At 35.3% G+C, this 72089-nt stretch overlaps 2 long non-coding RNA genes across 2 annotated transcripts; one reads left to right on the top strand and one right to left on the bottom strand.

Moving 5' to 3' along the window:
- Positions 1-16016: 16016 nt before the first annotated feature.
- Positions 16017-56332, bottom strand: LOC308612930. The gene is made up of 2 exons (XR_014015180.1): positions 48450-56332; positions 16017-23327 (listed from the first exon to the last, which is right to left on the bottom strand). It is a non-coding gene; the product is annotated as an uncharacterized lncRNA (long non-coding RNA).
- Positions 23631-44235, top strand: LOC308612931. Its single transcript, XR_014015181.1, has 3 exons — positions 23631-28636; positions 28868-42001; positions 42092-44235. It is a non-coding gene; the product is annotated as an uncharacterized lncRNA (long non-coding RNA).
- Positions 56333-72089: the final 15757 nt, after the last annotated feature.

Raw genomic sequence — 72089 nt, 5'->3', positions numbered from 1 at the left:
ACGCTTTATATGTTTAATTGAAAATCACATTTCCTTTACCTTTTTCCAGCATATATTGTACTTAACACTCTGAACATTAGCCCTCGGAATAAAGAAATGAATAATATATGAGTTGCTCTTTATTAGGATTTTGAAGCCTGACTTAAAATTAATTTTCAAGACAATTATGGAACACCAAATGTCATATTCACTAGTACCTGTACGCTGCTTCCCAACTGCAATGTGCTGTTTTCCACAGCCATCTGTTCATATACTCTCTCTTCCAACTTGAATGAATATTGACAAAACCTCTTTCTAAAGGGAAAACTTAGGGTTTTGAAGTTCTTCATGTATTTGCAGAAAGTTCACATAAAATTTGCACTCTGTAGCTAGGAACTGTACAAAAATTACAATTATAGGAACTCATGTAAAGTCATTTGTGATATGCTTGAGTATGCCAGAAATGCCTGATATGGTATTTAAGCAAAAGGTCTTATTGCACAAATGCTCATAACGTATGTAATATGAAGTCTAAAGGGACTATGGACTAAAGGAATGCAATGAATAACTATGGGATGTAACATATTCTAAAAAAGTCATACTGGAAAAGAGGATTCTTATACAAATAGATGCTAAATGCCCAAACTAAAACCTTCAGCACATAACAACTATACTCATCAAGCAAGAAAGACTTCTTAATGTTTAAAATAAGCATTTCTTGGTTGGTGGATACACCAGTGATTGTGAAAGTGATGTCCTTTGTAAGTATTATTGGACAATTTCAAACTTGTAAAATTATGTCTATCCAAACAGAATAGATTTGTACAGTGAACAACATTATGTGAATCTACCCTATATAGAGTACTTTACTAACTTGGGGAACTGGGAAAAGGAGGAAAGAAAACACAAAGAAAATAATTGATAAAGTGCTTATCCTCAAATTAATTTTATATCTAATAGGAAGGATATACAGGTTAACACACTGTCAGGAGAAAGAGAATAGACTATCATAAAATCCAGTAACAGAATAAATAATACAAGCAGCCCTCATCTCCATCAATCTCAAAAGCAATGTGCTTTATATATAAACTTTCTTTTTGAAAAGAAATTAGATATTCTAAAGAGAATAACCCATGGATAGGCCATCATGCGTTTCTGTCCTTCCAAAACAGATCGAGGAGACGAATTTGGCAAAGTTTACTGTGTAAAAATAGCAAGCATGAGACGCTTTCCCTCTCTTTGCTGATCAATTGTAAATAGAGCTTTGTTCCCTTCCCAGGTCAACTGCTCACACTTGCAATAAATTCCAGAAGTGAAAATGATCCACCATGACATCTTAGTACCACTGATCACCATGGTTGATATAGCTCATCAGGCCGGCTCCATAGGCATTCTTTTTCTTCTTCATCACTTCATGTGTGTCCTACTAAAGTTGCAATTCTCAATCAATTTCCAGATAAAGATCGTTCATTCTTAAAGTGAGGCTATATGAGAGGATGAGTCCTTTTGCTGAAGGCTCCAAACAAATAAACTTTATTTCCAAGATCTTTACTTAATTCAACTAATTTGAGATTGTTGTTTTTATTATGTATACAATTTATTATTTTTTTGTCATGCCTGTAATATCATTGAGTAAGGCTGGATCCTATCTCTGACAGTTATGTCTATAACTTTTCCAATTGGCTTGAGATGCCAAACTAAATCAATACTACCTCAGTCTTGAACAATTAATGACATGCTCAAATGTATTTTGACTGACTGAGCAGCAATTTAACTGATTCTACTCTACGTACTCTACAATATTAAACCTTTACTTTAATATAAGTCAAGGAACAACTTGAATTGCTAAGTCCCTACAAAAAAAGTATTGTTGGGGTAACACAAGTTTGGTAAAAGGCAGAGTTTTTGCCCAGGTGTGGATGTGGAAAGCAAACATAAGTGAGAAACATTTAGGAATGATAGCAATCAGATATTATTATAAATAAGACCAAACACCTCATTCCTTAGGAGAGAATACAGCACACCGTTTTATTAGTTGGATATTCCCTGGGATAGATATCAAAGACATAAAACATGTGTCACACACACACACACACACACACACACACACACATATATTTTTTAAAGTTATTTGTCCATTACTGAAAAGAGATTACTCTAAAAGGTATCTAAGCGAGCAAAAAAAGGAGACACTAATGTCCTTTTCCTTTCCCAGACAATCATGTATGCCAAAATAAAGAGCTTGATGTAGCAGATGGGGTTTTAGCTGAATGTGTCAACACAGAATACAGCACTGGAGCAAAGGAGAATGGATTACATGTTTTCAAAACCAATGTATATTATATAATCTACCCTGCAGTGACCGTGGGGTGAGACACATCAGGTGGGGATAATCAAACAACATTTACCAGTAAACACTTCCATGTAGACTTTTTTCAGTTCAAACTACATGTCCAAGGATAGCTTTTATTTAACTCAAAAAACTTCTGTCTTTAATAGCTCATTTAAATGTTTTTTTGAACAATTCATTATAGACTGCAAAAGGCTCTGTGCAGCATTTTGAAATGGGCTTTGCACTAATGTGATAAGAGATATCTTTTGAAAAATAAAATAAAAGCCAGCAGAGCATATGGTGCTTCCACTCAGACATTTCTGTTTTTTTATACTAAAATTCACCAGAGAACACTGGAGGTTTTAAGAAACAAACAAAAACACTTCCACACCTACAGGGATGCTCTTGTTTCTCCCACATTTTAAGTGACTTTTAAAAAACGATATCATTACTTATTTTAGAAGCAGCCTGAAGAGTTGTGTAGGAAAGAAACTAATGTTTATCACAAACTTGCTATTGTGTATTATGCCAGGCATTTTGCACTATCCCCTTAGAATTTTGCAATAAGTTTTCAAGGTAGGTACCATAATCACTTTACAAATGAAGATTTTGGAAACTTTCTCAACATCTCACAGCTTTGACAAGTCATAGGATATATACTTAGATCCCTAATTCATTAATTCAAAAATCACATGCTAAGCAAAATGTTCTAGAGAAACCATAGTCGACTGAACCAACATGCTCCTGCTTTCACAGAATTAACAGACTGCCAGGACAACAAACAGTGAGGTCCCTGGAGTCTTTCATGAGGATCCTACTTGCTAAGTACATTAGGGCCTCTAAGAAAACCCCCAAGCTATCCTACTACATTGGTACAGTGGGAGTTCAAAGAAGCCATTCCCAGAGAAAGACCTAGAAAGATTTCCAAACCCAGGGCCAAGAGAGTTTAGTTTTTTCAATCCTTTTACTCTCTGGTCCCCTTTGAGGGTGATATTCAACTTGTGCCGTGTAGAGGAATTAGGAATGGAGTAAAAAGAGGGAGTCCAATTTTTAAAAACCTTATTCCATTATATCTTTAAGGTTAGATTCTTCTTCTAAATGTTTCCACTTGATTGGAGAGAAGAAAATTACAAACAAGGTGTTGAGAGAGAGTGATAGAAAAGCAACTCATTTGGAGAAGAGAAAGGGAGAAATACATTGCTTAAATTACTTGAAATATGGGCCTCCCTGGTGGCGCAGTGGTTGAGAGTCCGCCTGCCGATGCAGGGGATACGGGTTCGTGCCCCGGTCTGGGAGGATCCCATATGCCGCGGAGCGGCTGGGCCCGTGAGCCATGGCCGCTGGGCCTGCGCATCCGGAGCCTGTGCTCCGCAACGGGAGAGGCCACAACAGTGAGAGGCCCGCATACCACAAAAAGAAAAAAAAAAAAAAAAAAAAAAAAAAAAAAAAAAATTACTTGAAATATATGTTTTCTTCTGTGGCTGTGCATGACACAATAAACTTTTGAGAAGACCAAGAGGCTATGAAGAATAAGAAAGAGGTCAAAGGAAAGCTGTTTGCCTTTGTGATATGTATACCTTTTACCAAGTGTTTCTTGCATAATTTTCATATAATCAACCCAATGCCTGGAAATAAAATAGTACCATTCAGGTTTTACAGAAAGGATGGGTAATCCAAGACTCAAAGTGTTTAAACAACCAGCTCGAAGTAACACAGCATTTTGGACAGGCTTTTGCAGCCAAACAACCTGACCATAAATCCATGCTCTGGACATTACTGCTATGTTCTTTTGGCCTTAATAGGGGGGAGAGATTAGTAGAGTACATGTAGCTGTGTGTATGCCTTTTTATTATGCAAATCCCAGAGATAGTTGCAAATAATTAGGGACATTTGTTGGCATATCACATAGTCATAGTGCTGCCCATATTTCCTCAGGAGTCATACTGCGCCTCCACTCCCACACCCTCTCCCCCATAGCTCCCTACTGTATGCAGCTGGACTGCCATTGTGGCCATTGGAACTTCTTCCCTAGGTGGGGCTAGGGAATTAATGATCTTCTCCCTACCACCTAGCAGCTCTCAGCTAATGGCAGGTATGAGTCAGGGGTTATGGCTTAGCTTCCTTGTCCCCAGGTGGAGCAACTCTGAGGCATGCTCTCTGCAATCTCCCAGGTGGCTCAGAAACATGGAGCTTCAGTTGCCTACACAGGTACCTGATCATTAACATACCCTGCATGAACTCATGCCCTTTCCTTTCTCACTTGCCTACTCATGCTTCGTGGGACGACTTCCCAAATATGCCTCATACATTCAGTTCTTATCCCAGGTTCGGCTTCAAAGGAAACCCAAACTCGCACAGTTGGGGAGACTTTAGAGAGGAGGCAGAATTTGAATTGGCCCTTGAAAAAAAAAATGCAATTGGGCTTTTAAATTTAAATTGGGCCTTGAAACATGCACATAAAAGTTCATTGCAGGGCTTCCCTGGTGGCGCAGTGGTTGAAAGTCCGCCTACCGATGCAGGGGACTGTCAATGCAGGGGACACGGACCCATGTCCCCTGCATCGGCAGGTGGAGTCTCAACCACTGCACCACCAGGGAAGCCCTGCAATGAACTTTTATGTTCATGTTTCAAGGGTGCAAGTGAAGGGAGTTTTTCCTTAAAGCAGAAGCAAAATTGCATATCTGCATTTTATGAACACAAATATGAGGGCACGGAGATGCCTTAAAATTTGTTTGTAAATAAATAGCATAATCTGTGCATTTCTTTTCTCATTTAGGGATTAATTTTGAAAAGCATAAAGTTATATATGATTATAATGAACCATAGTATTTCTGATCGTAACTAGATAAAATCTCTAAAGATTCAATATTTCTAATTCAGTATTATGGTAGGCAGAATAATGGCCCTCAAAGATGTTCATTCTCTAATCCCCAGAATTTGTGATATATTGCACAGCAAAGAAGAATTAAGGTAGCATATGGACTTAATGTTGCTAATCAAATGACCTTAAAATAAAGTCCAGAGTTATCTCTCTGTGCCCAGTGTAATTACAAAGGTGCTTTAAAGTGGAAAAGGCTGGAGAGGAGGCCAGAGTCAGAGAGAGATTTGCAGATGCTATCGTGCTAGTTTTGAGGACAGATGAGGTTGCCACAAGCCAAGGAGTGCAGGCAGTTTCTATAATCTGGTAAGGTCATGTTCCCCTAGTACCTCCAGAACAGAACACCACTCTGGCAAGTCTTGATTTTAGTCCAGTGAGACTCACTTTGGAATTGACCTCTGGAGCTGTACAATACTAAATTTGTGTTAAGTCACTAAATTTGTGCTGATTTGTTACAGCAGCAACAGGAAACTTATACAAGTGTTAATCCATGTTTTTAATGTAAAATTAATCTATTTTATCAGTGTGACAGACATTCCAAGGTATTTTTGGAAGTATAGGGAAAATTTGGGTGTCCATGGAAAATTACATTCTCTGCAAAACACTCCACTGGATTATCGGACTATATGAGAGCTATTTAAAACTCTAAATTGTAGTTAAATGATAGAAATGCAAAATAATTCTTGGCTGTGCACAGGCAAACTCTGTCTCACAGGTTCAACTCACTTCCCTCATGCACTGTGGAAGAAGCTAATTTTGCCTCAATTTACACATTCATTTCAATATTCCTGATCTATAAATGTGTTTGTTCTTTGGATTCACCTCTGAGTTGGTTGTAATGTCTCATCAGCTTTCTTATTAATGAGTTAAATAAGATCTTTTATTCATGTTCATCTTTATATTTCTGGGCTGGTCATGATTTTACTTTTTTTGAAAATTATCTTTTAACAGCAGTGACAAATGTATCTCAGGCTAAAATAAGAAAGAGGAAGAGAAGCAGGATGAGAAAAGAGAGGAGGAGAAGAAGAAGGAGAAAGAAAAAGAGTAGGAGGAAGAAGGAGGAGAAAAAGAAGACAAAGATAAGTTGTTAGTTTCACTTCTCTCATGTTACCCAGGAGATTGCTGGCTTTGGGTACAGCTACGTGGCTGTGCTCACCTGATGCTCTTGGAAGTATGTCTCCTGTTTTAACTTTCTCCCACGTGGGCACTACTCTTAGGCAAGCTTTCTCTGCAATAAGGAAGGTGTTTTTCGGCATCACTATGCTACTTGATTCTCACGATGTGTGATTCCAAACACAGACACTCTCTGTCCCAATGTCATTTTTAATTCCATAATTTATTGAAACAAATATCTATTTGCTATTTATAACATGACTTAATACTATATCTGGAATTCGGAATGCATCAGTAAATACTATAAAGACCTTCATCCTCACAGAGCTTACATTCTGTTGGGGGAGACAGAGCCCTAATAACCAAAATAAATGTTATAATAAATATATTAAAAGATGATAAGTTCTATGTTCAGAGAAAAAGTAAAGTAGGGGATCAAGAATGCTAGGAGGTAGGCGCCAGGTTGTAGTATTAATTAGGGGTCAGATAGGCCCCATTAAAAGAGTGAGATATCAACAAAAGTTCAAAGGAGATGAGGATGTGAGCAATGAAAATAACTCAGTGGGAGAGCGTTCCAAAATGTAGACTAGTTAGTGCAAAGGGCCCACTGCAGGTGAACGGCTAGCATTTTCCAAGAACCAGAAAAAGGTGGGCATGGCTGGAGAAGAGTGAAAAAGAGGGAGAGTGAGAGGAGATGACTGAGAGGGGCAGACATGTGGGATCTCACAGGCCATCTTAAGGACTTTGGCCCTGCTTTATATCAAGTGAGAATATATTCAGTGTCACAAGAAGAAGGATGGCATCATCTGACTTACATATAAAAAAAAAATCTGTCTGGCTGTGTGTTGGGAATTGATTTAAGTGAGCAAACACAGAAGCCAGGTCAGAGGCTATTGCAGTAATCCAGGTAAGAATTAGTGATGGCTCTACCCACAGTGATAGCAGTTGAAATGTAGTAGTGGTTAAAAGTTGTCAGATTATGAATACATTTTGAAAATAGAGTGAAATGGATTTTTGTGTGTGTGTGTGGTATGAGAGAAACAAGGAATCAAATATGATTTCACAACTTTCTCTCTAGACAAGTAGAGGAAAGAATTACCATCAACTGAAATGGGAAAGGCTGTGAGAATTCTAAATATTAGAAGATGGTCAGGAATTTCATTCTGCACACGATGAATATGCATTGTCTTAGACAACTGGATGGAGAAATCAAGTAGGCAGTTGGATACATGAGTCTGGGGTTTAAAACAGAAGTCTGGGCTGGAGATATAATGTATGCATCATTCACATATAGATCTTATCTGAAGACTGGATAAGACTGGGCAAGAGAGGTTAAGAAAAAGAAGAATTAAAAATGATGACAAAAATTGAAGTAGGAGGAACTCCAAGAGAGTGTGGTATACTGAAAATCAAATGGAGAAAGTGTATCAAGAAGGAGGGACACTGCTGTATTTAAAATAAAATGCCTTTTCATGAAAAAAGAAAAAAAGAATAAGGAGGGAATGATCAGCTGGATCAAAGGCCCCTGAGAGTTCCAGTTAGGATTAACATTTGGCTATTGGACTTGGCAGATAAAAGGCGATAGTGGCAGGACTGAGGGCAATTTTGTTGGAATAGTGTATGCTAAAGACATATTCAGTCACATTTAATAGATAATATAGAGAACAGGAAAAGGGGACTGCATAGCAGTAACTTGAGACAGTCCTTGAGTGTTCCTGTAAAAGTAGCTGGTGGTAGATAAGAGATGAAGAAAAAGGCTTTGATTTTTTTTATGGCGGAAATAACTTTATGTGTATACTGTAATGGTGATTTCCAGCAGAGTATGAAAAATAGGATGATGCAGGAGCTAGAAGGGAGACTTGCTGGAGCTATTTCTTTGAGAAGGTGTGAGGGGGCTGAAGCTAGTGTACACAGGGAGGGATTGGTTTATGTAGATATAATGTTATTCATTTCCAGAACCAAGTAGGAAAGCAGAGTGTGTTGTGAGTGCAGAGGCTTTGTAGGAGGTTAGCTGTGGGTAGCAGTCATTATCATCTGAATGTTTGAATTCTCTCACGGAATTGGGAAGGAAACAAGCTTCTTCTTGAGAGTGTGGATGAGGGAGGAGGTGTTGAGGCTGGAGAAAAGAACCGGGAAACAGTCCTGAGTGGGAAAATTAAGAGACTCGGGATGCATTTTGTGATGCCTGGCCGAGACTAGTCATGAGGGTTGTGTGTTTTCCTCTAGCTCTGGTTGGCTGCACAGGGACAGGTAGAGAGCAGCTGAAGAGTTGAATTTCACTAGGGTTTTATCTTTGTTAAATGAGTTTAAAATTCCCAGGACACATGGGATAGGTTTTACTTGTCTAAAACATGTAAAGTTAAGGGAATTTTAAAACTCTTCAGTACCATATCAGGGAACAAAAAGTGTCTTATTCCTAAAGGCTTATTTATCCAGGGATTTTTAAGGCTCCCACATAACTGGCAAGAATTCAGCAGCATATTAGTTGTGAATTTGGGCTTTAAAAGTTCTTGTATTGGCCAACTTACTGAAAGTTATTTACAAGGGGGAAAAAAACCTATACTGAAGCAGTTCATTCTACTACAACAAATAATTCAACATTCTATTGTTGTATCAGCATAAAATGTAGTTATATAAACAGCTATCATTTTCATTTATTGTTAGAATGGACTATGTTTTATTTCCCAACTAAGGTGACTGCTTATTTTAGGCAGATACTGTGGTTTTATTCTTTGTATTCCTTACTGAATTTAGCATATGACAAAGCACATAGAAAATTCTAAAACAAAACAAAACAAAACTATTTATTGATTGAAATTATCAACTATATTGTTTTAGGAAGATAAAGTCTCCAGTGCAGTTCATGCAACATTATCCAAAGATTCAAATTTTTGCTGCAGAATTTAAATAATCTTTAAAGCATATTCTTCAATTGGAGTCATTTCTGAGTATTAGTTAAACAAAAGAGTTTAAGTTCGGTTACTAGCTGGTTTCCAAAATTTAAATATAATTCAAATAATTTTTCACACATACAAAATATTTAGTTTACAAATAAAATATATTATCAGGCCAGGGCCATGTCTACTATGGTCCTAAACACACACACACACACACACACACAAAACATTAAGGTAGGTTTTAGGACTGAAATATAAACCTTGAAAAATAGTATTTATAATGGAAATGCTGACAGACCCATAGCAATAGCAGTGCTAGCAGGCGCTGATATAATAGAACATCATGAGCCAATTTACCTCTTCATTCATGTCTGTTGCTAAGTGTCTAGTTACTGTAAATGCTTTAGATTTTGCATAATTTATGTAAATTATTAAACACCTGTTCTCTTCCCAGAAAACAAAGATATGGAAGAGTCTCCTTAGTTTAATTGATTCCTGGCTTGAGTTCTGTCATTGTTTCCCCAGCAACTACAAGGAAGTTGTAGTTCTCTAATCGTCAAATACTGTTGGAAAGACATAGATGTTAAGAATTGATCTTTCAGACACATATATCTGTATGGTTTTATGTGTGGTTGGGTGAGCATGTAAATGAATAAATGAAAATATCATTGTTTCTCTTGAATGCATTTAGAAAAGAATGTGTGCACTATCAACAATACTTAATTGCAAATCACTTTTACTTTTTTTTCCCCCTATACTGACTTCTACCTTTAGGCTCACCCTTAAATTTAAAAAATAGGTCATATCTTCTTTAATAAGGAAATCCATATTATTTTCTGAATGCCCAACACAAGTGATTTTCTTCAAGGATTTCTAAACATCTAGTTCAAGAGGATTGCACGTAAGTGTAGAGAAAATTCATTGTGGGCACTTGATGCTTATTAGAGAAGCATGTCTTTGTGAAAAATCACTAATCCTTATTGTTACTCTCCTTGTTTAAATACAAAACTTCCTGAAATAAAATATTATTAAAATTACCCTAGATAGTGCTTTAAATTATCTCTCCACTAAGCAAAAATCCAGTATAACCTAAATTTATTTAGTTATGCTGCACCAATTTGAGATGTAATGTATTATTTGTAAAATCTCCCCATGAAATTATTTTCTTTGATACAGCTGATTTTGAAGTTATTTTCCTTAGAAAGGCATTTTAAAAATTACTTGTAAAACATAAAAGTGGTGAATCAGTTGCTCTACCTCTGAAGGTCAGTACATCTTTGACTACCAGACAAATCTAGGTTAACCATCAAAGAAAGTCATGAGCCAGGAAGCAGTAAGTAGAGAAAGAGCCACAAAAAAAGTGTTTAAAAGTTCCCTCTACCTGACATTTTTCTATTATTTACAAACCTTACCCATAATTGTTTAAAATTTTCAGTGTTTGAAATAGAGATATGTATATATAATTAATAGGTAATTAATTCTGAATTAGGATTGAATGCATTTCAGCTACAAATATAGTAAACCCTTTCTTGGACATAAGAATTTGAACTCAGAATGACTTTTAGTCAACCTAAAAAGAGAAAAAAAAAAAAAGAGGCATAGTGACAATGCACATAATAACACATTTAAAGCAGACAAGTTTAAAGTATTCACTAGTCTTTTAACTTAGAACAAACTTAATATGAGCCTACAGTGTAAGGTGGGTAATCAGTGAAATAATATACCTAGTATACGGTAAGTAGGCTGTGTATCAGTCATTTTTTCACTGACTAACAAACATCACACAATTTCAGTAGCATTCAATAACAAACATTTATTTCTTCCTCACATGCTTGTAGCATAGCTGGGTTTGGCCAATCTTTGCTCTGGGCTTGATTTCAAGATGTGGGATGGGTCCAAATCTTTACTCTATGTCTCGCATCACCTTGAATCATAGGTACCAAAGTAGAAACTCTTCACTGTCAAAAGCAGGAGCACAAGCCCACCTCCATAAGCATATACCAAGCCCCCGCTCATATGTTTTCTGCTAATATCCCACTGTAAAACAAGTCACATAGCCAAGCCCAACATCAGTGGGATAGGATATATGTTCCTATCATGGAAATGAAGAGGAACAGAGTGAATATTTGCTGAACAAAATTTTAATCTACCATAGGCAACTGTTATTATTATTTTAAATGCAGCTATAAACTGAGGCTACATTAATAGATGTCTAATTCCCGGTTCCAAGGGAGCATATATAGTCAGGTAGCAAAAAGAAAAATTTACCTAGTCTAATGTAATTGACCCCACCCCTGCTCACCAACACCATATGTGTTTATGAGTGAGTGTGTGTGTGTGTGTGTGTGTGTAAAGAGAGAAAGATTTTTTTTCAGAAATAATTTCTAGGTTTCATTGTTATTGTTCAGAATGCTTGCTCAGTCTGTGGCATACCCCATGTATTTTTGAATGCTGCCACTCAGGGATGGTCCTTCTACATCAAGTTTCTCCAATATGACCTCATATAATGCCCAAATCCCACCTTCCCACCCATCACATTTGATTGACCAAGGGATAATACCTCCATCAATTTGGGCTAACCAAATAATCTTTCCTGTACATTTATAATTAAATGTAAAATTCATTGTTCAGCTTACATTGGTCATCTGATGGAAGGACATGGTACACACTAGGGCTAGCCATGTATTACAAAGTTTGCTTCAAAAAAAGAGGTGAAGCAGACAGCAAAGAAACTTTGAAGAGAGAAGAGACCTGACTTTGTTCCTGGAGTTTTTTTGTTCCTAGTTCTGTCTCTTATGAAGACTATCCCTTCTTGTGCTCTGTGAGATAACCTAGTTCCCTTCCTATGCATGGATCTTATTGTGGACAAGCTAAAGTAATATTCTGTTTCTTACATCAAAAATAACTTTGGTTCAAAGTAAAAATTCTTCTTGTGTTTATGTCTGAGTTCAGTATATCAAAGCTTACCAATGAAGAACAATAAAATGATCTCTGAAGTATTGCCAGTTCATTGTCATTTATAGTATACTTACATTTATGTGCCCTAGCATTTATAGCATCTCATTTTATTCTGAACAAAGCAAAACTGAATTAAACTAAACTAAATTCAACTCTGTGAAGTAGGTAGGGTATATACAGGATTATCTATATTTAACTTACAGTAAAAAAATTAATGAATTCTATAAAAATGTATCTGGAAAATTTTAATAAATGTATATAGTTAATGAATTTTAGAGAGCATGTCTATTCCCCTTATTTAACAGAACCCCTAAAAATACCAAAAATTCAGGATGAGCTCACTTACTAGTGCCTAGTATTTGTGGTTTAATTAACAAAAATATTATGTAACACATTTCCTTAATATGCATAGCCCAGAGCTCCCTCTGTTTCCCTAATCTTTGGGAAAAAAGGAAAGATTTGATGTTGTCGTTTCCTGTTGCTTTTTCACTAATGTTGTTGTTCTATTCTAGATCTAGCTTTGCAGTGAGCTGTCGTTTGCTACTCTCCATGACCAGCAGAAACTCATGTCATGGTCCACATGATAGGGTGCTATCCCACTGGGCTGATTTGGGAAGGATATAGAGTACAATGTACTGTCCTTTTAGTTTCCCCAAGGCCACCATACAAGATTTTGATGTGCATGTGCATTTATTTACTGAAGGCTAAGATAATTTCAAAAGGGAGTTTCCATATAAGCTGGAAAATCTTTAAATTCTACCAAAAATTCATAAAATCTTGACTTTTTGTGAGTCTAAATATGGAAGGAGGCTAAATACTGAGGACTTCCATAAAAAAGGAAGCCTTCCATGGACACCTCCTCTAATCTTCACTTTCTTCACCTTTTTATGTGCATGTACCTTCTCAAAGAACCTCTTGCTTCAGATCTTTCCCTCCAAATCTCACTCCTATTCATCACCATTATTATATTTTTACATAGCAGAGTGTTAACAGCATAGACTCAGGCTCCTAACTGCTCACCTGAATTTCCTGGCTTTACCACTCTGAGGCCATTGGCAAGTTAATTTAACCTCTCTATGCTCACATTTCTTTATCTTTGAAATGAGTATAGTAATAGTACCTCTATCATTAGATGGTTGTGAAGATTAAACAGACTGTTATATACAAATGCCTGAAGAGTGTCTGTCATGAAATTAGCACAATGTTTGTTATTATTTTTAGTAGTAGTAATAGTAGTACCCACATACATTATGCCATGTCAATGTCCTGTAGGCTCAAGTTTGCTCAAGTGATAATGATATCCATCACTACCCAATGCTGAAGTTTGACTATGGACATCAGCCCCATGGATGAAGGAACTAAGGCTTACAATTAGCATTTCCTGATTAAAATTCTCACCAGTGCAACTCTGGTCTTCTACTTGCTTTAACAAATGGGACTATTAAAGTAAGCACATCTGCCAGGATAGATATTAACTTACCTTCCAACTACATTCTAAATCTATACTGAGAAAAGGAAAACATTTTTTTTTTCCACTTGGCAAGAGGCCTGTCTGCTCTTCAAGTCAATGGCTCCCAATTAGTGAGTGGAGAAGCACTTGAATCCTGCCCCACCCCAATGGGCCTTCATGAATCATAAAAGAGATATGTTAGCTTTTAGTGTGCGCTCTACTGCTTAATATAGAAGGGCAGGGAATTCAATACTTTATACCCAATTGTCCTCACTGATGGAAAAAGTATGGAAGGATTATCAATCACTCCTACCAATTCTAGAAAATACATAAACAATGAGAAATCTCAGATATTTGAAACTTCCAGGGCTACTTTGCCTTTTTACTACTAGTCATGTAAGTCCTGTCAATAAATTTTACACTTGAATGAGGTCACCTGCACACTTCCAATCTAGTTTAAACTAGAACCTAGTTTTCCTAAATGCTGTCTGTTCAGAATTATTTACAAGATTTTTTTATATCCTTAAAATAAGTGCTTTAGTTCATTATTAAGAACACAAAAACATTGCGTTCAATTTGTCTAATTGTCTAAGGCCAATTTTAATTTTCTGCTTCGAGTATACCTATAACTTGGAACAGAGTAATATAAATGAAAAGATTTTGCCATGAATATAGGCAATTTGAGGACCTTATTTAATTCACTGTAGCCTCTTCCAGTAGAATATTTCTACAAGATGCCTAAGTTGTACTAATATGTGTTGCTAAGAGATCAAGTAAAAATGTTTGTCTAAGTAAATTTAAAAAATTAATTGTAATTCTTTCTTCATCTCGTTTTTTCACCTCTACCACCATTAAAAATTTTGAGGTTTAATTTAATTTTGCTCAAGCAAATTGCAATAGAAATGATTCAGCCACCCAAGGAATACATTCTTGGGAACTGAAGCTCACAATTTTTGTTCTGAGATGTAAATATGCCTTAGAAGGATGCTTTAGAATCTCCTCTAGTTTGCCAAGTGTTCCAACTCAGGTATACCCTTGACTAGCATGTCATCTAAACACACGGCCAAATAGGGCTCTTCTATTAGTAGCTCTCCATGGCGCTCTGCAACATAATACAAGTGGTTTAATAGAAAAAGAAAATAGACTATACTCACATGATTTTCATCTATAATAATAGTGGTATATTTTGTCAGACCATATTCTCAGTAATACCAGCAGATAGCACACAAAGCTTATGTTAAGTAGAGGAACTATTTCCTCCCGATAATTTGCCAAATGTAGTAAATTTCACTGAGCATATATCCAGCCTGGTTGTTTTCTTTGCAGACCATAAATCCTTTATGTCCTGATGCTTCTAATAGATTTAAATATCAAAACTATGATAGTCAGGAAGTTACATAATTTTTAAAAAAATTTCGTGGTTGTTGAGGCTATCTGGTTTCATACTATATTTATCTACAAGAGCTGAATCTTATGTCTGTAATTGTCCCAAAATCTGACTTCTAGTACTAATTCCCTTGCAGACTAATTGCAGAACTTGTGCAAGCCACTTACTATCCCCTTTCTTTCAATTATATCATCCCTCAAATGGGGATTATACAATTTATCATTTCTAGTGTGTTCCAAAGTGCAATGCCTATCTGTGGACAAACTTAAGCATATTAAATATTAATGATTATGTCATTATCTATACAGAGTTTGCTCTTGTGATTTTGGGGTTTTGATTTGTCCATAACTTGTAGGATGAAAGAGACACTAAGTATCACTAAATATGTTTCATCTGGTAACCACTGATAATGATGCTCTCTAAACATTCCTAAACTGTATGGAACTTTGTGTGCAAAATAAAATTTTCTCAAGTCCTTTTCCTTAACTCTTGCTTCTCTTTACTTTTCCCAGCAGTACAGGTGGTGCTAAAATGTTACTGCTTCCTAAACTTAGTTCTATATTTTTTCCACAGATTTTACACAGATTCATTTATAAATGAACTGGGTTACTTTTGTTTGTTGTTTTACTCATGATATGTCATTTATGTGTTTTCTTTATTCTAGATTTTTCTTTCTGTTGATATTATTGCAGTTTTGAATTTTTAATAAATAATTACTACTCAAGTAACATTAGAGAAAAAATAAGCTAATTCTCATAACCTCATTGATACTATGCCATAGGTAAATTACCATTCAATAGTTTCAACATTCATAATTTGATAATTGTAAGCACATATAAACTTAAAACTAACTCTTAAGTCAAACATGCTAAACAAACAAGTTTGTAGGGCCCCAAGGCTTATATAAAGTAGGGCAAGGGTCAAAGGAAAGGAAAAAACAAAAAACAAAAATGAAAAAAAAAAAATGCCATCTCCTACTGGCCCAAACATCTGTCTAAAGAAAATAATTTAGGGGCATCAAAGAGAAGATAAAGACTTTATTCAGTTAATGTGCATGAGGGAACACATGAAGACTAGGTAACTCTCTAAGTTGAAGTAAAAGTGGAGTTTTATAGGATCTGGGGAAGAGAGCAGTACATGTCCTTGTGGCTTGGCTCAGGTTACACTTTTTGTCTTCAACTACTCCAAAAATTGTGGTTACAGCAGCTGGAGATAATTCTGTTTTTTCCTGCCCCTTTCTTAGTAACACTGGTACAATTCCATCCCGATAACTGCCAGCATACTTCTTTTGAGAGCCATCCTTTGTAAGCCTTGTGTTTTGTTGGGTGGTCAATCTTCAGGAGACAGAAGTAGCAAAAACTAAAAAAGGGGGAGAGGGGGAGGACAGAGGGCAGAGTAGGAAGGGGAAAAATGGAAGAAAGTAAGGGTAGAAGGTGAGGGAAATGGGGAACTCTATCATGTCTAATTTAATCCTTTTACACATCTTTCCTAAAATTCTGAATTTCTTTCTCATCATATAAATATCACTTGGGGTCTGAAAAAACATGTCAGGACTCAGTGAAAGGCTATGCAATTTATAAATTCTTTGAACCTTTCTCCACAATTGAATTTTATAGCCCCTTTCAATTACTTTATTTATTTTTTTAAAGAAGTTTTTTTTTGATGTGGACCATTTTTAGAGTCTTTATTGAATTTGTTACCATATTGCTTCTGTTTTATGTTTTGGTTTTTGGCTGAGAGGCATGCAAGAACTTAGCTCCCTGACAGGGATCGAACCCACACCACCTGCATTAGAAGGCAAAGCCCTAACCACTAGACTGCCAGGGAAGTCCCAGCCCCTTTCATTTGTACTCTGTAACCCCGATATCAATAATGTCATTTATTCACAATAATCATTTGCATGACTAAAGTTTTTATGCTCAGACATTTATACAAAAGAGAAAACACCCAGTTCTGGATATTTATTAGAGGGAAGTTACTATATGGTAAAGCTAGCAACTCAATTACTGAAAAACATTTCATCCCAAAAAGGATTATAGAGACAATTCTTCCTTTTCTGTTTCTGGTAAATTTCAGTAGTTTGAATGGATTAGAACTCACATATGGTTTCAATAAATCTAAATGATAGAACATTATGGAATGGATTCATTAATGACTTTGGAATGAACTACTTATAGTTTGAAAGTTTACAAGGGTCTTGGTGGTGTTTAGCTTTACTCTCTGGAGCTCAAAGGACAATTATTATCTGCATTGAAACACAATGTTTTAATTTGCAATCTTCTTCTACCACTATCTCTATTTTGGTCCAACTCTCTTTGAAAGAATGAAAGGTCCTTGGCATCGATTCCTATTTTTCTGTTATATGGCCAATACATACTGACCCTATTCCTTCCAGAACATTTTTTCTCTTGTCTTCTCTCAAAATGTTACCTTACAATTCATTACTGACACCTCAATTTTTCAAGTCCAAAATATGACAAAAACGTTTGGACACTTTATTGGTGTTTACCCAATTAAATATGCCTTTACTTGATTTCCTTATTATAAAATGTAATGTTTTTCTGAATATTACATTAATTGTGCTGAAGCGTGTTAATCGGTTAACTGTAAAAATGATCTCAACTCTATTCTTGTTTAGAATAACTAGACTTTGAACCAGAACCTCTCTGGAGTTCTTGCTGTTTCAGAAAATGTATGAAAAAGATAGCAATTTAGCACCATGCGTATTATAATTAGCTTAATCGTTGTCAGCATGTAGCTATAAACCAAATACCAATTAGTCCTAGTTGTATATCCATGGGCTTTTCTGGTTGTCTTTGAGTTAACGTTTCTTATTTGTGCAACTTAACAGCTCCCCCAGTGTGCAAGGGAAAATGTTTTTTTAATACATTTTTATATGTGCAAATTAACTGCATATTTAGCTTCATTATGCAAATAAGCTGCACTGATAAGTTCTTATTAGCAAAAGACAGGTTTTGTAATGCTTAAAATTCAACAAATGTAAGAAAGCAATCTGTGATATGCTTCAACAGTCCACGAATGGTGGTTAGGTCTTATTAGAGATTTAGTTACTGTTTAACAATCATTTAATCCCTACAGCTTCCTGTATTTAACAAAGCCTATTTTCCGAATTGCAGAAAGTATATATATCAGAAGGAGCCATGTTCACATATTACGATAGTCACGGAGAAAAAACAGAACATATTTATGCTGAGAGAAGTACAATATCCTGAAAACGATTTAAACATATATTGAGAAAGACATCCTTAAGCAGAGCAAGTCACATACTTACAGAGACCCACAAAGGTTCAGAAAAATATATTCAGAAAAAAAGAAACATACTTGGATCCAAAAAATGGATCTGAATGCCCTACAGAAGTGTAATAAATGTTCACCCAAATCTGTTTTCTCATGTTCGGGAACACAGTTAGATGATGTTTTCCAGCCTTGTTTGCAGATGTGGTCATGTGACAATTCTAGATGATGGAAAGCAAGAAGGTAATGAATTCCACTGCCATGTTTTTCCCATAATGACATCTTACGTGCTTTCTGCCCTGGCTGAATTAGGTGGACATAAGCTCTGTGGTGACCATGGTAGCTCTGTGTTAAAAATGGCAGAGATGCTGTTAACTCAGATCCTTGATGTGGAAGTGAGTCCTTCCTTGAGGTCCATTATCCACCACTTTGTCATCTACCTTGGACAATTGGAAAGATATGAACATCCTGGAATGTTAAATGAAAAAAAATATGGTATTTGAGTCATTATACATCTTGATCTATTACTTTGGCCTAGCATGCTTAATACAGTGAAAGATATAAACATAAAGGACACCTTCCAGTTTTTTATCAACTTTGAATTTTTCCTTCAAGGACTGTCAGAGTTTGTTTAGTTGAAAAAAATGCTTTGATGTACTAGACTTCAGTTACCATGAAGTCTTGTCTTATAGGCCAAATATCAGGGCTTAATGAAAGGGATAGGAGAGTGTAATTTAAGTAGCAAAGGACTAGAATTTAAAAGGTATTATTTATATTCATGACACTATTACTTCTAGCTGGTGATATAAACAAGTGACTTTTCCTTACTGGAACTCCTTTTTCCAGATCTGAAAGATGTGAGCGCTTAGATTAAATGACCACTCAAATTCCACCATACCATAATTAGCATTCTGTGATTCTATAATTCAAAAGGGCTCAAGGTATTACAGAGGTTCTTCTCTGTAAAACAGAGACTAAAATTAAAGTAAGTGAAAAATTATACCATGTGCTTTGTTTTCCTTCTATTTTTTTCTGGGATTTTTGGCACTTGAGCTCTAGCCCTGATATAATCCTGAGCTAGTACCTATCAACTGTCTCATTTATTACAACTCAAAATGATAAAGTCATATAGACAATTTCTAAAATTATTTCAAAATCTAACATATCATGGCACTGGGAGATAGAAAGTGTTACTCTCCAAGAATAATGTGTTTATTGGAAGCTTTGTTAATCATACCATGCTTCTGTGAACAAAAGAAAAATTTACACACTATTGGGATTTTGAAACAGGATCTGTGTGATAATGAGCAAGTTGTTGAACCTCTCAAAACTTTATTGTCCTCAACTGTAAATGGGGGTTAACATGGGCCTCCCAACTGTTGTTATGAGGATTAAATGAGGTTAGAAATGTGGATGTTCCTAGTTTAGCCCTTGCCATGTAGCAAACTTTCTGCATGTCTGTTGGCTTATTCCCTCGTTTTTTGCACAGTGTAGAAAAAGTATGCTGCACAGTAGGCCTAACTCTGACCCAAACACATTCAGGCCACTGTGAAATATTCAGGATGGTTTATGGCTTAAATATTGGCAGAACATGCAGGTTGTGCAAAAAGACAAATGGAGATGTGACATTGTAAATTAACAGTAATCATTGGTGAATATTTTCTTAGAGTTGTATCATTTGTGCTTATAGATAGAATGAAAATAATTTCTCATATTGTTATTTTTTTAATATTAAGCAACTGTTTGCATTCACTTGATCTTAGCCAAAAGGCCAAGAAGCGATATTGTATGCTTTCAAAGTAGTAAAGGTAATTCACATTTCCTGATCATATACTAAATGCCAGAGGTGCTTCTTCTTTGTTATAGAATTTAATCCTCATGATCAAACTTTCAATGTAGGTGCCCCCCCTTTATTATCTAGGTGAAAAAAGAGGGATCAAAGAGACTAAGTCATTTGCTTGAATCATCTATTGAACTCAATGTAGAAAGGAAACCCACGTACAGATTCAAATCCAAGTTTGGTTCCAAAGCCCATTTTTTTTTTTTACTATATCATTTTAACTTTCAACAATGAAGTCTACACCACCTCCCAATTATCCTGCTTTAATCTGTCAACTCTTACTGTACTCATCATTCCTGTCAAGGGAGTTAATGTATTAAAGCTCAAAAACACAAATTGTAGGGTAGAGATGTAGGGGAAGCATAGCATCTCAGAGGCTTACTAATCCTCTCTAAATGTTGCTTTGCTTTGTGAAGGGCACATTTGTCCCAAAGTATTTAAACATATATATTTATGGACAGAAAGTGAGGAGGCAGCAGGAGCATTCTGATATGTGGTCATGTCAAATACAACTTGGTTAGAAAAGAGAAGAAAACAAGAGAAACTTTGTTGTGACAAACACATGATGTGCATGATGTCATTTGGTTGTTGTTGGCAAAAAATCTATAAATGACATCTGTTTATCTATTTGTGAACCAGACACAGCCAAAGTTTGTACAATGTCTCTCTGTACAGTCTCCTGAAGGAAGGTCCCTTGTAAGTGACAATGTGTCAAAAGTCACCAAAAATCTGTTAAAATTTAACTTCTGCTGAGAAAATAGTGTACTTGATGAATATGTGTGGAGAATGTATTGAATCCAGATGAGACTGGTAATTCTGTCTCCATTAGCAACAAACACCCAAGAGAATGAAATGTTTAACTTAAAGAAAAGATTGTCTGTGATCAGAATGGCGATTTCCTTGAGAGAGGACAAAATGCAGACAACTACACCACCTGGGTATGTTTCAAAATTTTAGTTCCCACCATCCTCCTGAATCATTATATGTGCACAAATCAATGACCTCAGAAAATGTTTTACTGTTGCGTCTGGAAAGAATTTCTTCATTTTTTTAAACTGTGTTCTTTCAAGGATTGTTATTTATAAAACCTGTAAGAATTGTCATCAACCCCCCTACAAATTAACTTTTATCTTTATTTTTTTTTTTTTTTTTTAGTTTATCATAGGTAACTTCTGAAATACTCTTGTATCTCTTGCTCACCTCAGCAGAGTTTCTATATATGCACAATTTGTATACCAGTGGACTCTATTCTTAAAGAAGGAAAATTTCCCGTGTCCATTGTATGCCTCTATTGGAAGACTCAGTGGAATTGAGAGGACTCAACTCAGTGGAAGAGTCAACCCAGTAAAATCTGTGGGTAAGTATTATAACTGAAATGATTGGTTGCATATACACTGATCTCAAAGCACTGAGGTTTTTTGACTTACAACTTGCTGAAAGACAGAAATTAAACAGAACAGTAAACAATTCTATGAGATAAATATATGCTAATTCTTTCAGATATCATTTGCTGTGGAAAAAAAAAAAACCCTCATGACAAAGCAACAATTTTATTTGCTAACAATTGCACAAGTCAGCAATTTGGGCTGGGCTCAACTGAAAAATTCTTCTGTTGGTGTCACCTGAGATCACTCATGTAGCTGCCATGATCTGGCAGCTCAATTGGAATTGAATGAACTAAGATCCCCTCACTCACATGTCTAGTGGTTGGTGCTGGCTACAGCCTGGACCTGTAGGCACAATAGGGCCATTTGTTTTCTCCTATTCCAATAAACATGTCCAGGCTTCTTCACAGGGCAGTCTCAAAAGAGCCAAAGCAGGACAAACCCCAAAGTGCAAGTGTTTTAAACTTTGCTTTCTTTACATTTGTAAATATTGTATTAGCCAAAATTTACCTGCTAAATCCTGTTCCTTAATGGAGGTTCAGGAATGTCATATTGCAAAGGGACTTGTGTGCAGTAACAATTTGTCCTCTAGTCACAGATTATTCATATTCCCCCTGCATGCAAAATATTTTCACGCCCCATCAAAAGAGTGACACCAAAGTGTTCTCTATTCCTGCAAATACTAATTTCTACTCATCTTCTCATTCCTTTCTATTGTTTCCACCTATCCCACCAACATTTCTTTTCATATCTTAGAGTGCTTTGTGTTCCTGTCTTCTGTATATGGTCTCACCTTCCACCAGAGGAGGTAGTAGAGACTAGTGGGCAGTTGATTCAAGAGAAAAATTAGGTTATCATCTATTTGAATTATTTATATCATCTGATTTATTTGGAGAAGATAAAATAGACTCCCTCCTCTTTGTTTTTCTCCTACAACTGCTTTCCTACTACATCTTCTTTCTTACCCACTGGATGAATCTTGGGTAAATCTCCTAGCTTTCAGGTATTGGATGAGCAGCAATTTTAGATATCAGAAGTCTAATCAGATTGAATCAGAGTTTTTCTTTCACATCTAGTTTAAAGCTTTTCCTTTTCCCTGAGTTTAGACCTGGATCTCAGATTCCATATATCAGCATTGGATAAGGGGCAAAGGGTGAATTCCTGCATCCTCCAAGGATGGAAAGGAAGATGGGGAAACTGAAAGTGAGGGAAATGGCAAGATCTTTTTGACTGGTGCTGCTGTGATCTGAGTTTGCTCCCAAATGTGTGGTAGGTACTTAAATATCAGTTACTTCTCTGACAAGGCAGCCTTGTAGATTATTCTCCTTCTGGGAAAACTTAGCTCAGCAATTCTCCAACAGAACCAATTCCTATTCAGCTGACTTCTACAGACCAAGCCCTTAATTTCTGCTCCTATGATAATAACCCCTTTTTTTCTAGGATGAGTCCACTTTGTAGCTATACTCTTGAATGTGGTCCTCTCAAGAAGGCTAGGCTTGATTGCTTTCTGAACTGACCATTCTGACCCATAGGAACCCTGACCCACGAAATCCTGGGGCCCACTGTCTTCAGAGGCAATGTCAGACAGGGCTTTTCCTTTAACCTGTTAAAGAAAGAGTCAAGGACTGTCCCTATAGACCTCTAACTTAGACAAAGATCAGCTTTTGCAAGATCTCCTTCACCATGCTTTCCTCTGATAGCAGCATGAGAAGGGCCCATGAGTTTCTGAAGCAGAAAAAGCATCCCACTGGAGTAAATGTCAATATTCCTTTCTGGTAAGCAGTTTACTGTCTTCCAAGTGGTTCGTAGCTTTCTCCCTGGTTTGATTTGTGTAGGAACACCTCCATTCCCACCTGCAAAGAGAGGGGAAGGGAAATGCCTCAGTGCTTTAAATGGGAAAAGCATATTGAACAGCCTATTACTTAAATATTTATTTATTTAACATTTTCCCCCTCTACACACTTAAGGTCAATTTCTAACCTAGCAGGCCTCTGAAGTATCTATCTCTACTGTTCTTTATTTATCATTTGTCTATTCTGTGTGGATTTAAATATTTGTTTGTGCAGGATGATGGTACCAGGAGACATTCATCTTAGCCTAATCAGAAAAACAGAAGACTCTTCTTTTCACTCTGCTGTATTTTGTGATTGGACTCAATTTTCCATTTCTTCATTAACCAAAGTCCTGTGCTTCCAAACACTCTTTGTTATGATTTTTTAGCATTACTGCCTCAAGAGTGCTTTTCTTTAAGACCACCAAGTTGGGACAACCAGGCCTCCTCAGGGAGCCCCCTCATCCTGAAACAAGCCCCACTTGGGAACAGGATAACGGGTTGGTGATCTCAATTTTTACACAGTCTTTCTGGCCTTGCTTTGCACCTTGGCTACCTGAACCCTTAGCCATCCAGCCAGCCTGGTGTCTTACTGCTGTCATATTTCTCTGCACTACTATCAACCAGGGGTCATGATTTTTCACATCTTTCTTGACTCTTGCCAGCTGTCGTCTGAAATATTCTGGGAATCCTTATTTATCCTGCTCTCAAGAATTCTAACTTCAGGTAGAAATGGATAGGATTTAGGCTTCAATTGTTATTTTAGGACAGCACATTGATTATCCAGTTTTGTTTTGTTCTGTTTTTCCTTTACAGACTTTTTCCTTCCCCAACAACGATAAGGCAAGGGATGGAAAATTCATATTTAATACACAAAATTTCTAGCTTGCATTCAAAGAGTCACTAAAAACAAAACAAACAGATAAGATCAATTCACGTTTTTAACTTAGCAACAAATATGTGTAGATGACACTACTATCTAGGACCATACCAATAGATGAGAATGGGCTCTTAATTTTCTATTTTAAATGTCTAGTAGCAGAGGGTATTGGCTGATCCATTATAAATTCTACCACTCAATCCTTCTAAATTCTTCTAGTATGGACTCTACTGAAATTAATCAAATTTGTTCACACAAGTACCCAGATAAGACCAAAGGTATAGAAAATATCACTGCAAAGTTTGTAGAGCCAGTTGATTTTTCCACAGTCCTTTGTCTCTTCCAGGTCACTTTTTTTTTTCCTTAGATACAATCTACTGTAAAAATGTAAGTGGAAACAGCTATTATACTCAAAATTTAAGTAAAATCTCAAGATTTATCTAAGTCCAAAGTAGCCTAAATCTATGTCTGAATGTAGAGTTGATTACATTAATAGGGGGAATAGTATTTTTGAAGTGGCTTTTTGATCCTGGGTTCCCTAGGCAGAGATGGACGCTCATTTGAGTCATATACTTCCAAGGCCCTTGCATGGGCTCTAACAGTGTGTTCACATTGTTATACATAGTTTTAGAAAATGACAAAAGTGCTATTTAACCACAATTTAATATATTTGCTATACTCTTACACTCCAATATCCTCTTAGTCATGTTTCATCTATTGCCTGGTGGCTTTGGTGTGGCACAGGCATAACTAAAGTGAGGTAGAGGTATGAATCTGTTTAGTTTGGTTTGGTGGTTTGCAGTCACTTCTGTATATAGTTCAGGGATTGCTAACTATCCACCCAGTTGCAGGAATGGCTTCAGAACACCCACTGCTGCCCCCCTGGGATTGTGACTGATAGTGCAAGGTCAGAGGTTTGGAGAGCTTTGTGAAAGTATCCTATGGCACCTGATATCAGCAGGAAGTAGCTAACAATCAATGAGTTTGCTTCTAAAACTATTTAACATTAGTTACTGAATAAGAACCTTTGAAATGCTCTGATATCTTACAGCTCATGTATAAGAGAATCTTGAGGGATATTTTTTCCAAATTTGATAATAATTCTAATAATGTATTAAAATGTATTTAAAATTTAAAATCTAATAATGTATTTAAAAATAATGTATTTAAAATACAGTAATAAGGTATGAAGCTGAAATAAACTTTTCTAAAACTATCAATAATAAAACATTTCAATCAACAAAAGACTGGATTATCTGAGAAAAGATTGAATTATCTTACTATTATTTCTAAGGTAAATAATAATATAAAATGTAGTCACGTGAAGTGGTAATCAAAGAATAGGCAGCCAAATATCAGGAAAAAATGTAGTAAAATATAAAACAGAAATGATTCCAGTAGTTTATGAATAAAAAATTTCTATTTCTCTGGATTTTTTTATGTTTATGGTTAGGTTTTTAAAAATGTATAGTTTTTCACGATTTCATTTACAATTTTATGTATAATTTTTATTGTAATTATATATTTTTTAAAGAGGGCCCCACAGATTGCATAAGCTTCAGGTCCCACAAGACCTGGATCTGCCCCTGCCCATAGGGTATATAGATTAGATAGATAGATGGATAGACAGACAGATAGATAGATAGATAGATAGATAATCTAGAAAAAGTAAACAGCTCTCTCTAGTTCATGTCAGCTTCTAGGAAATAATATTAGTGAAGGCAGACAATACCCAAACCATACAGGACTTTATGGGTTAAAATCAATATTTCAATGCAACCAGCTGGCACTTAGGCGCTAACTAGGAGCCAGTGCAAACACACAGATGACTCACATAAATAAAGCAAACGTCCTAATGCAGGACATGTGAAAATTAAGACAACAACATGCCACTTAAGAAAATTATCTGAAGAAGCCAATCCCCTTTGTAGGGATGTTACATTCTCAGCAAAACCTTGGGACACATTAACAGGATGGCTTCCCTACCCTTTCCCGTAATTGGCTCTCTGGCGCTCTTAGTGAAGGGGAGATGGATTTAAGAGCCATTTGGATTTGGAGAGGATTTGTCTGAAGATAGATTTACAATTAGGTAAAAAATGTTTCAATCCGAATATTACACTATTTGGACAAAATAAAAATCCCATTTTAAAAAATAGGAATTCAGGTTCTGTTTTTTTTGCTTTTTAATTAAAGGCCTTTCATCATTTCTGGCTTACTGCTGGCTATGGTATTTGAATGAATTATCTCCATTGTTTCAGGTTTTTCGAATTTAACAGCCTGTTCTGAAGCAACATGCTTTGGGATTAAATCCAATTTATAAAGGTGTACCTGAGAAGGTTTTCTTTAATATTCTTGAACAAGAGAATTTCAGTTGCTAATAAGTCTTGGGCAATATTTTTATATTTTTTAATAAAAAAATTAATTTTCGTTTTCTTCTTTTTAAATAAACAATCTTTGAAACAGAATTCCCTAAAATCATGAACACACAGTGCAAAATTCCAAAAACTCTGAAGATAACCAAACCTATATTTGTATGCCAGCATTACCCCTTCTTAGATGAAAGACCATTGGCAAGTGGTTTCAACACTCTGAGCCTCACTAAATTCACCTTTAAAATGAATCTTGTATGGAGCCTAAGTTCTCATCCTGTGGTGAGGGTTAAATACGATCCCAGGTGAAAACATTTTAACACAGGCCATTATAAAATAATTAAAGTCATCTTGAAGCTCCCTTTCAACTTTTTATTTTTGAAATTAATTGAAGTTAACTTGCTGCTAAAATGCTGGTCCCAAAATTCTGGGGAAAAATTCTTAAAGGAGCTAAGAAGAAAGCCTAGCACAATATTGAAAATACATCAAATAGAAATAAAGAACAATATCTGCTAACACTGATGAGTTAGTGTGGGGGAGAGGGGGGGAGGTGTTTAAGAAAGAGGATGAGAACAAAGCAATATTATTTTCAGCGTAGAGTGCCTCCTCTGTTTTATAGATGACTTTTAGTGTACTAAGCAAGAAAATCAACCATGCCTTCCATATCCTTTGTTTTGTTAGGGGGCCTTTTTAAGGTCACACTTCAGATATTCCAATAAAGAAATCAATACTGTATCCTACTCTCAAGGACTTGAAAACAAATTGTCTGACTTAAAATATCACACACACACACACACACACACACACACACATACTATCTTTATTTTTTTTATTTTTTTCCTATAGTGACAGAAAGGGGATGAGGCTCAAAATTTTGCTGGTGGTGAAGGAAATGACAATTGACGAACTAGATATTGATTTAATTGTTCTTTTTGTCTACTATTAATAATTGTAAGTTTATCTTTCTTTTCATTGAAGGAAACAACATAAGTGAGTTATTACTATCTAATTTGAAATTTTTATTTTAAAATTTAATAATTTCTTTCATGCACCTGAACACTTTTAAGAAAATACTAGAATTCTTCAACAGTAATAATCCAAAAGTCCTAAATTTGTCTGAATCCTATATTACTGACTGATAATGTCAACATCTACATAACAACGAGTAATTATTTCCATTGTTTGTGTGCTCAAGTGCTAGATTAACTATTTTATTATATTGTCTTCATTATTTCTTAAAATAGGCTTATGAGATATTATTTTAACACTTTAAAGATGAGGAAACTGAAACTAAGTTGAAGTAAATCTCTTGTCAGAGGAAGCTATCGAGAAATTGATCAAATTAAAATTTACATTTGAAGTGAAGTATTTCAATTTTTCAAAGATTATCTAGAAAGAACCATGCTCTGAGCCACTGTTTGACATAATGAAAACAATATTGATAGCTCATATTTTAAAACTTTCACTATGCCTAGAGTTCTATCAAATCCTTTATCTATATGGTTTTTTAAATCGGTACAAAAACCCTATGATTTCAGTGCTTTTATTATCTTCATATCTTCATAAAATCTGAATCTTGGAGTGGTTGGCAAATGTACTGAAAAGTCACTAAGTTTTGCCCATCAAACCCTAACTTATTGTATCACTCTACAAGATGCCTTCCTTATGCAGATTAGATAGGTATTGATATAGTGTAGATTGAAAGATGCCATAGTTTGCCCATAAACTGATTCACATCTAGAGCCTTTGGGTTAAGTTATTGTTTAAAGGTAAATGACAGGTGATTTACCTATAAAGTTATTATTACCTAATCCATGACATATCTAAGGCCACCCTGGATCATCCAGAGAGGGGACTAATGAAGAAACACAGAGGGCTGTTGGTAAGGGAAAATCTTACCCTAAAAGAACAATTCAACCGCAGCAAAGCAATAAAGCTGTGATTTAAGCTTTGTGACAAAATAGAGAAAGAACAAGTTTAAGGTACTAAAAACAAGCAACCGAAAAATTTGCAAATGACTAACGTGCAGAGAGCAATATCTGTTTTAGGTGTATTAATAAATATATTGTTTCTTCAAAAGAGGTCAGTATGGGCTTCCATGGTGGCGCAGTGGTTGAGAGTCTGCCTGCCGATGCAGGGAACACGGGTTCGTGCCCCCGTCTGGGAAGATCCCACATGCCGCGGAGCGGCTGGGCCTGTGAGCCATGGCTGCTGAGCCTGCGTGTCCGGAGCCTGTGCTCCGCAACGGGAGAGGTCACAACAGTGAGAGGCCCACATATCACAAAAAAAAAAAAAAAAAAAAAAAAAAAAGAGGTCAGTACACTTTAAAAAGCAACATATCTCAAGACTTTCTGTCACTTGCAATTTTTCAAATGGTTAACACTTTTATTATCACTTTGGCACTGTTATATCTTCCAATATGATTAAAAATTTGGAGATAAATCAAGTTTTCCAAAAATTGTATAGATTTTGCTTAGAGCCACCTATGTGCTTACTGTGATACTCTCTACTAAGTTGTTGATACTCTCTACTAAGTGTAGTAGAGATCTTTATAGATGTAAAATAGATGAGCTCCAGAAAGGCAGTCTTTAAAGTAATATTCATGCCTTAAATAAATAAATCCACATTAAGTCACAAGATATTTTTGTCCCTCAGAAATGTTCAATGGCAGAAAGGAAAGAAAGAAGTGGAAAGTTAGCCACCACAGTAGTAAGCATTGTGGTTCATCTGGGGTATATTTTGTGGACCCTTCTAAAGTGTCATAACAATTTTTTTCCCTGAGAACCCAAAACGTCTTCTTACATCATTGAGAAGCAGGCTTATCTGTGGAGTTTGTGTGCTCATTTTACTGGTTCTGGGAGTCTCAGATGTAGAGCTCTCACTCTCCCTCCAGCTTTGACACTTTCTCCCTATTCCCAAATGAGAAACTTATGATGGGCTTGGGAATGCTATGTTCTAGAGGAACACCACTGTAGAGCCCTTAATTTATCAAACTAAACACATCAGTCTTTCTTTCTTGTTTCCTGGTTCCTGACCTCTCTTCCTGACTCCTGTCCATAGTTCCCTTTCCCCTCCCCTCCACATAAACCAAAGGAGGAAGATCTGAGGAGGAATTATGAATGGTCTTCTCTTCTCATCCCCAACCCACATTCCTGGTTCAAGTTTTCCTTTTTAAATTCTTTTCTGACAAGGTGATTTCCTTTCTTCTCTAGTGTATTCCCTGGTAGGGTCAGACCTGGTCCTTGAAAACTGATCCCTACCAGAGGATTGCAGGTCTAGAAATCGATACCTAATGGGAGGGCTATTTTCCATCCCGATGTCTTCACAGTCAAAGAATCATTTTTTGGCATGTTTTTATTTCTTAACTTCCAAATATGTATTCAATAAGCATATATTATGTACCAGTACCTGTCATATCTTGTGCTCATTTCTAGGGATATAATGATGAATTGGATAGGGGCTCTGCTCTCAAGTGTCTTTCCATTTAATATAAATATGACTGAATACATCCAGGTACACACTGGTTATAGTGATTATGTTTCCAAAGATGGTCACAACATTATCTCTCATCCTGTGTGTTCTTTTGCAGTGAGATTTTGCCATTCTTCTATAAAGATGTATAGTTGATTTCCCCTTTGTTTGAATTCAGACTTGCCCTGTGAACTGTTTTAACCAACAGTATGTGAAGAAAGTGATGCTGCATAGTGTTCAAGGCCAGACCTTAAGTGTCTCTTTCGAACACCCTTTCTCAGAAACCAGTCACCATTCTGTCAGGAAACCCGAAAGCTAAGTGCAGAGGCCCAAGTGGAGAAAACTGAAGCTTCCAGCTAACAGACCCAACTGAGCTCGCCCTCAGAAGCTCACCCCAACTGTTGACCATGTGGATGGGAGCATTTTTGGATCTTCCAGTCAGCCCAGCATCCCAGAATACACCACATGAACCAAAATAACTGTGCAGGCAACCCATAGAATTATGAAAATCATACATTATTGTGGTTTAATCCACTAAGTTTGGGGTGGTTTGTCATGAATCAATAGATAATTTAAGTAGGTGTGTAGCTTAGATTTTTCTTTGAGACTGGTCTCTTATACCATAATACATAAATAAATGAATGTGTATATATGAATAACATACTGTAATTAAGTAAACATGAATTTCATTTTAGTTCTCAAAGAAGTAATACTATATACACAATAAGTTCTATTGTACTTCCATTGTGGGGAAGTATTATTTCACTTTTTATTTAAGAAGAATTGGGGAACTCTGCTATAAACCAGGCACACTTCTTGGCACTGAGGAAGAAATTAGGGACCTCACCCTTAATAAGTCTCAGTCTAGTGAAAGAGATGGACAATTGCACTTAAAAAATAAATGATGTGCTCCATTGAAGAATGTAGCTGACTCCCCTGATACCTCATCTTCACATCACTTGAGCCCACTTCTAAATTCAGCTTCATTTATGCAGAAGTTTCCACGTGAGCTCAGACTCACATTGCCTTGGCAGGGATCTGCCTTAAGCTCCTGGCCTCCATCTTTCTGCTTTTTACCTTAGGAACGTCTCCATCACAATGGAAGACTCTGCTTGAACATTTAGGGGAGTTAATTCTCCCAGGGGCAACTCTCAACCAATGAAGGAAGGCAGGCAGTGAATAATGGAAGCCAGCTTCCATCCTTCAAATGGACAATTCTGGGAAACATTCTTCATGTTTCTCAGATATTCCAAGAGAATTAAGTACCTGGTGTTTTCTGTGACACTCTCAATAATGCACACTTACATAAAATTTTCTTTCTTCCAGGTCCCACTCTCTTTTTCCTTCTCTCTTCAAAAACAAACTACCTGCATCAAGCTTTGTCTCAGCCTCTGCTTTTGGGTGAACTCAAAGCAAAACAATGAGCAATGGTCTGGGAGCACAAAGGAAGGCCACTTGAGACTGGAATAAGATAAGTAAGTTGTCTTTGGACTAACATTATGTTCAGCAGAACACATGTTGATTGAATGATTGATTGATTGAGTGATTAAAGAAAGGAGCTATCATCTTTCTAATCTGAACAATAGGCATTTGATGACTTTAAATCTACAGTACCCAAATTCAAGTCCCCTTTGGCTACTTGGAAAGGCAAAAGAAGAAAATCAGAGAGAGTAGGATGGTTAAGAATCAGATGAATAAATGCAGTAACCAGATGTTCATGTTAAATTTAAAATTAATGTGGTGAAAAAGTATGTAGTTCGTCAAGAGAGTCCATGGAATGGAAAATATTAATAACAAGAATGTCTTATAAATGATATACTTCCCAAACAGCTGAATATACAAGATAAATTCAATTTCAAAGCCCTTGTGTCATTAACAAACTACTCATGATTTTCTCACTAAGTTTATGGATTCTCCAGGACCTTCTGTGTATTGCCTCACATGGTAAAGATTCATTAACTTCTCTTCCCTATTTTGTTATTGTTTGACCTCTGAATTAATCTGTCTCTGTAGAATTTCCATCACTATTGTTTTCTCCAGACCAAATAAAAGAAGAGCAAATTCAATTTGAGTGAGAAATGTTGCACAAACACTCACTACTTCCAGTTTTATTAGGAGTTATTTGTAGGCCAGCAAAAGTAGCAAGGAACAAAGCATTCCATTTGATCAGTAGTGTTCATGTTTTAACAAGACGTTTCATGGAGAGTTGTTTTATTGGTGCAGGAGGAATGAGGCAGGAACTAATTATTAATTTCAAATTTAGGTAAAACTAAATTAAACAAGTGCAATCAGGTTGGAGTACAATAGCTCAGAATAGAAATGAACCCTTCTTAAAAAAAAAGCCATTTGCCTTCCCTTGTTGTCAGTTACAGCATGCCTAAGGAGAAGGCATAAAAATTCATCTACTCATTTCCCTTTGAATTAGGTTTATTCATATAGCAAAGTGTGAGGAATCAGGTTTGTGAATGTGTGAAGTGAATCAGAAACATACATGGGCCATGTGTATCTTTAACTACTCCATTGGGTTGGCATGATTTCCACTTGTGAGGAGTTTGATCTTACAATGATACTCAACACAAGTAAGATTTACAGATAAAATTTACAAGTCATGCTAATTGTTATATTACAAAAAAACCAAATTGGTGAATTGTGCCACATATTTGAAGTTTAATCTGTGTATCTCTGTATATTTGAAAATATAATCCTATTATAAATTATGTAGTAATCTGTTTTACGATGTTTTCATTAGAATTTCTACAAGTCATTTGTAACATATATAACAATCTCTTCTTTAAATGTTATTTCTCTCCTTAACATGTTTTGCCTGTTTTCTGTTTCAAACCAAGTAGTAAAGGCATTATTATTTTTAAATACCTGTATGTACTTTTCTCTTTGTATATCTCAGCTCTTTCTTAAATTTTATTTATCATATTTCTTTCAAATCTGCCTTGTGAAACATAATAAACCTTTGAATCTGTAAGTATGCTTCTCAGTAGTTCCAGATTGCCACTTAGCTCCAGGGTGGATAACTAAAACTGCTGTAATGCACAGCATTCCCCAAAGATGCATTTAATCATTTGCTTCATTCTTGTTTTTACCTATTCTGAACTTCTACATCTCAGGTCAGGAAAATTCCACCTTATTTAGTGGTCTAAGAAGAACAGTTCTCACCATTATACAACCCACCCAGATTTCAGTTCCGAGCAGAACTGAAAGTCAGGGATTTTATTCTGCTTCATTCACTGCCATATCCCCAGTGCCCAGAACAGTCCTGGCACAGAGTGGGAACTCAAAAAAAATATTTTTGAGCAAATACATAATCATTAATTGTGGTACAATATTAAGAAAAATTATCATTTTATTAATTTGTGACAAGTACTCCATAAAAAGTATCAGGTCTTTTCATTTTAATTTTGAGTTCTTCAACTGGACCTCTAGCCAACAGAAAGGCCCTGCCATTTGTTAAACAGTCTTGAAACTTTCCAAACCCAAAGCTCAGCTGGTAGGCTGAGCTTGGTAGAGCTCACCACAGTGATACGTTTATACCTCTCTCACCACAGCCCTCAGAGTAACCAGCATGAATCTGGTGGTCAGCTGTCTGGGACAGTTTGAAACATCATCAGAGCTGCTGGGCATATTTCATTTTATCTCTGCACCCTACCACCTCACACATCCCCTCCAACCCCTACCCCCAAATTTATGCCAGATTTGAGTCTGATCCTCTTCACAGAGTCTGATGTGCTGTATCAACCAAACACATGCTTAGCCACATGAACTACAATAATACATATATTCACCAATGCTAATTTGGAGTATTTCCTCACCAAAGAGTAAGTGTTAATGATAAGTCAGTGTGGCAAAGGAAGAACCTCTGTCCTGACCTGTAAGTGAGGAGCATTTTCTGCATATAAAAATCATATTGGAGATATTTTAAAACTCTCTGAGTGGGAAGAATATCTAAGGGTAGGCTAGATGGCAGAATCAAGAAAATAAAACATATATAATGACCTAAATATAAGAGAAACATATTTCTCACTCAGTATTAGTTCTTTTGGTCTAACTGCTCTGAACCATGTTCTTCCATACATGACTTTCAAGGTTGTTTGGGGGGAAGTCTCCATTCTAATCATTTGGAAGAAGAAATGCATGACTGTGAGGGATATATTCTTATTGGTCATACTTGGAAATTGTAGCTCAATTCTGCTCACATTCAATTGGTAAGAACTCAGTTGCTATACCTAACAGCAAAGAAGACAAAGGAATATGGTCCAGCTGAAAGTTCATTAAGAAGAAACAGATTGTGGTGTCTATGAACATTCACAGTTCAGGTCTCCTGCAGCAGAACGTATAATTGACTATGGCCCCCAGCTGCTGTGCCTCTGGGTCCACCACTGTATAATGAAAATTATGCCAAGTCTAATACTATAAGTCATCAAGGCACACACTTTAGCATACCTTCTTTCTTATCTGAAGCCTCATCCATGAAACGTTAAATAAAGACATATATGCAGAGTAGAGTGTAGTGGTTTCAAGTATAGACTCTGGAGCCAAAAGGTCTGGATGATCTTGGGCAGATTACTTAACCTCTCTGTGCCTGTTTCTTTATCTTAAAATGGAGTGAGTAGTATGTATGTTGCACAGTTAATGGGAGGATTGAAAGAGTTATGCATGTAAAATACTTAGAAGAGTGTGCGGTGCTTATCCACTATAAAACAATTAGCTATTATTATTCTGCCACTATGCTCTATGGGACTCTGGGTTTTTTTGAATGATCTTCATAGTTGTCAGGGTGAGGTTCTAGATGTTTTACCCCAGCTTTCAGGAAAGAAGCTTCAATTTTATCAGTTTATTTATTGACTTCTTTGTGGGACACAGGTCTATATCAAGGTTTCAAGGTTTGCCTCAGTTGTAAAGAGCTACCTTGGCTAAAGATATATCCCTCCTAGGAGTATATCTGATGGCTATTCAAGGCAGAGGTATAAAAGCCTCACCACGTCACCCACTGCTGGATAATTTTGGTAGACCTTATCTACTACAGCCCCTGGTGGATATAGGGAAGGCTTGGTCTAGCCTGCAATGCGGACTTCCTTCTTTTGCCAAGGCTTTCTTCCTCACTCTCTCTTTCATTGGGGTCATTAGCCCTTCATGAATACACTGCCCACAAAACTTCCGCTCAGCACTCAGTGTCTGCTTCTGGAAAACCCAATCTTGAAAGCACTTCTGCATGAGATTCTTTTTTTTTTAATTTATTTTATTTTATTTTTATTCATTTACCTATTTATTTATTTAATTGGAGTATAGTTACTTTACAATGTTGTGTTAGTTTCTGCTGTACAACAAAGTGAATCAGCTATATGTATACATATATCCCCTCCCTCTTGGACCTCCCTCCCATCCCCTGCCCCACCGCCATCCCTCCCATCTAGGTCATCACAGGGCACTGAGCTAAGCATCCTGTACTATACAGCTGGTTCCCACTAGCTATCTATTTTACACACAGTCGTGTATATATGTCAATCTTAAGCTCCAAAAAATCTACAAGCAATAAATGCTGGAGAGGGTGTGGAGAAAAGGGAACTCTCTTGCACTGTTGATGGGAATGTAAATTGATTCAGCCACTATGGAGAACAGTATTGAGGGTCCTTAAAAAGCTAAAAATAGAACTACCACATGACCCAGCAATTCCACTACTGGTCATAGACCCTGAGAAAACCATAATTCAAAAACACGCATGTACCCCAATGGTCATTGCAGCACTATTTGCAATAGCCAGGACATGGAAACAACTTAAATGTGCATGAGATTCTTAAAAGCAAACAACAAACAGGAGAAACCACTAGTCTAGTCTAAACAGTTTAACATCTTATAGTGACCTCTAATTGATTTATGAATTTAAGATTTTTCTGCAATAAGATTATAAATTTCTCAAAGGCAGGAACTTGATTACATAGATGGAGAGGCTTAATGCCTACTTACTTGACTCCATTGTTGGTTGATTGATTAATTGATAGTCTCATGGAACCTTTTTATGTTAAATACATTAGCAGTATACAAAAAAATTAGCACATAGGTTTATTTCTAACTGCTTAATATAGGTACCCCAAGTAGAAAACTTCAAATGTGCAGAATTTATCCTAATTGCAAAAAGGAAAGAAACAGGAAAATATTTCCTAAGTTTAAAAAATAAACTGTCACATGTCTATTAACCAAAGCTTTTAGCAGTTATTTACTACCTTGCCCAAATTCTTTGGTCTTCTCCATCATAGCCAGACAGATAATAATCTACTTAATACAGCCTCATATGTCAGTGTTTGTCTCGGCTTTGAGCATTCAGGCCCAACCTGGCAATGCCCCCAGGAACCAGTGGAGCCTGCTGTAACAGGATCTGCTTCCAGAGATTCTGTTGATGGCTCTAACAGTTGAATCTTCTTAATAGTGAACTGAGGAGACCTTCAAGATGGTCGAGGAATAAGACATGGAGATCACCTTCCTCCCCACAGATACACCAGAAATACATCTATACATGGAACAACTCCTACAGAACACCTACCAAATGCTGGCAGAAGACCTCAGACTCCCCAAAAGGCAAGAAACTTCCCACATACCTGGGTAGGGCAAAAGAAAAAAGAAAATACAGAGACAAAGGAATAGGGATGGGACCTGTACCTCTGGGAGGGAGCTGTGAAGGAGAAAAAGTTTCCACACACTAGGAAGCCCCTTCACGGGTGGAGACGGGGATAGCTGGGGGGAAGCTACAGCTTTTTTTGCTATCAAAAAAACAAACAACCCAATCCAAAATTGGGCAGCAGACCTAAATCAACATTTCTCCAAAGAAGATATACAGATGGCCAACAAACACATGAAAGGATGCTCCACATCACTAATCATTAGAGAAATGCAAATCAAAACTACAATGAGGTATCACCTCACACCAGTCAGAATGGCCATCATCAAAATATCTATAAACAATAAATGCTGGAGAAGGTGTGGAGTAAAGGATACCCTCTTGCACTGTTGGTGGGTATGTAAATTGATACAGCCCCTATGGAGAACAATATAGAGGTTCCTTAAAAAACTACAAATAGAACTACCATATGACCCAGCAATCCCACTACAGGCATAGACCCTGAGAAAACCGTTACTCAAAAAGAGTCATGTATCACAATGTTCGTTGCATCTCTATTTACAATAGCCAGGACATAGAAGCAACCTAAGTGTCCATCGACAGATGAATGGATAAAGAAGATGTGGCACATATATACAATGGAATATTATCCAGCCTTAAAAAGAAACGAAATTGAGTTATTTGTAGTGAAGTGGATGGACCTAGAGTCTGTCAAACAGAGTGAAGTAAGTCAGAAAGAGAAAAACAAATACTGTATGCTAACACATATATATGGAATCTAAAGAAAAAAAAAAAAAAGAAAAGAAAAATCGTTCAGAAGAACCTAGGGCCAGGACAGGAGTAAAGACACAGACATAGAGAGTGGAGTTAAGGACACAAGGAGAGAGAAGGGTAAGCTGGGATGAAATGAGAGAGTGGCATGGATATATATACTACAACTGTAAAATAGATAGCTAGTGGGAAGCAGCTGCATGACACGGGGAGATCAGCTAGGTGCTTTGTGTCCACCTGGAGGGGTGGGAAAAGGAGGGTGGGAGGGAGAGGCAAGAGGGAGGAGATATGGTGATATATGTATATGTATAGCTGATTCACTTTGTTATAAAGGAGAAACTAACACACCATTATAAATCAATTATACTCCAATAAAAATGTTCAAAAAAAAAGTCAATAATAAAAAACAGATTTGGAAAACTACATGTAATGTAAAGGATGAACAAAGGGTTAACACAAAAAGAACTCTTGGGCTTCCCTGGTGGCGCAGTGGTTGAGAGTCCGCCTGCCGATGCAGGGGACATGGGTTCGTGCCCCGGTCTGGGAAGATCCCACATGCCACGGAGCGGCTGGGCCCGTGATCCATGGCTGCTGAGCCTGTGCGTCCGGAGCCTGTGCTCCACAACGGGAGAGGCCACAGCAGTGAGAGTCCCGCGTAACGCAAAAAAAAAAAAAAAGAACACTTACAGATTGACAAGGAGATAAACACTCCATGGAAAAATGGACAAAGGATATTCAGAGGCAATTTGTGAAAGAATGGAGATGCTCAAACTCACTAGAGCCTGAGGAAATGCAAATTAAAGCAACAAGGTGATAGATAGCCTTATAAGTAACAATGTCAGAACTTTATGAGTGACATCCACTCCTGCCAGGCATGAGGGGAAAAGAATATTCTCATACTTTGCTGATGGAAATGTGAATTGTTATAGGTTTTTTTTGAAAAGAAACTAGAAATAGCTATTAAAAATTAAAAATACATATATCCCTTGACTTAACAAATGTTACTTCTGAGACTGTTCTAAGGAAAAGCATCAGGATTTAAGATTATATGCTCAAGGATATTTCTAACACCAGTAACTGGATAAAACCTGGAAGAAAATGAATGTGTGTCAATAGGGCAATGGTGAATAAATTATGGAACATTCATCCCATGTAATATAATGTTTCCATTAAACAAAAAAGAAAGGGATTTCCATGAGTTATTGTTGCATGAGTAAAGGAAGGTTCAGAAAAGTTTGTAAAATATGATCTTATCCTTATAAAACAAAAATGCATTCCCTGCCACATGTTTATATATGGAGAGATGTTTACATATAATTGTATAAGCATGAAGATAAATGAAGGAAGATAAATATTCTAGGTGTTTAACATGGATAACAATGAGAGAAGGAGGGAAAAGGAGAAAACCAAGCAATATAGAGAAAGAAAAATTGAAAACACTGCACTAGAAACAACACTAGTATGATCACATCGATGCATTTATAGAAAACCATATTTGTGTATATGTAATCAAAAATTTTTAAAAAGACTTCTGACTTTCATGAGAGAGAAAGATATTCGCACAATAAATATCCTTTTATTTTCTTTCTCTTTTTTTAATTGAAAAAAAATAGTGAACTGAAATCTGCCTCAGTAAAACTTTCAATGGGCTTCATTTTTTTTTACCCTTTGGAGAAAAAAAATCATAGGTCTGCCCTCTTATAGATTACACTCCTTCAAATATTTTAAGACAGCTCTTGAAATCCTCTTATGATGTTTTCTTTACCAAGCTAACAATTCTTTGTTCCTTTAAGAGATGAGTTTCTCAGACTATTTGCCATTCTGGCTTTCTTTCCCTGGATGAATTTAGTTAGTCAAAGTCTATCAGAAAATTGTGGCAGCCAAAACTTAATATCATACAGCACAGTTCATGGGTATTCTTAGTCTCCTTGTTTTGGACACTTTGTTTCTATTACTGCTTTCTACATTTGCAGTAATTTTTTAGTTCCTTGTTATATTATGAGGTCCATTGCAGTGGCATTTCTGTCAGGTCTTTATAATTTGACTTCTCTCCAGCTTAATTAGCCATTTACAATATACAGAATTCCTCTCCCCTCACCCTTCCACCCTCTTGTCCCAACAAGGATAGAATTTCCTCATTAATATCATGGAAAATGTTTCCCATCTGGCCTTTTTTAAGAAACCATTATAAGTAGGAATCTCACTCAGACTTTGAGTGACATTGTTCTACTTACTGAATACTGGCTCTATGTGTATACTTTATAGGGTCTCTGGGACCACTGCATGTAAAATACAATCTATGAAATAAAATTTTTATTTTTTCTGTTAAAATTTTATTTTTATAAAGGTAAATTGATTCAGAAAAAGGGAAAATTCCCCCAAAACCTTCTGAAAATTCACAGCAAGGTTGCTATTGTTATTGTTTGTGGATTTTGTTGTTTAGTCTAGATTTTATACTTTGTTTATATTGGGCTGAGTCTACACACCTTTATAATTCCTGGGGTCTAGCTTCTTCTGTAATTACCTCAGAAATGCTGTCCTGTGGGACACCTGGCCCAAGAAATTGTGTAAGCTTTTTTTAAAAAACAAATCTGAATCTTATGCAGCTTCACAATCTTGTGTCAGATAAAGCCAAGAATTAATTTTGCAAATTACTGACACAAATATAATATACACTATAGTGGTTTATTTCCTGTAAAAATTTGATTTTCATTTGCATTACTTATGAAGAACTGATTTTTCCAGAGGTTCAACATACAATGCAAAAGTGAAAGAAGTTAGTGTGTACTCACAGATTGTTACATATAAGCAGTCAATAGCCTTGAACTGAAGTTTCATGAAATTTTGTCTCTCACCAGAGCAAGCTATATGTCACTTAGGAATTCATGAAACTAAGATGAATCTCATAAGAGATATTTTCCAAAGCAAATTTTGCTTGGGGTTCAGAATTTTTTAAATGAAAACAATTGTTTCAGGCTTTAAAATTCTGATGTTTCCCCTCTAGAACACAACTGGAAATTCCTTGAAGGAAGTGACTGTGTCATGTTCATCTTTGTAACCTCAGTCCCTAGTACCATATTGATAGTGAGTAGGCCCTAAAGAGATGCTTGTGGATTGAGTGAATAATGAATGAATGAATAATAACCTGGGCCAACTCTGAAAGTGAGCATCTTATGACAATCACAGGCATTACATCAAAAGACAGCAGAAGCAAGGTGAAGAGATGATCAGGGGAGCTACAGAGGAGGAGAAGTAATTGGAACACTGTTTGGGAGACCAGAAAAGAAGATGTAGCAGGAGGATGAGAAATCACCACGGACCACAGTATATGGCAGGAATGGGAGGCAATCAGCAACATGAGCAGAAAGCGAGCCAGTGTGCTGCTGGGAAATCTGTACCAGGGAGGGGATGTGCACAGTGTGTGGAAACAATGTGGGAAGATAGTTCTCAGTGCACAGAGCATATGTAACTTGTTAATTGGGGGATTTAAAAATTATATTTGATATATAAAATTAATAAAGATGATGAAAAATTAAAACGAAGAACAAGAAAATAGATGCAAAGAAGTCCTTAACTACATGTGTTTAATGATCATAACAATTTATTATAAAATGCTTAGAGCTATAGTCATGCTCATGGGATGAATGATTTTCACGGAATAAAAACAGCTGTGGGGAAATCACAAACTGTAACAGTATCAATAAAAGCATTAAAATGAAAAGATGTACCTTGAAATATTATTCAAGTAGACAACATATATGCAGTTATCTTTTATGCTCTACATGGCTCCATTAAAATTTAATTATTAAAAAACAGACCATATTTTGTAAACAGTCAGTATCAGCCAACTTAACCTACCACACGAATTTTTTCAATGCATTGGTATATCTTAATAAATATACACTTAAAAAAAGTTCATATGGCACCTTCTGTATTACAACTTGTTATAGAACAGGAATAGAAAATGCCACATAGCTGGGTTGGATGACTCTGGGTTTCACATGAGAGCATCTGCACTATGACTATTAGAAATGGATCGTATGTAGAAGGAGTAAAAGCCAGTGGTAACATGGGCTATAGACACAAGGAAAATTTCATAGTAGAATCTAAAAAGGATAAACATCTTATTACATATTGTTACCAATATTTCTAGAAATTCTTTTTCTTTAATTTTCTTTTTAAAATTTTAAATTTCTTTTAAAAAAGAATTACCCAGGATGTGCAAGATGGATGCGTTTCACTTTTCTTTGAGAGTATGTGTATATAATAGCTTTTTAAGTTCTAAAAGTATCACATTTATTGCTTTTGAATATATTTTTGTTTTTAATTTTTATCTAATTTATGATTTCTAACAAATTCACGTGCTTTATTATTTGTGGAGGGGCACACTAACCTAAGTTATTATAATAATGTGATATGTGACTCAATTAATACTGTATTTTGCGTTTACACAGAATTATTTTTTTTAGTTAAAATTTTTCTCATACTTTATTTCTTTTCCTCCCAGCAATTCTATGAGATAAAAAGATTAGGCAAAGTCATCTCCATTTCAGAGATAAAGAAACTGAGAAATAACAAAGGTAAGTATTTTGATTAAGGTCATACAATTACTTGATTTCCTAGGGCTCTAATTCAGTTTTTCCAAATTGTCTTTCTTTGAATCCCTCTAGACTTTCCTGCCTTCCATTTCTACATGTCCCTGTCACAAAGGACTGAACAGAGCTGCTAGTCAGAATGTTGATATCTGAGCAGAAGACAGACAAATCAGGGTAATACAGACAAATAACTGCCATTCTTAGGTTCACATCTCTAAGGCCTAAGCAGGATACTTTTCTCATTTCAAAAAATGATAAAGTATTAACACTATTTAGCCATAATGCTCACATTAACTGTCTCAAAAATAATCATCTTATAACTTAGATTAAGCAATCATCTTTTGGGGAAGAAATAAGAATTAAATGGTGGGATTGTACTGGAAGAACTTAAATTAAAGCACTCAACTCTCATCTTCCTGATGAGAATGTTTCTAATGCATTTTATAGGTTTTAGGAATATAGGAGGTGGCATGTCCTTCTGGACAAAAGACCACATATCATTCCAGTAATCCTGATCACCTATCACCATAAACACTCTCCTTTTCTGAAGGTTCCAGCTCATGAATTTTTTAATACCATTCTTTTTCATAATAGTTTTGATTTTTTTCTTTGACTCTCCATTATGCCATTAATATAATTCCACAGAGGCCTTTTCAAGTAGAACAAGAGCAGCACTTAATTACTGGAATTAGAAATGACAAACATCACAGTTTTTATCTAGTTGATCTCCTCTAAGTACTTCTCTGTGTAAATTTGATTAATCTTGAATCTGTGACATTTTAACTTTTTACAAAGACGTCTGAAATGATTTTTTAAACTCACTCTTTCAATTTCTCCAAGAAAAGGGAAACTTTTTTTCTTTCTTAATATGAGCCATTGAGTAGTATGATAAGAATAGTAGTCACCATTCAAATGTTAGCTTTTCTCTCCACTAAAGAATTTTCCTTTTTTCCTTCTCTAAGATTGTTTCCCATTCATTAATATCAATAAAAATTTCAGCTAAATAAGTTAGGGCAGTTTGGTTCTTTAGATGCAAGTAATAGAAATTGACTATGGCTGGCATAAGCAGGAAAACTTGTTGGAAGAATAACAGGTAGTTCCAAGAATCAATGGAAAGATAAACCAGGTTGTGAAAAAAAGACAGGAAAAAGGTCAACTGTGAGGGTGTAAGTGTCAGGAACCACTCAGCTATCTCATCTAGGCTCTCCATTGAAATGAATATACTTAGGCCATTTTCTCTATTGATTGTTTCAGAAGTGAAAGTACCAACAATGAGAATCTATTGGCCAAGATTGGGCCACGTACCATACCTCAATTAGTATAAGTCAAGACAGCTTGATTTCCAGTCTCATTAAGACTGTATAAAATGAGGGAGAAGCAATTCTTCTAAACAAAAGCAGGATACTCTTAGCAAAGGTAGGAGGAATAGGTAATCAGGCAGAAAAAAGAGCAGCAGTAACAACACATGTCCAGAACCATAAATCATAATGCAAACTCTTTTTAAAAATGAATATAAAATCAGAGGCTAATTAAAATGCTAGACACATATAACTTTCCTTTTTTCTGTGGCCAGATTTCTGGAACTCAGAATCTATAGTTACTCTATTTACTTCCTAAACACTGGCTATTTTTTTTAATTTCCAGCAATCAGCCATCAGCACTTAAATCTTTACCAAAATCGCTATCCCTAAGGTGTCTAGTCATTTCCTTTTAGCTGAAGCCAATGACCTTTCCTCGCTTTTCCATGGATTTGCATTCTCGGTAACACCCAATTCTAATGACCACAATTTACATCACTTCTTTATTATTTCACAAAATTTTTGTTAAGTACTTATTATGCAGCTGCTACTCCCTAAAGTGAAAATTACAAAGACTGTTCACATTTAAATCGAGCTTAAAAAACTATGACATTATGTACCATGGGATCATAGAATAAGCACTTATTGGCACACATAAAGATGAATCTTACTGAATAGGGAAAGATAGTGTTCTGGGCAGATGAAATGATGCATACAGAGAAATTAAATCATGTTATATAGCAGGGGAATTCATAGTACTGCAGGAAACTATGCATGTTTCAAGTTAACAGTGTAAGGAACTAAATTTGTATGGATAGAGGGGACTTCATTGTAAAGGTACTTGTACGACATATAAAGGAATTTAAATGTTAGCCTACAGTCAATAGGAAGCAATTTAAAGGTTTTAACACAAAGTAATAATCACATGTGTATTATAAGAAGACTAACCTAGTGACTGCAATGATGGAACTAGGGCAAGAATGGGGGGAGGGAGACAATTTCACAATGTTGCTACAAGCTAGGCCAAAAAAAATTATACAAATTAGGGTAGTTATATTAATTTCCTGAAGCTTCTGTAATAAATTACCATAGACTTGGTGGCTTAAAACGACAGAAATTTATTATCTCACAATTCTGGAGGCCAGAAGTTAAAGGCCAAAGGTATTGGCAGAGCTGCTCCCTCTAGAGATTCTGTAGGAGATTTTGTTCCTTGCCTCTTCTACCTTCTTGTAGCTGCTGGTTTTCCTTGGCTGTGGCCACATCACTCCAGTCTCTGACTTCACCTTCACATGACCTTCTACTTTTCCATCTTTCAAATTTCCCCTGTGCATCTTTTATAAAGATACCTGGATTGTTGGATTTAGGACTTACCCAGATAATCCAGGATGATCTCTTCATCTCAGCATCCTTAACTTAATTACATCTGCGAAGACTCTTTTTCAAATATGGCAACATTAATAGGTTTCAGTAATTAGAATGTGGACATATCTTTTGGGAGGCTACCATTCAGTCTACTATAGCAACACAATGAAAAGAAAAAAAAATAGAGAATGGCAGATTTGATGGGGGATTGATAAAAACTGTTGAGTAATTGGTGTTCTGAAGAAGAGTCCCAAAGAGTAACTTAAAGGAGATTGAAATTTTGCGGATGACTCAGATTTCCACCTTGGAGGATAAAGGAGAAGCTGTTCTTTTCCTGCCCATATCTTTTTTCATCTTTTTCTTAACCTCTACAGCTCTAATTTGGACAGGATGATTTTGTGTCCAGATGCTATTACTTACTTGCTAAGACTCTCTTGTAGCTGTGGTTATCCTTATGGCCAAATTCTATAAACAAGAGTCTTCTGGATGGGATTTAAGAATGCTTTTGAAAGAGATTTAACTGAGCAGACAGCTTTCTTCACACATTTCACCTTCCACCTTCCTCCTAATAGGAACAGTGATACAATCAAGTCTCTAAGTGAAGTGCCATCTTATGACCATGAGGCTGAAATCCAAATGCTAAGGATGGTAGAACAGGAAGATGGAAGGAGCCTGAGTCATTTCTGGAGACAATACAGAAATGTTCCTGCAGTCTTAAGACCCAGACTTTTTGTTATATGAGAGAAAAAGAATTAAACAAAAACACGAAGGGAGAAGAGGGAGGAAAAAGCAGGAAGGAGCAGGTAGAAAAAAGAATTCACAAAGATTCACAAGGGAGTTCAGAGAGGCAAAGAGAAATCAAGAAAAGAGTGATGCTTAGAAGCAAATATATATGTGTATATATATATATATATATATATATATATATGTATATATATATATATATATATATATATATATATATTTCCAAATGTTTCTCTCCTTTTCAGAGATCTCTTCAATCATTGACAACTTAAACTAATATTTATTGAATGCCTACATGAATATATGTTTATTGATCATAATATACTTTTCTCTATATATTCCCATTTACTTCTTGGAGCATATGATGACTCTAACTGGAGATCCTTAATTCTGATCTCTCCCTTTCCAACTACCTACAAATCTTTCCTTTCCTTTCTTCCTATGACCAGTGACTAAAGCTTTTCATAATCTTTTAAGTTCTGAGAAGAAGTTTCATCACTTTCATTTGTTTGCTGATACTTAGGCTCAATTTTGTGTTTTGTCTAACTGCATCCGAAGTTAGAAAAAATATTAGAAATTTCAAAAATAAGTTATATAAATTTACTTTAAAATAATAGAAGAATCTCTTAATGAGAGTTCATATTAATGTTTGGCCCTGTCTTATCTCACATAGAAAATAGTCAAGAAAGCAGAAAATATCCTTTCTTATGACTAGATTACAATGACTTTGATAACTTAAATCCCCCCATACATAAAAAAGAACAAATCAGGTGTAGATACTTCTTCCCCAAAATAACATAAGCCAAAGTAAAAGTAAAGACTAAATTAGAGCCTGTGTGAACTGTCTCTGTTTCCTGAAAGGCATGTATTTTGAAGAAATTTGCTCTACAATTTTTCCTTCTTATAAAACTGATTTCAAATAAATTTAACTAAAATTCCTAATATCACTGTTGCTGAATTACTCTAAAAGTAGTGGCTTATGGCAGGTATTTGAATGGGTTCATGAGATATGAGTCAGAAATTCATGAAGAAATTGGCCAGATAGTTCTTGCTTCAAGTCCTTTATGCATTGACAAGTCAGCCCTTGGTTGGGGCTACAGTTATCTGAAGGCTTGACTGTGCTGGAGGTAGAGATGGCAGACTCACATGGTTACAGTTGATGCTGGCCACAGTGCCCCCATGAGACCACTCCAGCATGGTAGTTTCTAGGTAGTTGAACTTCTTATATGGTAGCAGGTTTTACCCAGAGTGAGCAACCAAAGAGGACCAAGCAGAAATTGCATGACTTTTCCCCAATCTTGCCCTGAAAGCCATCCAGCATCATTTCTGTAGCATTCCTAGAGTTACAAACAAATTACTAAGCCCATTCCAGATACAAGTGAAGGGTCATAGACTTCATGTTTTGATTTTAAAATGCCTGAGAATTTACCACTATAAAAATATACTTTTTCACTTTCTTAATGAGAAATGTTAATAATTTTTAGAACTAACATATACTCCAAGATATTTACTATTATCTCTTTTTTATGATTTTGCTTATGAGAAATAGAATAACTTATTAGTGTATTATATGTCTATGATGGTAAATTTAGTACATAACAATGAAATAATATAGACTGTTGTGTTTTGCCTTTCTACCCTTTACCCTTGAACCAAATAAAAAAAATAGTTTTTAAAAAAATATTAGGGTTAAACCCTCAATTTATTAAAGCAAGAGGCCACCTCGAGGGAGGAAAGAATTAAGTAGTAAAGGTCTTGTTCTTTCAAGCTATGAACAGCAATTACTTTAAGTCATGTATCTGTAGGAAGAAAAAAACAAACATGCCTTCTTAAAGAGGAAGGAGAAAAGTGAGGTCTTATAATTACACTGGGGGTGCTTAAAAGATCTTTTCTCCAGTCTGGGTTAGTCTTCCCAGACACTTCCCTTAAAATTAGGCAAAAAAAACAAATTTTAAAAATTTAAGGACAATTCATTGAATATCTTTTGTTGATTTATTTTAATTCACTATAATTCGTGGCTTTAGATTTTCATCTTGAGAATATTTTGGAAAATTTTAAACAAAGTGATAAATTAATTTTTAGAAAATCTTATTAAAGCAAAGTTACTTTTAATTTTATCATAATAACAGAAGCAGTTAAGACCTAGCTTTTGTTTTGTAAATGTCTGTCCATACAATAATTTCAGCTTCTTTTAAAAATTTAAATCCTCTCCAGTCCATATAATTATCACCATTGTCTTTCATGTTTGCAAAATTAACTTATGAAAAATTATTTATCATCATTTTTATAAGGCCCCATATTAGATGGTGTATGAAAAGTTCAGATTTCTGTGTCTTGTTTTGCTTCAACAGCCATAATGGAAATTAATTAAATTTGTAAAATATTCCATATGTCTGTCAAAGTTTATGTCTGTAATAGTGGAAGCTGCCAGTTGACGAGGGTACTGCTGTTTGTTAATGTGGCTGGGAACAATAATTGGACTTTATTTCCATCATAAACAAATGATGATTCCAGTTTTCTGCTTTTCAATGTCATAATACCTGAAAGAGCTTCTTAAGATAATAAAGCAAATAGACCAAGGTGAAAAGCCAACGTTCAGGAGACAGAAAAGAGAAAGTAGAGGACAGCCTTGGCCTTTAGCATCTTTGAATAGCTAAACCAATGTTTTCCTACTTTTGAGCTCTTTCATATATGAGATAAATAAATTCCTATTTCTTTCTTTCTTTCTTTATTTTTTTTGCGGTAAGCGGGTCTCTCACTGTTGTGGTTTCTCTCGTTGCAGAGCACAGGCTCCGGACATGCAGGCTCAGTGGCCATGACTCACGGGCCCAGCCACTCCGCAGCATGTGGGATCTTCCTGGACTGGGACACGAACCCGTGTCCCCTGCATCAGCAGGCCACCACTGCTCCACCAGGGAAGCCCATAAATTCCTATTTCTTAAAGAGATTTTAGATGGATATTCTGTTACTTGAAGCAAAATGTATATAAATGACTGCATTTCATTTAATTGCAGCATTTAGGTACTCACCAGAGCAAAACAATTCTATTTGCTGTGTAGTAGAAAGACATTTGGATATTGGATCGAATCATGCTATCCATTTCTGAAGGATCACTTCACTTGAGTCACCTACTTTTCTCCACAAGTAGAGCATCTTTAGAAAACAGTGATGGGGACCAATTAATCTAGGGAAGATCAGAGCCCTGTTGGGGTGAAAAAGAAGCATAAGGGCCAAAAGAAGATGGCAATGACAATTGCCTTTGGAAATATCCTTATTTTTTAAAGTCCTGAGGTTCAAATGCATACTGTCAGCCCATAATCCTGCTCTATACATGGAATAATGCTTAAGACAAAGATGTTAGGAAGCTGTTTCTATTTTTATCATATTCCCTTCAGGTGTGACTTCTTTTTGCTTTTAAAGTTCCCTTTGGTGTTGCTTTTAGATTAATAGCACTCATCTATCTACAAAGGTCTGTGAGATAAACACACAACACAAAGATGTTTTGAAGTCCACCCCAAACACATATTTTTCTCTGTTTGGGTTGGGCTTCAACAAGTGTGTGCATTCTTTTACCTATACATTCTTAAAGCATCCATTGATCACATATTATGTGTCAAGCACTGAGTTGGTGCTGGAGATAGAAAGATGACTAACACATAAATTCTATGCTCACATGCATATAACTGAAGTCCCTTGTCATAGGATCTATCCATAGTGTCATGTATAAATGCTACATATGCACAGAGTAAGCAAGACTTTTCAGAGCAACTTAGGGAAGGTTCCACAGTAGACAACTGAATTGGGCTTTAAAGGAGGGTCACAAGGGGGAATTCCCTGGTTGTCCAGTGGCCAGGACTTAGCGCTTTCACTGCCGGGGCCTGGGTTCAATCCCTGGTCCAGGAACTAAAATCCTGCAAGCTGAGTGGTGTGGCCAAAGAAAGAAAGAAAGAAAGGCCACTAGGCAGAAATAGACAGCTGGAGATGCCTGGCAGAGGAAAGTTGTGTGAGTCCAGGCACTGAAGTATGAGAGTGTTTTGCCTATAAGGGTGACAGAAGGTCTAATGTGTATAAAATCCAAATGTCTTCTAGTCATGGGAGAGAAATCTTGGTTGGTGGATAGAGTCAGGCAGTTCTAAAATTTTAAATGCTTTTAATTTAATTTTTTCCTTCCAGTTTTATTGAGATCTAATTGACATACAGCACTGTATAAGTTTGAGTGCAGTATAATGATTTGACTTAACATACATCATGAAATGATTAGCACAATAAGTTTACTGAACACCCATCATCTCATAGAGATACCAAAAGAAAAGAAAATGAAAAATAAATGTTTCCCTTGTGATGAGAACTTTTAGGATTTACTCTGTTAACAACTTTCATATATAACACATGTACATTACAAATATTAATTATATTAATCATGTTGTACATCATATCCCTAGTACTTACTTATCCTATAACTGGAAGTTTGTACCTTTTGACTTGCTTATTTTAAATTTTATTTTGAATTTGAATGGAGAGTCACAGAAGAATTTTAATGGTGACATGAGATAATGAAATTTACATATCCAGGAAAAAAATAACCCTGGCAGAAATTTGGAGGATGGCTTTGAAGTATATGTTCCTACAACCTGTTTAGTCTCCTGTCCAAGGGGGAAAAAAAAACTCTAAAAAACGTTTTTTGCAAGGGATTACCCAAATTGCTTCTCTTCTTTCACTCCTAAATTTAGCCTTCTGATTATTAAACAAAAGTCCTTACAGATCCAGGCATTCCAGCCAGCAATTTGATAGCTGCTTCTCCCCTTCAAATAGTTTTCCTTGGTATTTCATTCATTAAGCAAAAAACCCATTTTTCTAAAGGAACCAAGTATTTTTGTCTTCTTTGAGTATTTTAAAGCATTTTTAACAAATTGAAACTGAAATTAATAGTAGTAACAGTTATTGAATATTCAAAACAGTGGATTTTTTTCACGTTTTGATTACATTTAAAGCCTCATTGAGTCCATGAACTTCTTGCATTTGCTAAATTATTTGAGAATACTAAAACTCTTGTTACCAGAATTGTAGCACTACATGCAAATTTCCTCCTCCTCTGACCTGTTAACGAATAGGCCCTTTCTCCATTCAGCACCCAGTATTGATGAAACTTAACTGGATGCCAGAGCATGTCATCGCCTGTCTTCCCGTTTCATTTTTTATAGGTACTCATCACAGAAATATTAGCTTATGTGGGAAAGAACACTCCTTTCATTTCTGTTTCATTTTTCCTCATTTTGTCTTCCTCTAATCCTAGAGATTTCTGGGTTCATGACAATAGGAATTGCATAAGAGAACAAAATGATTCCAAAGAGTAGGATAAATTTGCCATAAATGGGCAAATTTATATGAACAAAATCCTAGTGGGGATTCCTTCAGCTCTGTGTCATCTTAGTTTTTATGGGAATTAGCATAACTTAGTGGATTATGTTCAGGTTGACTGACAGTCATTGTGCCTGTGCTTGAATATCTCTGACAGTTCATCACAGCAGAGCATGATATAATGGAAAGAGCCCGTCATCTGAGAGTCAGAAGGCCTTTGTTCCATCCTGGATCTGACACAAACTTTCTAAGGAAATTTAAGGAGTTATTTTACCTCCCTGTGCCTCCAGTATATTATATATAAAATAGAGTTCACTAGATAATTCAAAGTTCCAGTCCCTTCGTGTTCTAAAACCCAATTATTCTTTGAATGCATTTTAAATTTAACACAGAGCTGTAATCATTTTAACTCTGGTTTGCTTTTAAAGTTGTAGTAACTAATTATTTAAGCCAAAATCTGTTACTAAGCCATCTAGGTATCGAGAGGCCTCACCTGAAATTTGCTAAAATGTTGTTTATTCTGGAATAATATGTTGTTTATTCTGGAATTAACTGTTTAATGTCTATCCTTGCTGTATCTAGAGTTTTACCACATATTTCAGTTCAATGCTATTCTCAGAAACTTCATTAACAGAAAAAGAGATAACATAGAAAAGTAGGAAAAATAACATAGAAAAGCACCATATATATAGGAAGCAAGAGTCTTTTAGGGCTTCCCTGGTGGCGCAGTGGTTGAGAGTCCGCCTGCCGATGCAGGGGACACGGGTTCGTGCCCCGGTCTGGGAGGATCCCACATGCCGCAGAGCGGCTGGGCCCGTGAGCCATGGCCGCTGGGCCTGCGCGTCCGGAGCCTGTGCTCCGCAACGGGAGAGGCCACAACAGTGAGAGGCCCACGTACCACAAAAAAAAAAAAAAAAAAGAGTCTTTCATAGTCGTCACAATGTGAGTTGGGTTCTACCACCCATACCTTTCTCAACTTGCATATAGCTACAGCCCTATGTCTAGGGATAAGATAGCAAATTGCTGTCTCCTGGGTATCTCAGCAGACCATGGCCTTGTCTTGCATCTCTCCCTATAGCTGGGTGACCCAGAATCCATCTGAGGATACCAGAAGCCCCACCATACTCTCCACACTTCTGAACTCAGACTAACTTGGTAAAAGGGAGTTTTGTTGCTTTTTCTCAGAAGACTAATACTAAGTGGGGTATTACTGAGTGTGATATACACGAGGTCAAAAGCAATAAGCACATTTAACAATCTTTACTAAATCAGTTCAGTTTTAGCATACAAACATCAATCATGGTAGTAAACAAGTAAGAGCTAACTTTTTGTTTTTAAATGGATGAGAAGATTTTTATTCCCAGGAATGTGTAAATCATTCTAGATTTATTTTCAAGAATAAAAGACAAACCTACCTATAATTGCTATCATTATTTTGCAATAGATTCTTCTAGTCATTTTCCCCCTATTCACTCATTTCTATTATGTATGTATATGTAGGTATGGGTGTATATATTAAATACTATTGATATGTACACTTTTATATATGTCCTTATCATTTACTATTATGTTGTAAGTGGTTCTTAATATTTTAATATAATTATTATAAATATAGCTTTAAAAGTCTATCATATAGCCTATCATAATAATATTACTGAATTTAAGGATACTTTTTAAAATTAGGATAAAATGTGACATAATTAACAGAGTTTCAAAAATGTCTTCCTGTTATTTAAATAGAATATATTTCCATATGAAATATAAAATGCAAAAAATATTAAAAGACAAAGCTACCATAATTTAAATGCAACTAAAGTAATACTTATATTTATAGTAATTGTCATGTATATTATTTTCCTATGGCTGCCATAGCAAAGTACCACAAACTGGGTAGCGGAAGCAACAAAAAATTACTGTCTCAGAGTTCTGGAAGCTAAAAGTCTGAAATGAAAGTGATGGCAGGGTCATTCATGAACCCTCTGAAACCTGTAGAAAAGAAACCTTTCTTCCCCTTTGTAGATTCTGGTGTTTGCTGGCAATCTTTGGTGTTTCTTGCCTTAGAGATGCATAACTCTAATCTCTGCCTATATCATCTCCCTATGTATCTTGTTCTCCTTTTATTTTAAGGACACCAGTCATATTTGATTAAGGGTCCACTCTAGTATGACTTGCTCTTAACTAATTGCATCTGCAATGACTCTGTTTCCAAACAGATCACAGTCTGATGTAGGGGTTAGGATTCCACCATATCTTTTTTAGGGACACACTTAACATGTAACATGTAATATAGAAAATGCCATTGCTGCTTCTGCATGTGCTCATGCAATTCCTCCTATGCTGCAAACACTTTGCCCTTTCCTTTTATTTCTATAACTTCTCCTTCTTCAAGGACTAAATCAAGTACAGCTTCTTCCAAGAAAAACGACTATATTCCTCATTTATCAAGTGCCTGTGAAAAACCAGGGACTTTAGATATGGAACACTTTATATGGATTAAACTTCAGCCTATGGAGATTTTTCTTCTGAATTCCTATAGTGATTACAATTTATATCTTCATGTATTGTTAGTTATTTTCTAGTTATATATCTTAGATTATAAATTCTTCATTGGTAGAGACCGTGTTTTTTTTCATATCTTTCAAACACATAGTTGAGTAAAATGTATAATAATTAAATAAATGAATAAATGAATGAATAAATAGATGAAAAAAATTTCCCATGTGTGAGATCTCTGTCAGTTCTTGCGTTCTCAAGGGCTGACTCCTCTAGGAATACCCTCTGTCTGTTTTATTTTCAGCTTTCCTCTCCCTCCTGTCTCATTCATATTCAAACATGTTTGAGAATCTTCCATCTTTAAAATGTTTCACCTGACCCCATATATCTGCCTCCTGTATTTTCTCTATCACTTTGATTTCTTCACAGTCTAGCAGTAAAAAATATTCATGACTAATTATTTTAACTCCCATACTTCCCTTTTATTCTTTAGAATGAAAGTTATTCTATAATATTTAAGCTTACAAAAAGATAATAACTGTAGAAGTTAAGAATTCAAGACACATGCCGTAATCTGCTTACTTTGATTTATCTGTCTTCATTATATTACATATATATTTGTTTACTTTTTAATGCCTCTCAACTAAATATATACTTTTTGAATTCAGGACTTTGACTGTCTTCTTTATCATTGTACACAGAAGCTAGCCTGATACAACAAATATGTATTCAATAAATAAATAAATAAAGTGTTCCCTCCTAGACTATAAACTGAATGAGAGAAGGGACCTTTTTTTTTTTTTTTTTTTCACCAGTATATATCCAGTATCTGGTATACAGAAGCAGAGAAGTAAATATTTTTACAAAATAAATGAATGCATCATTAAGAATACTTAGCATGTATTATATTATTACCCAGTTTAAAATATTGATATAAATAACAAATACTGTAAAAGACGAATTGAGCTCTTTTTCCCTCCTAGAAAGAAAAGTACATAATCTTCCTGAGAAATATAAAAGTCCTTCCTGAATTAAAATAAGATTTAAAGGGACTTTGTAAAGTTAGTTATGGAAATACATTTTTTTTTGTCTTTCAGATGTCTAAAACTTCTATAAATTAGGAAAATTTCTACTCTATAAATTGGGAAAAACAATTTAAAGTCTTTTAAATTGTGGAACATTTTATGGTCTCTGTAAATAAAGGCCTCAAGTATTAACAGAGTTGAAATTTGTCATGCTTTTAAAAACAAGGGGGCCTCTACTTTTAGTGACAATATGTAGACAAGCTCATATTGTAAGGTGTTAGACATTACCACTGATGGTCAAATTTCAGGTGCAATAATCTTATCTGTATATTCTTCAGTCTCCTTATCTTCATCTGTGCCCTGAGGTATTGGTCACAGCTAGGATGCTATCCTTGAGGGATTCAATCTGGAATGATAAATAAGAAGAGATAGGGCACGATAACCCCCTAGAAAAATCAGGTTCACCAACACTGCTGTTATAAGAAAATAACTACAGGCTTCCTAATTGCTTTACAACTTCAGGGACACCTGCCAATTATAATTAAAAAATCAAAGACTAAATATTCCATAAATCTTAATAAGGAACCATGGAAAACAGAAGTCAGCAGGAAATATAAGTTACAGACTTTCCCAAGAGTTCAATGAAATCTCTCTGTCCGGGCCACTTAATATTATGTACAAACCATAAATCCATAACAAGTATTACCTAATATAAAAGGCAATATCTCTTTGGCAACATATATTATAATTCATGGTATCAGAGATACACTATATTTTAGGATGAATTATTATCAGATAAAAAGACGTTCTTTCTAATTTTGCACTGGTATGCCACCCAATGTGGTTTCTTGTAAAACTTATTCTTTGGAAAAACTATGTCTCTGATAGCTTACATTTTGTGGAAGGAAGGAAGGAGGGGGCGGGAGGGACATGGATAATCATATTAATATTTTGCATATTAATGTTCTTATTATTATTGTGAAAAAGTTATGTTTTCTGACTGTATTCCTCTGTTAATATCAACGGCGTTTTCCCATTCCCAGACCCTCTAACCATACGCAGCCAGTGGTGTGTTTTGGCTATGCATTCAGATCATTCCTCCACCTGAAGAACTCACCACATTTCTACTCTAGGATATTTGAATTGCAGTTGTCTTGATTTTAAGTGAGGTGATAGAAGGTCATGCAAAGAACACAGGGTCAGGAGACGGACATATCTGCCTTATATCCTGGTTTTACATGACCTTGGGCAAATGAAGAAACCTCTCTAGGCCAATGTTTTGCATATGGTGTTGCATTTGCAGTTCTTTTGCTCTAACTTCTTTTCTTAGATATTTACATCATTCAGTATTTTCTTAAGACTTCCCACGTTGAGAGACCTTTCCAGTAACTTGCATATTCTGTACAAATCCTCTTATCCTCTCCACCACTATCCTCAGCGACTCTCTGTCCCATTTTGTGTTTCTCACTATTTGAAAGTGCATTACTTATTTGTTGAATGATTCACTGCTTGTCTTCCTTCCACTATTATGTAAATCAGTGGTTCTTAATTTGGGGGCAATCTGGTCTCCTAGGAGACGTTTGGTGATATCCAAAGGCACTTTTGGTTGTCCCAACTTGCAGGGGCGTTACTTTCATCTAGTGGCTAGAGGTCAATAATGCTGTTCAATAACCTACAGATGCATAAGATAGCTCCTGTAACAAAGAATTATTGGGCCCAAAATGTCAATACTGCCAAGGTTGAGAAACTCTTACATAAACTCATGAGAACAATGACTGCTTAAGTTCTTGTTAAATCCCCAAGAGCTAGAACATTGCCTGGCATAAAGTAGCCTCTTGAAAATATCTGTTGAATGAACCTAATCAGAGGGCTATTGAGAGGAGTCAACAGGATAGGCACATAAACCACCTAGCAGGGCTGTATAAGTGTGAGTTTGCTCCCTCTACTGTATTCTCATCCTGCATTCTTAGTGGAGATGTCTTTTTTTTTAACTGAAGTATAGTTGATTTACAATGTTGTTTTAGTTTGAGGTGTACAGCAAAGTGATTCAGTAATATATATATATATATATATATATATATATATATATATATATATAGTGTGTATGTATATAAAAAAGTATATATATATTCGTTTTCAGATTTTTTCCGTTATAGATTATTATAAGATATTACATATAGTTCCCTGTGCTATACAGTAGATCTTTGTTGTTTATCTATTTTATATATAGTAGTGTGTATCTGTTAATCCCAAATTCCTAATTTATCCCTCCTGCCTGTTCCCCTATGGTAACTATAAGTTTATTTTCTATGTCTGTGAGTCTATTTCTGTTTTGTAAATAAGTTCATTTGTACCATTTTTTAAGATTCCACATATAAGTGATATCATATATTTGTCTTTCTCTGTCTGACTTACTTCATTTAGTATGATAATCTCTAGGTCCAACCATGTTGCTGCAAATGGGAGATCTCGACTACATGTGTTAAAAATTGTAATCTGCCTGGGCTCATCACCCACTATATGCTGAAACCTCCAATAATGTCTCAGACTCTGACAACTACATACTCACATGGATATTCTGATATAAGGACCTACTTTGTGACCCCACTTTTGTTTGTGTGACTGATAGTAGCAAATATATTACTCCTGCCTCAAGTAGTGTGTAAATCACAGATAATTTGCACCATCCTTGATAGTTATAAGACTTCCACTCAACGTTCCATGGCCAAATCATTGTAATATTTTTTCCAAGAGCAATATAAAAATGCACCATGGCACAGAATTTTATCTATATCAGATTCAGAACATGATGTCTGTGTTTATGGATCCTATTTCTTCATTCTATCCTCCTTCAATAAATAGTCAGTTGTCAATTTGTTTAATCAAATTAGGTGTTTATCTTTCCTGACATTTGTATTGGCCAAGTAGATTAATACTAAATGTGGCTTTGGCATAATAAATTGGCAAATTATTGCAATTTAAGCTAGAATCTGCTGCCACCAGAAATTTCCTGGGAAACACATAAAACACTAGCAGTTCATTCTAGTATATCTAATGTAAAAGTTTAGATACTAAAGGTCAACCAAGTTAAAATACACACATCTATATCCACTTATGTTATAATTAAATAACTTATACCATAAGAACAAATTTTTGGTACCTCATATTTAGTATGTAAGAAAATATCATATTTTTGTGCTATACAATCGATTCAGAATTATGTGTTAAATTATGTAGCATGTAGTGCATGTTTTGCCTTTTTGTTCCTAAAGTCATATCAGAAAATGAAACACATTCCATAACATTTTAAGTGTGAATATTTTTTATATCTGGTGTATTTGGTATTTTGCATATAATGTATACAAATGTAGTATCACATTTACTTGTTTCCTTTAATCAAGTAATTTAAATATAACAGTGATCATGGTGGAATCATTATTAAAGATATTGCCATAAAGTAATGGTTTTGAGTAATTTTAACTGAAGTATTATAAGTGAAATAGAAAATTGTTATATCCCTCAAAGACCTTATCTTACAAAGCCATTAGTTTATCCCAATGTGGTTGTCATTTTAATGTCATTTTTTATTGACCATCAGAATCCTTGGCTCATTACACATATATCTTCAGATGTTTTTTGCCCATAGATTAGATTTTAGAATTAGCCAGAATCCCTTGGGAGTTAATGAATATCTGAAGGATTTAAGTGTTAATATTTGTTTTGATTTAAAATTAAAATAAAAGTGAGGCATGGCTTTCCTACATGTCTTATAAATTGTTCTAAAGATAAGTTCAAGAGAGGAGTTTCAAAAATTCACAGCAATATTTTTGGTTTCCTAAAGTGACTGCTTGTAAATGCAAATAGTATTTAAAAAAGCAAATTTTGGTACTTTTTCTTGAAAAAGACCCTTACTTAATAAGTATCCATCAAATAACTATTATAAACAAAATTTTTTAAAACTGTGATAGAGTATGGTAGATAGGTAGAGTTCAAAAAAGTAAATAAAGGGCTTCAAAGGATCTTACTGGAGAATAGGCAGAAATATTCACAAATGATAAGAAAAGAGTAAATAATAGAGAGCATACACATTTTGAACTCAATGGGACATGTGTAGCATTTTTTTTTTTTATCAGTAGTCTGGTAGATAACAGGAAATTTTATCCCAGACTTCCTATTTTGTAAGCAATTTTGCTTCATAGAGAATAATCTTAATGATTTATATGAAATATTTTAGTCCTATACAAATGACTTTGTTGGAGAAATATAAATGCAGTTGAAAATTGTGTTAAAAATGACAAAGAATGTACTAAATACTACTGGTTGTATACTTTTTGGTGACAAAATTTGGGAATCTTAGCACTACCAATGACAGAATAAGCATCCTTAAGAACACTCTAACCTATTCTATTAAATATATCAACGACAGAGCATACCTGCTTTTTTTTTCATTATTTATGTCAGGAAAGTATATTGTCACCATGGTGAGTTTTGCTTATGCAAAAAATAAATTGTAAAATTTACCCGTGGTTTTCTCAAAACTAACATTTTTGCTTCTGGGCACAAGATTGGTAGTATTTTACACTTAAGATGAGTTTTAATTAAACAAAGACCACTGTGACAAACTCAAAGAAAACCAAAGTAGTCACGTGGACATTCAAATTTAACAGACGGATGGTGGGTGTGAGTGTGTTAGAAGTCCAAGAACACTGGTGACCAGAATGAAGAGGGTGAATTAGAGAGAAAAAACAGTGTGAAGATAAAGCTGATTGAACGAATTTGAAATAAAACAACCTGGCAACATATTTTTTCTTTTTTTTTTTTCTTTTTTTTTTTCTTCTTTTTTTTTTTTTAATAAAGCACACCAAGGAAATTTAAAAAAGCAATCCTTGGTGATTCATTGGTTCTAGGTGGTCATCATACCCTCATGCCACATCCCATCTTAGATGAGATGAGCTAATGAGCCTGGGGCCCATGAGATTACACAGTAAATTGAGCAATAGCTGCTTAACTAAGTAGAAAAGAGCCCTTTTATTACATGATATCACCAGGCTTCTATGGTGAGCTTTATGAGATCTCACATAGTGATTTACAATTACTCTATGTCACCAGTGTGGCACTACTGTTGCATTGTTTTGGTTATTAAAGTAACTGCCTCCTGAGCCAATTTATTAATGGAGACAATTCACAAAGCTGCAGTGCTTTGTACTGTAAAAATAGATGCTAGAGATAATTGGGCAAGGTGGTGTCATGTCACTTGTGTGCAGTTCATTAATTAACTGCTTGAAACTGCTATAAAATAATAGCCATGTCATCAGGATGAAAGTACAAGAGTGCAAAGGAAATAAAACTTCTCAAGTAAGAAGACAGAAGTAGTTGTTACGAAGAAAACTCAAATGTTTTCTTCACTTTTAGTACCCAGTCTTATTTCCCTGTAGTTACAAAACTGCACTTCAACGTTTCTTATCATTACTTGTTAGCGTTTATTGGGTGCTAGATGATGCACGCAATTTATGTTTCTCTCCGAACCATGGATGCTGATGGGTTGTTCACTAAAAGAGCTCAGGGATCATTGCCAGAGCAATATCCAATGATTTTCCTCCCACAATTCAGAAACAAGGTCCATATTAAAGGCATTCCCGAACGTGTCAATAATGGGATCTCTAATTTCAGCAACAACTAGATCTATAGCTGCTACAGTCACGAGTCAGGAAATAAACGCATTTGGAGGAATTACTTTGCCAATAGTAAGGGTCTTTGCATATGTAGTGTGTCATTTGTTAAATTATATTAGTAGGCATACTACTATTCTTTCATAACCAGACTGGTTAATTGGCAGCTGCATCAAAAGAAAGCCACAGAGTTGTAAGTCAAAAAGTGGTCAGTGAATAGTATTAAAATAATAACTGTGCATACCACACCAATAACTATTTTTATCTACCTTCCGGTTGCCAGCTCTACAGTGACCTTAAACCTGAAGCTATGAGATGTACTTAACAAGTGGAAAAATAGGTTTGGGGAACCTGGCTGAAGATGCCTCTGGCTAAAAGAATATGCAATGCCATTACAGCACTACACATAGCCTAGAAAAATATAGGACTGAGTACTTAAAGATATTAAGTTTATTTCTCTATCAGGACTCCTTCTCTACAGCAATAATGAAGAAACTGGGTCACCTCGCAACGGTAATTTTCTCAGAATTATGGTACACTTGAGTCAATTTCATCTCCTTTTGGCTGAACATTGAGCTAAAGAGGGCGGTGGTAAAAGAAGCAACCCATCATCCTTATCACAGAGTGTAAGGAGAAGGGTGCCTACAGAATGGCCTCCAAGGTCTGTCCGTGATTATTCAAGGGGTTAGGTTGATGAAATATTTTCTGTCAGAGCTTATTCCACACCTGACATTTCTCATATTTGATCTGTTCATGGTTATTGCCCACTACACTAGTTTAAAGGTCAGATTCATAAAAAGGTTCTATCTCTACCAATTGAGCCCTTCTTTAGGACTCTCGTTCAAATATGTGTTGTGAGCCATGGTGACAAGTGCCTGATCATTACCAGGAGCACACAGGTGTGATGGTTCATGCCAAAAGGATAAGTTGTTTCCCTGTCCTTTGAAGAAGGTATTAGCAACATTGTTTCTAGAAGTGTTAAGAGTAAGAAAAAAAAGTAAAACTGTGGATGATTTTTTTCATGTGTATTTCCACATCTCCTTATTAGATATGATGAGAAATGTTACAAATTGTATTAACAAGGAATTATAACAACTTTGTTAGGACTTTGATAGATATTTACCATAGTGTATTAATCTGAAATCATGTATTTGCTAATAATAAAAACCTAAAGCAAACTAAAGTGCAAGAGGAAACTTTATTAGCTCCAGAATACAAGGACAGAACAACCAAACTGCAGAAAAGACATGGATATGGATACAACTGGAGTCACGGAGTTGAATCTCACCAGGATACTCTCATATCAGAATCTCTAAGGGTCTGCCTCATTTTTCTTACTGCAAACCAACTTCTTCCAAGTAGTGTCCTTTATTTTCATCATAGGAAAAGAAATAATTCTCATTTCCAGTTTTAAAAACTGGAAAGACTCTGATTAGTCCAACTTGGATCTGTCATCTCTTAAACAAGAAGCTAGGGGATGAGGAAATTGTATGAATATGGCTGATCCCCTTGAACAAAATGGTTAGACTGGACGGTGGGAGTGATAGCAGTTCCCCAGAGGAGTTGGGGTAGGAAGGAGGAAAGGATGAGAAGAGTCTGTTTCCAAAAGAAGAGAAAGAGCTGCTGGTCAAATAACTGTGTTAAAAATATCACTCGAAACATTACTTGAAAGTTAAAACACTATTCCAAAACTCAAGTATACTGCACTTTATCTCTAAAAATCTACATCTTCAATAAGAGAACAATTAAACTTGGAGGGTACTACTGAAATAAAATATTTATGTTGGTTATTATTTTATATACATAGTATATATATATACATTTATATATACACATACATATATATAAATATATATTATATACAAAATGTGTATGTATGTAGGTATAAATGTGTATATTGCATGTTTACATATATATATATATATGTATATACACATATATACTGTTATATATATGCATACACACATATATATCCCTAAAAATGTCCTTGACTTTGTAGAGCTTATATGCTAGAGGAGATATTCAGACAATAAACAAGTAAATAAAATTAAAATTATGTATGATCTCAGCAGTACAGAGAAAAATGCAGCAGGGTAAGGGGATGAGGACCGGCAGGGATGAGGGAATTGTTTACTGTTTTATGTGGAGTGGTCGGGTAATTTTTCTCTAAAGGTGCCTTTGAATTGATACCTGAAGGGAATGAAAGAGTCACGCATGAATCTGGGAGAAGAGACAAATATTCTTGAATATAAAATTTTCTGTAAAAAGTTTGAATTTGAGACTGATATGAAGGATAATGAAAAGATCACTGACCTAAGAGTCACTTTACCATTAAGAAGTTGTGAAAACTTAGAAAACTATTTTAATCTAGGCCTCAGTTTCCCCATTTGTAAAATATATTTTCTGTTTTTTTGCCAAATATTAAGATTTTTAATTTGAAAAAATTATTTCCTAGTACCTAGCTCAGATATACCAATACTGAGCAGTTTATAGGTGAGTCAAAACTGCTTAATCTCTTGCTCAGACTACATCCATAGCTTCCTAAGTCATGTCCCTCTCTCTATCCCTACCCTGAACACATGCGAGAGTTAAGACATAAATCAGGTTATGTCACTCCTCTGCTCAAAGCCTCCAATGCCTCTTCATTTTACTCCAGTGAGTAAAAGCCCAACTTTTTAGAGACCTACATGAGTCAGGACACAATACCTCTGTTATGGTCTGAACTGTGTCCCCCTCAAATTCATATGTTGAAGCCCTAACTCCTGTATCTTCAGAATGTGACTGCATTTGGAGATAGGACCTTTAAAGAGGTAATTAACTTAAACTGGGGTTCATAGGGTGGCCCTAATCCAATATGACTGGTATCCTTGTAAGAAGAGGAGATTAGCACACAGACAATTCAGACTGAGAGATGACCACAGGAGGGCACAGTAAGAAGGGGGTCATGTGCAAGCCAAGGAGAGAGTTCTCAGAAGAATCTAAACCAGCCCACACCTTGATTTTGGACTTCTGGAGTCCAAAATATGAGAAAATAAATGTGTGCTTTTAAAGCCACCCAGCCTGTGGCATTTTGTTATGGCAGCCCGAGCAAACTAAAGCACTCCTTAAATTTATCTTCTAAAAAGTAACACTCTTTTGCTTGCCTTGAACAAATAGACATGTTCCCCCCTTAGGTTCTTTGCTCTGATTGTTTCCTTAAATGTTCTGTGCTCACTCCCTTAGTTCCTTGAAGTCTTACTCAAAATGTTTTCTTCTCACTGTAGCTGCCCCTAACCACCTCCATTAAAAGTGCATCCCCTCTACCCCACCACACTCCACACTCTTAATCCTATAGAAGGATCCATTTTTCCCTATAGCACTTAATCACTTATAATAGGAACTGACTGGTTTTTACGTTGTTTATGGCCTGTCTCTCTCCAGTAAAAGGTAAACTCCATGAGGATAAGGATGGTCACCCATGTGGCTCACTGACATCCCTCTGTAGTTTAGAACTGTGTGTAGCACATAGTAGATTCTCAAGAAATATTTCTTAAATAGATAAATGGAAATGATAAACTGGACAGTACCTACATTAGTACTTAGTCCAATTTCTTTTTGGATTAAGTAAAAATCAAATTTTTTATTTAGTTTCCCTTAGCTAGTAAAATCTATAATAATTATTTCCAGACAGTAAACATTGACCTACTTGTAATAAATATCATGTTTTGTTCACTGAAAATTAGTATCTAAAATATGTTATTTACACATTTGTTGTTAATCCATAGATGCAGCTTACTGTGACTTTGCATTCAGTTTTCATTAGTCAAGGTATACTAACTATAATAACAAATATCCCTTAAGTTTCATTAACCTAAGACTTAATAACAAGGGTTATTAGTCTTAATAGTTATTAGTCTTAATAACAAGACTAACTAACCCTTAATAACAAGGGTTCTGGTTTTGAGTTTTTAGTTGCTCACTTGTTAGTGGACAGTGAATGCAGGTTGGAGGGCTGGGAAGTGTTCTGCTTCACACAGTCATTCAGGGGTCTATTCTTTTCTATCTAGTGTATCGGCCATTTATTAAGTCCTAAAGACAAGGAAAAGAAAGTGTGAGAATTTGTAGGAGGTTTTAAAGACCAGAACTGGAAGTGGCCAAAAGTAAGCATTTGGCCTCACCTGCATGAAGTGTAATTGAGCAAAGTACCAAGGAAGAAGAGGTAGACACAGATACTGGGGGGCAAGTCTTCCCCAAACATGTAACCATTCTCTGCTACAAGAAGAACTGAGATGGAACCTCCATACTGGTGCTGCAGGCATATAACAAAGAGAATCTTTAATTTTCATCATAGCCTGAGATCAAAAACAGAAAACTAAGAAGGCTTCCTATCATTTTAATTTTGTTGTTTTATTCAGCCTTATGTTCTAGTGCAAATCACCAGAATATTAAATGTATTTATTCATATGTATACCATTAAAATAGAGTATAAGTATAAATTATTTTATGTGTCCACCACTATTTTCACCTGAACTTTTCCCCATAGGTGCAGATAATTAAGAATTCATTATACATCAAAAAGCACTTGAAAGCACAAAGGAAAATTTGAAACATGAATCTTAAAATCTACCACCAAATTGTTATCATTGGGCTAATGAAGGGAAACCATAAAACTACATCTACTTCATTCTGAGTACTCTTCTACTAATAATGAATTGAATTGTGCAAAATGGTAGAATTAACTGTGTTCTTTTAAAGTCAACTCTTTCTAAGCGTAAAGTAAATAAATATAGCTGTATACCCAGAAGTTAAAAGACTTTTTAAATTAAAACCTGATTTCTGGACTTCAGTATCTTACAGTCTATTTAAGTTGATAAATGTGTTATTTTTTAGGCTTTTAATAGAAAGAACATGGGTTTTGGAGCCAGTGGTGAGTACCAGCTCTAACACTCACTAATTATGTGAGTTTTGGCAAATCACTTAACTCTCTGAAACTTAGTTTTCTCATCCGTAAAACAGAGAATAATAATTCTTACTTTTGCAGGGCTGTTAGAATTAATTTTTGAGAGCAACTAGTTCAATTCGTGACCCACAGTAGCACCTGAGTATGCTATAGCTATTATTATTATCATTGCAACTTAAGGTAATAAATTTTAAGCACCAAAATAAGTTATGCATACTAACTGCATTGAAAATTAGATATGGGAAATAAAATGTAACCTTAAACAATGGGGAAGGAAGCTCAGGTGACACTTGAGCTGACTTTTAAATTATTGGTAGTGTTTGGATGGAAAAGTGGAGCAGCGAGAACAGAGTAGATTTTAAATCGGAAGTAAATATGAGCTGTTAGGAGAATAAGTGGAGCAACTTGAACAAAGAAACAAATATTCACCCAAATCAATGAAGTAAGAGTACACGTTCACACCATACACAAAAATAAACTCAAAATGGCTTAAAGACTGAAATATAAGTCACAACGCCACAAAACTCCTAGAAGAAAACATAGGCAAAACATTCTCCGAGGTAAATTGTAGCAATGTTTTCTTAGGTCAGTCTCCCAAGGCAATAGAAATAAGAGCAAAAAAAAAAAAAAAAAAAAAAAATGGAACCTAATCAAACATAAGTTTTGCACAGCAAAGGAAGCCAAAAACAAAACAAAAAGACAACCTATGATCTGGGAGAAAATATTTGCAAATGATGCGATCAACAACAGATTAACGTCCAAAATATACAAACAGCTCATACAACTCAATAACAAAAAAACAAACAACCCAATCATAAAATGGGCAGAAGACCTAAATACATATTTCTCCAAAGAAAACATATAGATGGCCAATAGGCACATGAAAATATGTTTATCATCGCTAATTATTAGAGAAATGCAAATCAAAACTACAGTGAGGTACCACTTCACACCACTCAGAATGACCATTATTAAAACGTCTACAAATAACAAATGCTGGAGGGGGTGTGGAGAGAAGGGAGCCCTCCCACACTGTTGACAGGATTGTAAATTGGTATAGCCACTATGGAAAACAGTATGGAGGTTCCTCAAAGAACTAAATAGAGTTGCCATATGATCCAGCAATCCCCCTCCTGGGTATATATCCAGACAAAACTACAAATCAAAAAGATACATGCACCCCTATGCTCATAGCAGCACTATATACAATAGCTAAGACATGGAAACAATCTAAATGTCCATCAACAGTTGAAATGGTAAAGAAAATGTGGTATATACACACTATGGAATATCAGCCATAAAAAAGAATGAAATAATGCCATTTGCAGTAACATGGATGGACCTAGAGATTATCATACCAAGTGATGTAAATCAGAACAAAAAAGACAAATACCATATGATATCACTTATATGTGGAATCTAAAACACTACACAAATGAACATATCTACAAAACAGAAACAGAGTCACAGACATAGAGAACAGATTTGTGGTTGCCAAGGGAGTGGGGGGAGGGAAGGACTGGGAGTTTGGGATTAGCAGATGCAAACTATTATATATAGTATGGATAAACAAGAAGGTCCTACTCTATAGCACAGGGAACTATATTTAATATCCTGTGATAAACCATCATGGAAAAGAATATGAAAAAGTATATACATATGTATAACTGAATCACTTTGCAGTACAGCAGCAATTAACACAACATTGTAAATCAACTATACTTCAATAAAATTTAAAAAAACAAATATTGAAATGTTCAGGGTATATGTACATATAGATTGCTATCCTGCCTTTAAATACTCTTAGAGATGGATATCAGGATTGTCGATGTCTGAATTTACAAAAAGTTTAGTTTAATAAAAATATTCAATAAGTATATTGAATATTACACTTATTGGCTAAAATGTTATTTTAGAAAACTATTACTAAAACATTTCTGTAATAATAAAAATCAAAAGGTGTGCCAAGCCATTTATAGATGACTGTTATAAGAACATTTGAATAATAGTTTAATTTTTCATGTTAACTTTTATAATTTGAACAATATTTAAAATTAAATGGTAGGCTGGATGTATCAAATTTATATTTAAAACACCAAATATAGGTAAGTTTTAGAATTCTTTCACTTTTTAAATTAAAGTGGGTAGAGATGATTGATTGCAGTGGTGTGAATTCTTATGCTTCTGATTCTTTGATCCTAAATCAGAGAGAAGACATATATGAAAATGGACAGATTGAATATGGTATAACTTTCCCTTTCATGAAATGCCTTCTGATAACTTGACTTTAAAGAGATGAGAAGTACATGCAAATAACATTTTGTTGTCTACAAACTGTTACTTCAGAAAATATCTTGCTTAAAATAAACAAAATAAAAATAAGAAGGTCTACAACTTGTCATGCCTTGCTCAAGTATAGCCATATAACCATGGATGAAGAAACAAACTAGAAAGTCGCTTAGTTTAAAAAAAGAACATATTTTTAGCATTTATAGCAGTGAGTGTGAAACTGTATTTCAGATCCAGATAACATGTAATTTCAATTCGGCGTCCATTTGCTATCTCCTCTGGGCTACCTCAGTGCCATTCAGTGCCTGTAACTGAGACCACTGAGCTGTTGCATACCCTTGGTATCACACACACACACACACACACACACACACACACACACAGTGAGGGAATTTAAAGTCTTATTTTTAGGACGTGTGAAATAATTTTAACAACTCAAGGGTATTCAAAGTTTGATGGTTAAACAAACAAGCAAACCAACCTGACATACCACTTTGTATTTTTTTTTTAATTTTTTACTCCACTACATGACTACTTCATCACATCTGGAATGTCCTATAAGCCAAAATTTCAGTCCCAGCTTAATAGTTCATGAATATTTGAGAGGGGTCATTTTTAGCTCAATGATTTGTACCACAGAAACATCATACTTACATACATTTGTTACATACAAATTAATATAATGTGAGATATTTTATTTACAACCATATTTTCATATAGGAATTAGTGGGCCAAAAGCAGGGAACATTGAATTTACCCTAAACCCATTTTCCATGAGTATATTTATATTTACTAGTAGAAATAAAGTCTTAAAAAAAAGTACACCAAAAATGGGGATATATAGCAATACACCAAATAATTAGGATAACATAAATGTAGGCTTGATTTAAATGGAAAGTTAAATTTTGATTTCTCCTCCTCCTCCTCATTATTAGTATTGGTTATCATACACTGTTTTCTCATATTATGTCTAAGTGAACATACATTGTCAAGCATTGCTTGCTGGACCATCATTTCTTATCTACTCTAAAATATGATGCTATTTGTATATCAAATGAGAAGGGAAAGAAAAATATCAAATCCCAAATTCCTTGTTTGGTGAAAGGAGTACAAAAGTAGGAATAGAAGGAAATAAGGGTTAGAAGAAAAAGAGAATGAAAGAGGGTGGCAGGGAGGGTAGGAGAAGAGCAAAATAACCTAATTTTATTTGTGTAGGAAGCTGATCACATCATTCTCTGAAATAACCTGCTTTATAAAGCAGAGGCACTAAAGTGGTGATTCTTGTATTTTAACATTTTAGAAAAGAATAATTAAATAAATGTTAATTACTTCTCATCAAAAAGTAACAAAAATGCTAGATCATTAAACTTTACTGAAAATGCTCTTAAACTCTGGCCTAATAGAATGCTTGACCGGAAGTGTCCTATCGAATTATGTTTGGAGAAGAAGTGGTGGATGAGCAGAGTGGGGCAAGAAGTTACAACAATTTCAGTACCAAGTAATGAACACAGAATTTTTTTAATCAAGTGCTCTTTCCAGTCTTTTTCCATACTATTTCCTCAAACTTCAAACTCTTCATGTTATTTATTTTTTAAATGGCAATACCTTCACTGTCTTTAACAGAAAATTCACATCACTTGCCACAATATTCATGGACCATCCTAAACCTTCCATTGATACAAAAAATATTATTCCATGTTTTCTGTAAGCAAGAAACTTTGCTAAATTCTATGATTATGAACATGAAAAGACAGTTATTTCCTTCTTAAAGTACACAGTCAAATGAGGAGACAGGAGTAGAAATAAGCAAATTGGTTGAGATAAATTCTTAAACAAACTTCAGTTGCAGTGAAAACAGCACTTAATACCTCTTTGAGCAAGTCTCAGCACAAGTGCTTCCTCTCCTTCAAAGTGACCATTACGTATTCATGCATTCATTCAATAAATGTTTATTGAGTTATTACTGTGCCAAGTATTGAGTTAAGGACTGGAAAATATAGCAATAAGTTTTTGGTGAATGAAAAAAAGTAGTGAAAAAATTGTAGGTTGACTTTCAATACTTTTACATTTTGTTTATGAATCTTACAGAAAGCTTTTTTTATTGAAGTATAGCTAATTTACAGTGTTATATTAGATTCAAGTGTACAGCAAAGTGATTCAGTTATATATATATATATACATATATATATATATATTCTTTTTCAGATTATTTTCCATTATAGGTTATTACAAGGTATTAAGTATATTTCCCTGTGCTGTACAGTAGGTCCTTGCTGTTTATCTACTTTATATATAGTAGTATGTATATGTTAATCCCAAACTCCTAAATTCTCTCTCCCCCCTGCCCTCCTGCTACCCCCTTTGATAACCATAAGTTTGTTTTCTATGTCTGTGAGTATATTTCTGTTTTGTAAATAAGTTCATACATATCATTTTTTTTAGATTCCACATATAAATGATATCATATTACATTTGTCTTTCTCTGGCTGATTCACTACACTTAGTATGACAATCTCTAGTTCCATCCATGTTGCTGCAAATGGTATTATTTCATTCTTTTTTGTGGCTGAGTAATATTCCATTGTATATATGCACCACACCTTCTTTATCCATTCATCTGTCAATGTACATTTAGGTTGCTTCCATGTCTTGGCTATTATACTAAATAATGCTTTTATGAATACTAGGTGCATGCTTCTTTTCAAATTAGAGTTTTCTCTGGATATATGCCCAGGAATGCAATTGCAGGATCATACAGTAACTCTATTTTTGATTTTTTAAGGAACCTCTAATAATTAGTGAAATTGAGCATCTTTTCATGTGCCTGTTTGTCATCTGCATGTCTTCTTTGAAGAAATGTCTGTTTAAGTCTTCTGCCGATTTTTTGATAAGTTTTTTTTATTAAGCTGTATGAGCTATTTGTATAATTTGGAAATTAATCTCTTGTTGGAAACATTGGTTGTAAATATTTTCTCCAAGACTGTAAGCTGTCTTTTGTTTTGTTATGGTTTCCTTTGTTGTGCAAAAACTTTTAAGTCTAATTAGGTCCCATTTGTTTATTTTTGTTTTTATTTTCATTACGCTAGGAGATGTATTCAAAAAAATATTGCTGTGATTTATGTCAAAACATGTTCTGCCTATGTTTTCCTCTAAGAGTTTTATAGTATACAGTCTTATATTTAAGTCTGTAATCCATTTTGAGTTTATTTTTGTATATGGTATGAGAAAATGCTCTAATTTCATTATTTTACATGCAGCTTCCCATTTTTCCCAGCACTACTTGTTGAAGAGAATTTCTTTATTATATATTCTTGCCTCCTTTGTCATAGATTAATTGACCAAAAGTACATAGGTTGATTTCTGGGATTTCTCTCCTGATGCATTGATCTATATGTCTGTTTTTGTGCCAGTACCATACTCTTTTGATTACTGTAGCTTTGTAGTATAGTCTGAAGTTAGGGAGTGATTCCTCCAGCTCTGTTCTTTCTCAATATTGTTTTGCCTATTCAGGATCTTTTGTGTTTCCACCAAATTAAAAAAAAAAATTTGGTCTAGTTCTGTGAAAAATGCTATTGTTAATTTGATAGGGATTGCATTGAACCTGTAGATTGCCTTGGATAGTATGGTCATTTTAACAGTGTTGATTCTTCTGATCCAAGAACATGGTATATCTTTCCATCTGTTTGTGCCATCTTCAATTTCTTTCATCGGCATCTTACAGTTTTTGGAGTACAAGTCTTTTGCTTCCTTAGGTAGGTTTATTCCTACTTATTTTATTATTTTTGGTGTGATGGTAAATGGTCTTGTTTCCTTAATTTCTCTACAGAAAGTTTACAGAAGCCTGTGGTGGACGGCATGATACATCAGGCAAATTCCCCTTCAAGACTGATAGCTGGTTCCCCCGAGTTGTATGTAGTGCTTTGAGCAGACAGCCCTCAACTGTAGACATTTTGTTATTGTCTTGTCTAAAGAAAGTTGCCTCACAGAAGATGATGCCCTCTTTCCTAGGCAGCCCATATCCAGTGACTAATCAATATGAGGAGATGAAGGCTCAGTCCCTCCCCCAACTATCTTAATCTCAGAGCTCAGCATAGGTTCAGCTGAGGCCTTTGTTGAGACTGCAACCCAGCTTCCTTACTGCCCAATCCTGCTTCCTTCCCTTTCCTTCCATAGATGGGGACTCCAAGAACATATCTTAATAAACCTCCTGCACATCAATATTTAACTCAGAATACACTTCCCAGAGAAACTTACCTGTGGTATAGGCACATCATTTTTTCCCTTAATTATCAATTGTGAGTTTACCATTCAAAATTTCAATATATACTTTAAATATGGCAATGAATTCACAAAACTCTGAATTGGCTCAAAAGAATATGATTCCCAATGGGCTAGAAGAAGCAATTATAAAAGTGTAATAGTTATCAAAGGTTGTCTTTATATATTCTACCCCAAATTTAACTGCAGAGATGAGGATAACATAGCTAATGTTCATTGTAATATACCAAAAGTAGTAAATGAGATTTTAACAAATAAAACCCTAAAGTTATAATTGTTTATGATGTCTTCCTTTGTTCTCAATTATTAGCAGTTGAGTAGTATTAGAAAATCCAAATCTCTGCAAATACAATAATTTAAACTTAAAAATTTTAATTGAATTGTAAAACATGTGCAAACCACTAAATGTATTTTTTTGCTTGTTCATATTATGGAGGCTACTGTAAACTCGTACTGATTGAAATTTTTGAAAAGCAAAGATAAATAAATACAGGTATGTTCATTTGTTACATTTACTAATATGAATGCAGAACCATATAGATTATTTCAATAATATCCACCTATTTTGAAATATCTTGCCTTTTTGAAAATAATATGTTGTATTGAAAATTATAGTGG

The sequence above is a fragment of the Mesoplodon bidens genome, assembly GCF_964165515.1.
Source record: "Mesoplodon bidens genome assembly, chromosome: 2".
NCBI classification, from domain to species: Eukaryota; Metazoa; Chordata; class Mammalia; order Artiodactyla; family Ziphiidae; genus Mesoplodon; species Mesoplodon bidens.
The sequence above is the reverse complement of the archived record's forward strand: the minus strand, read 5'-3'. Positions and strand labels throughout refer to the sequence as shown.